The sequence below is a fragment of the Acartia tonsa genome, chromosome 1 (genome assembly GCF_053477335.1).
Source record: "Acartia tonsa isolate MP-2025a chromosome 1, ASM5347733v1, whole genome shotgun sequence".
Classification (NCBI taxonomy): Eukaryota; Metazoa; Arthropoda; class Copepoda; order Calanoida; family Acartiidae; genus Acartia; species Acartia tonsa.
Window position 1 is genome coordinate 12,650,930 of NC_137260.1, and position 72,089 is coordinate 12,723,018.

The 72,089-nt window shown below is 30.1% G+C and overlaps 1 protein-coding gene across 1 annotated transcript; it reads right to left on the reverse strand.

Moving 5' to 3' along the window:
- Window positions 1-8,441: 8,441 nt before the first annotated feature.
- Window positions 8,442-60,356, reverse strand: LOC145313281 (FMRFamide receptor-like). The gene is made up of 13 exons (XM_080152610.1): window positions 60,122-60,356; window positions 41,014-41,091; window positions 37,807-37,846; window positions 32,036-32,139; window positions 31,708-31,816; window positions 26,409-26,482; window positions 25,006-25,133; window positions 24,291-24,379; window positions 11,368-11,467; window positions 10,202-10,301; window positions 9,907-10,023; window positions 9,075-9,159; window positions 8,442-8,695 (listed from the first exon to the last, which is right to left on the reverse strand). The coding sequence occupies exons 1-13, from the start codon at window positions 60,146-60,148 to the stop codon at window positions 8,646-8,648; spliced, it is 1,101 nt and encodes a 366-aa protein (XP_080008736.1). The 5' UTR covers window positions 60,149-60,356; the 3' UTR covers window positions 8,442-8,645.
- Between the last annotated feature and the right edge of the window lie 11,733 nt (window positions 60,357-72,089).

Here is a 72,089-nt window from a genome sequence, read left to right on the forward strand (position 1 = left end):
TTCATTTTAAATGGATGTAAAATCTACCCCCTTCAATAATGTTTTGGGGACTACGGTTGTAATTTCAATACAAACATATAGGGCTTGTCCCGCACTTTGGTTGAAATGTTTAGTTTAGATATATTCGTTTATCAAAAGATTTTACAATCACTTTAGGTTTTTTCTAAACTTTGCAAGCGAATTTTAAAAAGCAAATTAACTCGAGATAAAAAAAATTTCCCATTGAATACGAAACTAAAGATAAATTATCTCAATATACTTTATGTTAATACATGTATGTCCAGTAATGTTTTGTAAACAGCAAGACCAATCAGTCTACAAATTTCGTTTTTTTTGCTCCTAAATGTTAGGAAAAATTCTAAAATAAGGCGTTGCTACAAAAGATCAACACCTACAAAAGACCAACTCTACAAAAGACCAACACCTACAAAAGACCAACTCCTACACAAGGTCTACCCATACAAAATGTCAATTGATACAACTATATTGTTATATAAACATCAAATTTATTAATAAAGCTTTGTATCATTAAAATTGGAAGATTTAAGATTTTTATGCAATTATTTCATTACATTGATACAAAAAAAAATAATTTTCTGCTTATTCTCGTAATTGTGTCGTTTATAATCTATTTAAAGCAATCATTTTATTCATTTGGTAAATACAGAAATAATGTTAGACCATTTGCAGCTTTAGACCTTCTAGCATTACGATTTTTTTAATTTTGGTCTTTTGTAGGTGTTGGTCTTTTGAAGCAACGCCCAAAATTGCGAATACTTTATGAGATATGTGGCTCTATAAAAAACCTCCTAACCCTAAGTTTTTGTTCTAATATAAGAGTTCGGGGAGGGCGATCTTCACTTCATTAGAAATTGAATAAATCCACAACAAAGTCTGCAACATGTGGATTCAGCTAAAGTTAGAATCATCTTTTTAACCTTGCAAAATTGCAATATAATCATTTATAATACCTCATTATAGCGCATTAGAGTTCTTCTCAGATGATAATCATAGATATATGAATATAAAGGATAGGACAATGAACGATAAATGGAGATAAACATAGCTATCCCTTCTTATTAAACAACATTTAAAGTTAGAGTAAGACAAAAAAAATTTTTGTACTTTAGACTGTAACAAAGCATTTGATTGGCAACTTTAAATAATCTCACATAGAAGTTTTATAACAGTATCAAGACACAAAGAGAGAGGAGACAATGGACTGTTTATTACACAAGTCCCCAAAGTCTTATAATAACGTTTTCTTATTCGTTGGCTTCACAACTTTAGGGACTTTAGTGAATTTTAATAGGTTAGTTCGTTTTGTTGAGTGTTCAAACGTTTCAACCACTGATTATAATCTACAGAGGAATAATTTTGTGTATCATTATTGGGGATGTACCTTGTACATCAATTTATCTTTTGTCTTATCCCTTTAGATCCCTGATCAAGATACTAGGATCAATATAGACCAACCGATGGAAAAAATTGCGAGTTATTTTAGAGTTTTCTATTCTTTTCTTTATTGACAACAATGCTTGTACTTTAAATAGCATTCTTTAAATATTATTTATATAGTGCATCCTTTCAAAATTTTCCAGTTTATTCTCAGAAAGAATTTAAAAAAATGATAAGATTTCTATTACAAAGGGAAGATTCCCTTAACATACTTTTATTCAGAAAAAAACAATTTTATAAAATATATTTTAAAAGCGAAGCTTTTCTATAATTAGGATCGGTCGTCCGTACGACTGTTCGAATGTCCTCTTTTCGTTAATTTAGTCATGTCATAATTGTCCTATCGATTTCAAACTTTTCTTGGTGATTCCTATAATAGATAGGTTCAATTTAGAATAATCGTTACCAGAAAGTCCGTATGTCCACTTAATAAAAAATGATTTTTTAACATTTTGACAAAAAAATTTTATGATATTTTTGTCCTTCCTTTTGATTTTAGAGCTTCGCTTTTATGGATTTTCTCATTCTTGTTTGTAACAATTTCCATGCAATCGCTTAAACACCCTAGCCCCCCTTTTATTTTCTAAATAGGTTATAATGTTTCTTTGGGGGCAAGGTCCATTAGCTTCTACTGGTAGTGAAAAATAATATTAATTAATGAAGGTGGGTTTATTATTGGTGCAAGTTTCAACTTGAGGTTGTTTTCCTTTACATATTTTGTTATTGTCCCACTTCCCATTGTTTGGCGTTGTGACTGTGCATTAATTCCCGCATAGATATCGCATTATAATATTATCAAAATAGCACAAATTATCCATTAGTAGCCCTAGAGAAATGGGGATAGATGTCACTGCTTTTGGCCTACCTATTCAATTGACGATATAGTTGAGGGAAAGATAAAGGGATGGGGGAAAGAAACCCCCTAGAAAAGAGATTGGGTATAGGGTATTTCCCCAAGTTAATAAAATAGGTAGGCCAAAGGCAGTGACATCTATCCCCATTTTGCTAGGGCACTATAGAAAGCTACTATTTGGGACTGGTAATTTACGAAATTGTTGGGACACCTTGTTTATCATTACAAAACTCGCAGTTTTCACAGAATTTATCCAATCAGCAAATTCTTTTATATTGAGACAAAATATTGTCAAAGAAGCCAGGAGTAAACATGGTTATTAATTATAAAGAACCTGTAATCCTTATAATAAAGTAACATAATGTCTGTCTTGCTAACAGTGAAGGTACAGGTCCGGGAAAGGTTTATAGATATATTGGGTGAGGGTACCACCACCTCCCCCCCCCCCCCAAGTGAAATCGCAAAAAAAATTAAAATAACCAACCCCATCTAGCGACGAAAAAATATTTTTTGGTAAACACCCGATCTTAACATAGATTAAAAAGAAAACATTTTGCATGCTCCTAGAGGCCTCTAATGGCGTAGCTTCCAAGAAACAGCTACCAGCTCATACTTACGGGAACTCGACCCACAACTATAAAATTTAATTTTAAAAAGAAGAATTTAAAAGGGAGTTGATGATTTTTTCTATGGGCAAATTCTTCTGGAAGGGTTTAATTATAACCCCTTAAAATAGGTAAAAACCATCCCACGATCGGACCTGCCGTTAAGAGAACTAACTACTTTATAGTATTTGATTAAATACTATTTTAGAGAAATGGAATAATGTGGTCAATTTGAGATTGATTCAATTACACAAACAGAAAAAGAATAAGAATTAGAAAATAAGATTTAAAGATTTTTGAAATGTACTTAAAAACTATTTAGATAGAGGAGGAATACAAATTTATTATACAAAATCTTTACATCAATTGCAATACAATATTACTAGCGGCTTTGCGCCAATAGGTAATTAACTGGATTTAATCAACCCAATTTTTTGTATTTTAAATTTAAAAAAAAAAGAAATATTAGGGGGAATTTTTTTTTAGAGAGAGGGTTAGTCTACCTCTCCCATTTTTAAATTTTTCTTATGGGCGGTGAGAGAAAATAGCTTAAAACCATCACAGGACCAGTTGGTATAATCCCTGAAGAGAAGAGCCCAATCGTTTCTGTGTGCGGTTACTGAGATCTTAAGATTCAGACAGAAAGCAGACAAGCAGAAATCGTTCTACTTTGTATTATAGATAATAAACATTTACCTTTGCTTTTAAGAAATGTATTTGGTACGAAAAGAAATTTTTACTGTGACCTATCTCTCCCTGCTACAAAGCTGAAAAAATGAGTTAAAGTAATGACAAACAATTGACAAAGAAATAATTTATTTGAAAGTTGCAGTGTCTGCAACATGTTGGAACCATATATCCCAGGACTATTGGCTCCACACAGACTCTGACATAAGTCATAGAAAACAAATAATAACAAGGATGACAACATCCATAAAAGCGAAGCACTGAAACGGTAGAACAAACGGACATGAACACTTATATAGTGTCAGAACTGAATAATCAGAATATAAATGTATCGATTCGAAGCAAAATTGTAAGAAAATTGGTTGAAAAACTGCTTTATACAGGATAATGTTTTTGGACATACTAACATATTTAGGACTTAATTATAGAGTTGCTTCGCTTATAACATTATACTTTGTTGTCCCAGGAATCAATATACCAAAAATCAGATCAATCGGATGATTAAATCACATAAAAATTTGTTGTTAAAAAAGTAAAAAAAAAACAACATGTTTAAAATGGACGTACGGAAATTTCGGTAATGATTATAGAGTTGCTACGCTTTCTAAATCGTACCTAACTACTAAAGGAATCGCCATGCAAAATTTGAAATCGATAGGACAATTCTAACATGCCTAAATTAACGAAAAAAGCTATCAGTTACGGACGGACGGACGGACGTACGGACGGACCGACCCTAATTATAGAAAAGCTTCGCTTTTAAAAAGAAGAAAATGTGGTATGCTTACTACAACTTATTTCAATTTATACCACTGAGGGGACTTGGGTGCCATAACATTAAAGTGAAATACCAGTATAAAAGCTATATGTAACACTACCTACAAAAGAAAGACCCTCTACCGATTTTTTATTGGGTCTTTGAAAATCAAAGATAGCTTCAAGAATCATAACATTGTCTGGTACATACAAGTCTCTTTCCTTTATTTTTCTTACTTTCTTAGCCATTTTTTTCATTTTTTGTTTTTTTTTCATTCTCCCATCATGTATTCTAATATGTTTGGTTTTAAACATCGAAAAGCTTCGCTACTGTTCTAATCATCCTTGTTTAGCCAATTCTCTTAAAATCCTAGCAAATCCAATCAAAGGTTTATTTTGTTATTGTCATTGTGTTATATATATCCATTTATACTTTTTTTAGAATACTTTTCCATGTCTACGATAGTGATAAATGTTTTATCTTTTATCTGAGCTGGATCTTTAAATCATTTCAATGGTGATCTAAACCACCCCGAGCGAAATTTCAGCCAATCACAGCGGCGCATTTTTAAAAGTCGCCGCTGTGATTGGCTGAAATTTCGCGCGGGGTGGTTTAGATCACCATTGAAATGATTTAAAGATCCAGCTCAGATAGAAAAATTGTTCCACAGAGAAATACAACTTTTTTCCCTAGATACGACGTTCCCAAAATATAAATCCTAATAAAAAAGTATCAGTTTTATTAGGCGAGTACTTACCTCGTAAGAGCAGAATTCTTCATCGATTTTTAAGTGGTCATCAAGAGAATTCAGAGCTGGATCTTTAAATCATTTCAATGGTGCGCCAAATCGGAGTGAGTCAACTTTCCACCAATGAGAGCACAGCATTTTACGAAATGCCGCGCTGTGATTTGCTGAAATTCGGCGCACTCCGATTTGGCGCACCATTGAAATGATTTAAAGATCCAGCTCAGAGCAGCATCCGCTTGTAATGGGATGCGATACTCTAACACCCAAGGATATTAGGTTATGTAACATCCAACAGACAAAAAACCCTTTGATTGCGCGACCTTTGTCTGAGAAGTCCTAACTGTTCATGGTAATAAGTTGCGCCTGTTTATGGGCCAAGGCATTCCCAATACTCTAACTATTTATGTCGCGCATCTTACATAGCAGCAGCAGGAACTATTTTTATCGTCTTTAGATATGACACAGTGCTGGGCCGAGATTCGAACCTTTCACCTCCCCAATGAAGAGCGAAAGGGCTACTTGTTCAGCCATGGTTTTGGGTCGTCAGGCGAATAACATCAAAATTTTCTCCGATAAAACTGCAGCATTAATTAAGATCTTGAAATGCTTTGTCTTAAAGAAAGTTTATTACAAAGCAACATTAAGAATTTACCATAAAGATCACGAAATCGATTAAAATATGTTTTTTTTTTAAATGTTAATACTTTAAGATCATGGAAATGTTTTCTTTTCTGTATATAAGTATGTATAGTGTATACCTTATCCATCGGGAATCATAACAGCACATATATTAAAACCTAGTAATATTTTGAGTAACATTATTTGAACACTCTACCCTTCCATTCAAACTAAAACTAAAAGCAACTTTTCACAAAAGTCAAAAGAAAACAAAAATAAAAATTGGGAGAAAAGGCATTTGTTTCTGACATCCTAAAAAAAAGAAATGAAAATAATGATTCTATTTTAGTTTAATGGATGTACAATTTACGTGGATGTTATGTCAGGTGAAAATTGTCATCAATTTAGGTTGCTTATTCTCATTTTACTTATTGGTCAGTTTGTTTATCCAGTATGAGGGAAGGGGATGTGGTAAAGAGGGTAGAAATGGGAGATCATTATTTTAGTCCGCTACAAGATTCACTTGTTCAGAGATTATAAAATATGGAGTAAAATCCATTTAATAAATCTAATTTAATTTACAACGTTTTATTTATTGAAAATACAGATATGAAAACAAACAATTTTTTTAATATTTTTAAAATAAAGTTCTAATTGTATTAATTAACCAATTAATATTTTTATCAAAATATTTTTTTTAGAACAAAAATTTTGAGGTGGGGGGGGGGGGTACCAAATGATAAAAACCTCTTAAAGTTATGTGTTTCAAGACTTTAAATCAAGATCAGAACTCTAAAGTTCACAATAACCTTATAAATTTTCAGTAAAACAACCGTGGACAAGAAAATCGATAAAAAATAATGTTAATTTAATTTAAAGTTTAATTGACATCACATGTTATTATTAGGTCTAACTTACATTGAGGGAAAGAATCTGACACAATTCCGTATGCATTTTACTGGTTCTTAGCATTTGGGACCCCTTCCCTACTTTTTAGCAAAAAGCTAAAATCTTCTTGAGTCATAGTAGATATTAAAGTGTTTCATTAGATACTAGCTGCTTCGCCCATAACCTTTATTTGTACTTACTAGCTGAAATTAATAACAACTAAAATAATTGTTGCAATTCTAACGTGTTGATTATTCTAATCAATTTATTTTTTAAAGAAATACATGAGGCCTCCTTAAAAATTAAAGCAAAATCTTTGATGACAAACTTAGCAGACAGAAAGACGCAAACACCAACCACTTTAGGTTGGGAAAATTTCTTTAAAAAATGCTTTTTAAAAAAACAGAATAAGATTATAATATAATAAATTTACAACATTAACAGGTACTAATCTATTTCAAGGATTATTTATTATTTTCAATTATTCTTAAAATACAACAAAAACTATTTTTTTATATAGGATTTTTAAAGCAAATCTTTTCTATAATTAGAGTTACTAAGTAAAGAATTTGACCAAGTAACAAATTCAAAATATAGAGTACCACATAACATAATAGTTGGAAATAGATACACGTATGGGTATCTTTGATCATTTTATTTCCATTTATTGATTTCATTTACTTTTATTAAGGATGAATTAAAAACAAACAAAAAATATAACATATTTTTTTTATAATTAATCATAAAATTTACTCTGTTTGAAATAATTAATTAATGAAATTTTGAGAATCTCTATTGTACTAAATTCTTGAGTAAATTCTACATACTTTTTGTACAATTATTAAGCATTTTAAGTGGTAAAAATGCCATATTTTGCTGAAGGTACAACATTATTATGATTTTAAGTAAATACTAGTAAAAACGGCAATTTACCCCAAGGCGACTAGTGGACCATATATCCCTCCCCTTTTCGGGATGCGAAATTACATATTTTAAAGTTTGGGCTTGTTTGAAAACTTTTTTACCTCCCTCCCACCCCGTAATATTTATATTTTAGAATACCTGTGAATAAGGGTAAATGGGTGCTTCAATAAGTTCCTTGAGGTAAATTACCGAGAAAAAAAATTGTCACCAAAAAATTTCCTGACATAATTACATACAAATTACTCACATGAAAGTATATATTTTCATTTATTATAATTTATTAACGCATAATATTATAGACAGCTTTCCACAGATAGTAGAATGAAGATTTACAAAATTAATCCCAGTTTTGTTGGCCCTGAAGAACACAAGTTCCGGCCGGGAAAACAAAACTTGTATTAATACTAAGATTTGTGATTTATTATTCATAGAAAATTGTCTATAATACGATACATGATTTTTCATTATGGCTGACCGGTTCTAATCCAGCGGATATCAATCGTTTTCGTAGACATACTGGATATAAATTTCTTTTCACATTAATATATATGTCCGGCAATATATCTTAAAGTTTTGCCGAAATGGACACTTTTTTCCAATATATCTCATTAAAAATTTTCCAAAAAAATAAAACTATAAATGAGCAATCTTAAAGTCTAAATTTGAATTCATTATTAGCGCAGTAAATAAATGAAATAGGGACTTATCGTAGGTATTGCCATTAAATCACTGAATTGAAATAGTTGATTTTTTCAAACATTTTAAAATCAGTTGAAATCAAGGACGTCCAACCTTTGCGGGGTCATCAGACCCCCCCCCCCCCTTCATACTTATAGGCGTTGCCCACAATAATAGTAGCTCAGCTTCTAAAAAACAACAAATTATACAAAATGCTGGGCTTATAACTCCAAGCCCCAGAGTAACCTTGTGAACTACACAAAAGTACTGAAAACTTTGAAACTTTTATAGTTTTTTTTCAATTTACTTCATGTCCTGAAGGGGTTTAACTTTCAACATTTTTTTCTTTTTTTTTCCTTTTCAAATTCATAACTGTTTTTATATAGTATTTTTCTCACAAATGTCATCCTCATTACATTTCATATTCTTTTAAACATTTGCTGTTGTGGTTCCTTCTAATAGCTCTAGATTTGAAAGATCTGAAAATAATAAAATAAGTTAATCTTTAAATAAAAATTTAAAATTACGAATTTAATCCTGTTATATAAGAAGTAAGGTTTTTTGTTCAAAGCTTAGGATCTCAATAACTACTTAACCGATTGGGTTAAATTATTTAGGTAAACTTCACATAGGTTCTGTGACATTTTAAGCCATTTTTCTATCCCTTCTCTGACCTTCGTAATGCAGAGCCTCTAGATGTTAGGTGCAAAGTAGCTAGTCTTATATAAACTATTGGATGGGCACAAATTGCATAAATTTCATTAATAAAACATTTTTATTGTTCATTGTCCTATGCAATAATCCTTGGAAAAAACTAATTCTAGAAAAACTCCACTGCTAATTAAAAAGCATTTCTACCTGTTTTATTAGAACAGCAGGGACTGGTCACTTTTTTCAGTAGCTGGGGGATAAAATTGTACACAATGTACCGGAACTTCATATCCTACAAAAAAAATAATAATCATCTAGACAAACTTGGGGAAAGATCAGTTTCATAAAGCCTATAGAAACACTAAAATATTATTGTAATTATATTCCCTTATAATTTTAAAAAAAGGATGACAACATCATAAGTAGCGAAGCACAAAAACATCATGGATGTATACGAACAAAGAAATTTTAATATCTGTTAACATTTGTTAAATCAAGAATCACGAAACCTTATTTACATATTTTTCAATATAATACAAAGTAAAACGATGTCTGTTGTCCGTCTGTCTGCTTAAGATCTCAGTAACCGCAAAACCGATTGGGCTCTACTTTTCAGGGATTATACCTACTGGTCCTGTGATGGTTTTAAGCTATTTTGCTGGGGGGTGGGACACCCCAAACCCCCAAAAAAGCTAAAAACAAACCTTGTTGATCCTTTTTTTGCAGGATATTTTCTTAGTCCTTCCTTTTTTTTACGAATTTCACCTTAACTTTTTTTACCATCTCTAATGCGAAGCCGCTAGTATTTATATATTGTGGCTGACAAACTGACAAACGGAAAGAAAAAGTGATTTATAAAGTAGCCTAGCCACTAATAAAAATCAGACAAAATTTTAAGACTATCTTTAAAGATCCGAAGTTTAATCAACAACAACAAGAAAGCATAATTTTTTTAAAAATTAGTATCAAAGTAACAAAAATGTATGCTTTAAAAAAATCAATACCAAAATTTATTCAATGAACTTAACGATTACTGTACCTTGTATGAGTAGATAAGAATATTGACTGCTGATGACACTGTTAGAAGTAGATGACTTAGTTTAATTATAATTCTGCCCCAGAGAGGGTGGTACTTCATGGAACCGAGCATTAACATCTGAATAGATAGATAGATAATTAAATTCTGCCCCAGAGAGAGTGGTACTTCATGGAACCAAGCATTAACATCTGAATAGATAGATAGACAATTCGGCACAGGGTTCCCAGCCCGTAGGTATAGTTAAGAATAACACGTGCCCCCTATATCTTTTTACTTTAAAGTTAAAATAACTGACCTGGTACGACTCGTACGCGTTGATGATAGTTTTAGGTGTGTGACACAACACCATTACAAGAACAACACCAGACAACAGCGCTGTCATAGCTCCATCTCTCCTAAATAATAAAAATTGTAAAAGGAACATCCATAAATAAAAAAAAATATTAGTAGTAAAATTACAGGGTGTGGGGTAGGAGGGGTTTGCTCAAAATTTGTGTTGAAATTAAGATTGGCCCCTTCTTCCTCTTTATACTCCGTTATAATCCATAAGAAAATCTAACTTCACTTAGAATGTTGTCATTCTTGTTTTATTTTTATCTTTATATTTCTATGTATATTCAAAACACCCTTTCATAGCTATATCACTCCTAAACCTTATAAATAGTAACTAGTACAAGAATTACAACATCCAAAAAGCTAAGCTCAAAAAATCAGACAGACAATCGAACATTAAAATAAAAAATGTAAAAAATTAATAGTTACTTGAAGGCTACATAAACATGTACTTAGATTTTATTCTAAAGTTTTAAGATTATAAAAAAAGATGTTACGTAATTTTAATTAAATTAAGATCAAAATGTGCAACAAAATATGGTTACAACACGAAAAGACTAAGATTACATAAATTACATGAAAATTTATAATTTAAATACTTTTGACTAATATCATTCAGAAATAACTTATTATTTTGACAGTTGGAAAAAAGTGAAGTAAAGTAATTTTTACTTTAGATGTTGTAGAGAGTTTAGATTATAAAGATGCTTCGCTTATAATATATACATTGTTGTCCTAGGAATCATTATACTAAAAATCAGACCAATCGGATAATTAGATCACATAAAAATTTGTTGTTCAAAAAGTTGAAAATCAACATGTTTATGGACTTATAGACATCGCACTTAACTACTACAGGAATCACCATGCAAAGTTTGAAATCGATATGGCAATTCTAACATGCCTAAATTAACGGAAAAAGCTATCCGTTATGGACGGACGGACCGACCCTAATTATAATTAATATTATATTATTTAATAATTATAGAAAAGCTTCGCAAAAAAAAAACAATCAAGGATAAATTACAACTAAAAAAAAGTTGATAAGCCTATACATAACTTTTTCGACAAATACAATTTATATTCCAATTTCCCCATCCTCCCTGGTGGCTTTCACGCCTAACCTACCTTTGATTCGAAGCTATCCTGTTGTGCACTTCGTTGGCAATTTTCATCTTTTTCAGAATTCTGTAGTTCAAAATTGCCAGTGTCAGAATAGGAAATATACCTAAAAAAATTTCAAATAAACAAAATTTATCTTGTCCCAAAAAAATATAGTGTGGCTAGCTATAGAAGAACGATTTTTCTCTAATTATAATCCTATATATCCTTCGAAACTTCTTGCAGTGCTAATAAAAAAATCACTATATACTGGTCTACAATTGGTCAATTAAAATGAATACAGGCCTGCCATTGGATGGTAATTTAGTCTTTTAAATTATAATATGAATTAATAGAGACATTTTTTATGTTTTTTCCAATTTATATCAAATAATAAAAAAGGTTTCAATGAATATGTATAGTTATACATATATTATACCTCATATATTGGAATGAATAACCTAAGTAAACACACAAGAGGCAAATACATTAATATAAAAAGATACAAACAAAAAATAATTGTATTGTGTATATAGAAGAAAAAAACTTTTATTTTCTATAAATATAAAATTAGTGTTTCTGTTTTAGAAGTAGCAAAACTACGCCAAATTAACTATGTTCTACCATACAATGGGTTGTGATTTTTCGGGAGCATTCTATAGACTATTCTACAAAATAGTGGTTTCTTTTTGAGCTGCTATTAAAGATTGATTTTGTATACAGTAATAATATTTACTAGTAGCATGACAAAGTGTCTCAAAAATCAGCCATGTGACGTAATAAAAATGAGGGATTATCCATCTATTTTTTAGGGGTTTTCTTTTCCCACTTCTCCTCTCATCTCCCTCATTTGTATGACGTCACATGGCTGATTTTCGAGACACTTTATCCGGCTATTTTTACTAGAATTTGATGCTCCAAAATATTTCATTATTAAAAAATTTTCAATTAATTTTAATGAATATTTCTAGCTATAAATTCTTTGTGGAAAATATCTATATTATAAAGATTGTGCACCATTAAATCTGATATTTATGTTTTAACATTATTCATGTTGGGAAAAAAGTGATGTATTACAGGTAGATAAAACTGCACTCTAAAACATGTTTTTATTATTAAACGTTGAATATTTAAAAAGATTTCAAATGTTATTTGAGCTAGCCATTAGTTCGATTCCAAGACTTAATTTAAATATTTAAACCATATCTTTTTTATCGATTGAAACTAACTCCATATGGATAAGTTTTATCGTACTTTACCTAACTAAACATAATAAAATCACATAACTATACAACAAAAAATAAACTTAGTGTAAGGGATAAGACAACGAACGAAAAGTTGATGTGCAACGCCATTCTGGAAGTTAAAGTCATTAGTTGAAAAGTTTGAACACTGCTAGTTGGTACAACTAATTAAAAGTTAATAAATAGCCAACTAATAAGATAACAAATACATTTTGGTAATATTAATAGTCCTTTGTCCTTCTCTATGGGGGAGTTTTACTGACTTATTATGGAATTTAACTAAGAACTATTGGGTATAGTCCCTTTCGTGACATCGCACCTTAAGGGGCGATTCTTCGTAATTTTCACAGTAGGTTTTCTCCTGTTTCTAGCCCCTGCTGGGGGCTCTAACCATGCGGGGCCAATTACCTAACCCTGTGGGGCAATCACCTAACCCAATATAACCTAACCAAACCTAAAATAACCCATATAAAGCCAGTTTAAAAATACGACAAATCGCCCCTTAAGGTGCGATGTCACGAAAGGGACTATTGCCGAACTATTTTATTTTATTTTTTCCAGTATTAAGAAACGAGGTATAGCCTCACTGTAATTGTTGTCATCCATCTAAACTTGACAATTCTTTGACATATTCTTCATGGACAAATAACAAAAGTAAGACTTGGTTTTAAACTGAACAACGGGACAAAGTGAATAAAAAATCAGCCATGTGACGTCATAAAAACAAGGGCTTATCCATTTCTTTTTTGGGGGGTTTTCCTTTACACTTCTTCCCTCATCTCCCTCATTGTTGCAAAAAAAATTTGGGTGGTTTTAAGCCTGTTTTTTGTTGAACTATTACAATGTTAAATTTAATAAAGAAAACAAACAAATTTTGAAATGATATTTATTTTACAAGATTAAGAAAAAATAGCAATATTAACTAATATTAAAATACTGTGGTGGAATAAATCAGTTGCGGTTTAGCTGCTCTCAAAACAAAAGGTAGTTGAAAAACTTAATTGGGCTATCCCAACTAACTGAAAAAAGGTGTCCAGAGAAAATCAAAATTGATGGCAAAGTTGCCATTCTGTCTGGATCTCTTCTATGGAATTTTATCTAAATTATCCAACAAAAGATTAGTGTTAAAATACTAAATTAATCAACAATTGATGATGAATTTAATATTCTTTAATATAATTTTATCAAATTTGGATATACTCAAACAATGCACATAGTATAAAGTAAAGCAAAAATATTGCCGTTATATACTACGTTATTTAGCAATTTTAAGAGTATACAAAAATTCAATACTTAACTAATACTTTCTATGAAATACATTAATATTTTATACAAAGTATCAGCCGATTTCCTAAAAAAATATTAATTAGAAAGTTTAACAATAAACGGTTTATAAACGATTTATTAACGATAACGGTTTTTTAAACGATAAACGGTTTAATAATGATTAACGGTTCATTAACGATAAACGGTTTATTAACGATAAACGGCCTATTAATGATAAACGGTTTATTAACGATAAACGGTTTATTAATGATAAACGGTTATTTAATGATAAACGGTTTTTTAAAACGATAAACGGTTTTTTTAAACGATAAACGGTTTTTAACTTTAACGGTTTTTAAACGATAAACGTTTTTTTAACGTTAACGATTTTTTTAAAGATAAACGGTTTTTAAACGATAAACGGTTTTTAATGCTTTACGTTTTTTTTTAAAACGATAAACGGGTTTAAAGATTATTGATCAAACGATAAACAATTCAATGATTTACCGTTTCAACAATTTTATGTTATAACAATATAATATAAGGTAATATAAGTTATAACAATTTAATGATGTAATGGTACAATGATCAAAAGTTACAGCGCTTTAACGAAATCACGGTATAACAATTAAAAGTATGAAATTATAACGATTTAAGGTATAACAATTTAAGCTATAACGTTATAACATTTATTAGCTATAATGATATATCAAATATTAAGTTATACACCTTTTTAAAATTCACTTTTATGGTAGTAGAAATCTTTATACTATATTGGCCTAAATTTAGCTAAAGATACGCTAAAAAAATATGACCTTTTGATTCTAAGGATTTCAAACGACTACAAATAATGTCCGATGATTTTACACCAATTTGACCCACTTTGTTGTGATTAATAACCGGTTTTAATTTTACTACATTTGTAAAATTATTAAATAAAATAAACAAAAAGTCAAATAACGTACCTTACGCTATTTACCCTATTTTTTAAAATTATAATTATTACTTTTTTGTACTCATAAACAAAAAAATACCCTTTACAGACGACAGACATTTATCGTCATTTGGGCTATTAAAATTTCTCAACAAAATTTGCTCATGTCATTTTTTTTACACAACACTGGGCCACCACAAGATGAGCAAATTTTGTGTGGTTTTTTTGCTGGTTGATTATGAACCAAAATAAAAAAACCTAGATATCTTGGCTAATTTCAAATAAATTGGCTTTTTCTGGATTTCTCAAAAATAAATAATGAGTCAATTTTAAGCAAAGAACATTATAGCCTTTACTTTAATATTTATGTTTGTTTAAGTTCTACAAACATTAATTATGATTTTTTTTTTTTAAACCAAAAACAATTTTTTGTTTTAAATAGAGAGGATTAAATTTTTTTTCAATGTTTAATTCAATTGCAAATTGATAAACAATAAATTTCAAATCCATTTTTTTCTTATTAATGATCTCTGGTAATTTTGCAACATCTCAGAATTTGATCGAATTTTTCTCTCCTGTTCAAGTGTAAATATTTCGAATCAAGATTCTTTTTTGATCGGGATTAGAAAAGTGCAGGGTTTTTTTGAGACACATTAGAAATTAATTGAAATAGATCATATTTCCTTTTATCAATTCAATTTCATGATATACTGAAATTGGTTTACAAATATAGTATGAAATTATTAACTATACAATCTTATTCATCAACAATATTATTGCCTTTTTGTTTTTTTACTAGTTGCACAAATAACTAGTTTTTTCTCAATTTTTTCAATTATCCGATCATAAATAAAAACACAATAAGCATCATGATCAAACACAATTTTTTTTTGCTGGATCATAGCAAGCACAATAAGCACCATGATCAAACACAATTTTTTTTTTCTCAAACATTCAGGTTTGATTTTTTTAGGCTTTTTTTTCAATTTTTTTTTTTGTTGATGATTTTTTTTCATATATAATTTTACACAACAAGTGTAAAGACCCAACAAGGGTGTGAATACTCAAATACAAATATGATACAATTTTATTACTTCAAAAGGGAATATGATTTATATTGAAGTGTTTTTATTCTGCACATTTAAAATTATATGCAATGTAAACTCAGTAACTTAGAATCAGAATAAAAAAAAACTTGATTCAAATAAAACATTCGAGTGATTTTTCTTTTTGATCAAAGAATGTGATCTGGGGTTAATAGAATTTAATTTCTCAAAAATTTATGAGATAAATTCAAATAAAAAAAAATATTTTACTTAAAACAAATATTTTAAAATCAATATCATGCTCAAAGTAGCAATGATTATTTTGAAATAACAATTGACATAACTTAGATATTGTCAATTCGTAGGCAAATTTCAATTGGAGAGTATTTTAAACTTTCAATAAATAGAAATAAAAAACAATTAATTATTGAACTGTTTTAATTTAAACAAATAATTATCAATTTTGAATCTTAATAAATGAGATTCATTATTTTATTAACAAAATTAGATCTTTTAACCATGTTTAATCTGTCATGGTTTTTTTTAAATATCAATAACTAGAATCAAAATAATGTTACTTTTGATTCACACAAAATAATTTAAGAGCTAAATTGTAACTCATTTTTGCAATATCTTTTTGTAATCAATTTTATAGTCAACTATTATTATGACTAAAATAATAAATATTTTTTTAAAGGAAAGTAATGACTTCCTTTTTAAAATTTTTTGTTGTTTGTTGAAATTGCACAGTAAAAAAATTTCAAGCAATAATATAATAATGTTTTTACTGTATCACAGTAAGAACAGTAAAATTTGATGCAAAACAATTTTGATTCTTTAATAATTTGAATCATACATTAAAACTTATTATAATTTTTTTCAATGTCCATTTGCATAAGCCAAATTTGATATCCACGTTTAAATCCAGTTTTTTTTATGAGTAATCAAACTTTAAACTCAAATAGGGGGTGGGGTATCAGTTGGCTCTGGCCTAGACAACTTAACAATTTTAGAATCATCAGTTGATTCAAAATGTTTTGAAGACAAACTTTTAAAATCAGAATTGATAGAGTAGTCTTTACCATTTACCTGATAATAACTGAAGTAGTAACAGTACTCTTCTTCTGACATACCATCTGAGCTAACATCATTGGCACAATCTTGCGCAGGCTCTTGTTGCTCAGTATCATCATGAGCTTCATTTTCAACTTCAGAATCACTTGATGCCTTTTTATCAAGCAAGTCTGATTCAACTTTCTCAGTATCAATTTGAGAATCATTATTATCATTAGAATTACTTGATTCCTTGCAATCAGGTTCAATACTATCAAGTAATTCATTGTTTTCTACTTGAGAATCATCTATGTCAAAATTCTCATCATTTGATTCATTAGAATGATTTTCATAATCCTCTTCAGCGTTATAAAAAACACTATTCAAACTTTTAAGATCAAAATTTTCTTTTGAATTATTAAAAGAAATATCTTCATCAATGCTATGTTCATCTTTTTTGTCAGTTTCATTAGATTGACTTACATAATCAGGACTTTTATTTGATGAAATATCTTTTTTGCCTGAAAAATCATTACATTCTTGATTTTCAAAAGTATCAAGAAGATTCAAATATAACTTTTTTAGACTGGAGAAACCCAAATCTAAATTGGAAACTGTTTGATCAATATGATCATCATATTCTCCAAATATTTCATCTAAAACTTTTTGAAAATTTGAAATTTGATATAAAATTGAACAAATTTCTTGCTTATAACAATCAATAAGAATTTTCGATGTAATTTCTTTTGTATCATAATGATTCAATTTGTTATGATACTTTTTCTTTTGAAAATTTACAAACCTGAAAAATGTTTCAGTATTTGTTTTAAATTTTGCTCTTAAATCTTCAATTGAGAATTCATGAATGCTATTAAATTTGCATGGCTTATCATTTGCCATATTCAATTCATGTTAAAAACAAATTAGAATTGAATAAATTCAATTTGATTCTTTATTGTAATAACATCAAATAATTCAACAAACAGATTTTTGGGATCATTCTTTTAAGTTTTTCAATGTTGCAAAAAAAATTTGGGTGGTTTTAAGCCTGTTTTTTGTTGAACTATTACAATGTTAAATTTAATAAAGAAAACAAACAAATTTTGAAATGATATTTATTTTACAAGATTAAGAAAAAATAGCAATATTAACTAATATTAAAATACTGTGGTGGAATAAATCAGTTGCGGTTTAGCTGCTCTCAAAACAAAAGGTAGTTGAAAAACTTAATTGGGCTATCCCAACTAACTGAAAAAAGGTGTCCAGAGAAAATCAAAATTGATGGCAAAGTTGCCATTCTGTCTGGATCTCTTCTATGGAATTTTATCTAAATTATCCAACAAAAGATTAGTGTTAAAATACTAAATTAATCAACAATTGATGATGAATTTAATATTCTTTAATATAATTTTATCAAATTTGGATATACTCAAACAATGCACATAGTATAAAGTAAAGCAAAAATATTGCCGTTATATACTACGTTATTTAGCAATTTTAAGAGTATACAAAAATTCAATACTTAACTAATACTTTCTATGAAATACATTAATATTTTATACAAAGTATCAGCCGATTTCCTAAAAAAATATTAATTAGAAAGTTTAACAATAAACGGTTTATAAACGATTTATTAACGATAACGGTTTTTTAAACGATAAACGGTTTAATAATGATTAACGGTTCATTAACGATAAACGGTTTATTAACGATAAACGGCCTATTAATGATAAACGGTTTATTAACGATAAACGGTTTATTAATGATAAACGGTTATTTAATGATAAACGGTTTTTTAAAACGATAAACGGTTTTTTTAAACGATAAACGGTTTTTAACTTTAACGGTTTTTAAACGATAAACGTTTTTTTAACGTTAACGATTTTTTTAAAGATAAACGGTTTTTAAACGATAAACGGTTTTTAATGCTTTACGTTTTTTTTTAAAACGATAAACGGGTTTAAAGATTATTGATCAAACGATAAACAATTCAATGATTTACCGTTTCAACAATTTTATGTTATAACAATATAATATAAGGTAATATAAGTTATAACAATTTAATGATGTAATGGTACAATGATCAAAAGTTACAGCGCTTTAACGAAATCACGGTATAACAATTAAAAGTATGAAATTATAACGATTTAAGGTATAACAATTTAAGCTATAACGTTATAACATTTATTAGCTATAATGATATATCAAATATTAAGTTATACACCTTTTTAAAATTCACTTTTATGGTAGTAGAAATCTTTATACTATATTGGCCTAAATTTAGCTAAAGATACGCTAAAAAAATATGACCTTTTGATTCTAAGGATTTCAAACGACTACAAATAATGTCCGATGATTTTACACCAATTTGACCCACTTTGTTGTAAAATTATTAAATAAAATAAACAAAAAGTCAAATAACGTACCTTACGCTATTTACCCTATTTTTAGTAGCGAAGCTACTCTATAATTCACTTTGTCCGTCCGTCAGTCAGTCAGTCCGTCAGTCAGTCAGTCCGTCAGTCCGTAACGCTATGGGGGAAATGAGATTTACTCAGCTCCTATAAAAGATAGAATTCTGAAATTTTTTGACAACATTCCCATCATTAAGGAGCCAATTAACTATAAAACATCACTGGCGGTCGGACGGCTTTTTAGCAGGTTTTAGGCTATTTTTAGATTTTCCACATTTCCCCCCATATCTTTGGTGTTTATGGTCCGATTTTCAAAATTCTTTCAGTTAAAGATATCAAAATTAAATTTTCCATCGTTTGGAGAAAACAACAATAACGGTCAGACTGCCTTTTTGCAGGTTTTTAGCTATTTTTACATTTTCCACCATATCTTTGGTGTTTATGAACCGATTTTCAAAATTTTTTCAGTTATAGATATCAAAATCAAATTTCCCGTCGTTTGAAGAAAACAACTATGAAGGTAAGACTGCCTTTTTTGCAGGTTTTTGGCTATTTTATATTTTTTTTACATTTTCCCCCATATCTTTGGTGTTTTTAGTCCAATTTTAAAATTTTTTTCAGTTAAAGATGTTAAAATTAAATTTCCCGTCGTTTGAAGAAAACAATAATAATGGTCAGACTGCCTTTTTGCAGGGTTTTGGCTATTTTCAATTTTTTACATTTTACCCCATATCTTTGGTGATTTTCAAAATTTTTTCTGTTTTAGATATCAAAATTAAATTTCCCGTTGTTTGAAGAAAACAACCATGACGGTCATTCCCATCCACGAAATTTTGTGCTTCGCTACTTATGGATGTTGTCATCCTTGTTAAAATTATAATTATTACTTTTTTGTACTCATAAACAAAAAAATACCCTTTACAGACGACAGACATTTATCGTCATTTGGGCTATTAAAATTTCTCAACAAAATTTGCTCATGTCATTTTTTTTACACAACACTCATTTTTATGACGTCACATGATTTTTGAGTCATCTGTCCCATTACTTTTCTTTCGTAGTAACAAGGATGAAACAGCTGTAAAAGCGTAGCTTAACAAATCATTCGGTCAGACAATTAAATATATACAAATATAGCAACTCATTTAAAATTCAAAATATTTATAAGTCTAATAAAAGAATTACTTATTTATCTTTTAGAAGGTAAAAATGCCTTGGATGGGCATACTTACACTTTAATAGTTGATAGTGGAGATGCTTCGCTTTTAACAATGTGCATAAATTTCAAATTTTCTGATCTTTTATTTTGTCAACGAACTGAAAAGAACCACTTTTGTAAAAATCATGAATCTCATAACGTTTTATATTCAAGAAAAAAAATATTTTGTGAAAGGTTGTACAGTTTACAAATTTTACTACATTTTAAAAGAAAAACATTTAGAATTTTTCTTATTTCCAAGAAATATTTATATTTCAAAGTACATTAAACGTTTTACAAAAGTCAAAGTAACACATGCTATTTCACTTTAAAAGAAAAAAGTATGATTATAGAAGTCTATACTATAATAAGGACTTCACTAATACTTTATCTAAAAAAAATTTGAAAAGGCTCTTATAATTATAAAAAACAGTATTTTAAAGATATTTCATTCAATCTATTAATGTATATAAACAAAAACGGGTATATTATTTTAGAGTAGCTTCGCTACTAAAAATTCACATATTTTCTATAGAAATATTAATTTTGGAATTTATTTTTCTTGTTTTAATACTTTCAATTTCTTCTACCCAGCTTGACATAATTTATGTTTAATATTATCGAGCATAGGAACTAAGAATCTTCTCTCACATCTACCCTATCAACATTGGCAAGTAAAATATCTATTAAGACAATTATAAAGATTATCTATACCTTATTAGTTTTAAAAAGGGATGAATCTTTTAGGACGCTGTTTACAGTGCCTATATTATAAGAAATGATTCATACAATACAAATGACCAATGCTAGGCAAATGCACAGACTAAATTACCAATCACAATATACATTGTACTTGACCAATGGTAGGCCAGTATAGTGTTATTTTTCATGGGCACTATAAAAGCTTTAGATTTTAGACCATAGCATAGTTATTTTGCCTCGAACTTTACTAAACATCTCAGATTTGTTTATAATTTGACGTGAAATAAAAATAATTATCAAATAAAATTTTGTTAACAGGGAATGCTATAAAATATTACACCTACCAAAAAAAGCATTTTATAAACGTATATGTATAATATATTTACTTTATGTCGTACTGTACATTAATGCTTTCGGAATATTAATTCATAATTACGTAATTTTTATTTATCGATAGTCTAAAATTGAGAACATGAAAATAGAGAAATAGCAAATTATAATAGCAAAGTATAAACTTACCCATAACTACAGTATTCAGCAAGATACAGACAGTAGTATAAACTTACCCATAACTACAGTATTTAGTAAGATACGGACAGTAGTATAAACTTACCCATAACTACAGTATTCAGTAAGATACAGACAGTAGTATAAACTTACCCATAACTACAGTATTCAGTAAGATACAGACAGTAGTATAAACTTACCCATAACTACAGTATTTAGTAAGATACAGACAGTAGTATAAACTTACCCATAACTACAGTATTCAGTAAGATACAGACAGTACACGGTTGGACCCTCAGATGTCAAAACTTTATTTTAGTGTTTGGCCAAAATGACTTAGCAATTGTATCTGTAAGTACGTCTAATAACACCCTTTGCTATTTTTAAAATCCTAGAAAATATTTTTTGCAAGAAAATTGCATAAATTCGCAACCTTTTGTAGAACCACTACATAACTCGAGTTTTAAAACTTTTTATATAAAATCCTTTTTACAAAAAATATCAATAATTACTTAAAATTAAACCTGAAAGAAAAAAAATCTCATTACACGTGTTAATTTGCATGTTTTAGGTCTTTTTTTGAGGAAAGTATAACTTCCACATTTTTGACAATAATAATATTTTTTAACATTTCAAAGTAAAATATAATAAAACTTAAACGATTTTTCTTGAATTATCAGTTGAAAATTTCATCAAACATGCAATTCAAGTGATGAAAATTTAATAAAATCATTTTTTGAATGTTTAGAATTACCAATTTTCTACATTTAAAACAAAATGTTAACAAAATTTAAAAACATTCTAATATATAACTTTAAAAATCAATAACATTTTATAAAATGATGTTTTAAAAAATAAATCATTAAAAGGTATTAAAATGCATTTTAAGTTGCTTAAAATTAAAACGAGAATATCTTTTTACACTTTATTCTTTGTAATAGAGATTAATCGTCATTTGCTCAAAATGAAACATTTAATAAACTAATTGAATCTTTTTGTGACAATATTTAAAATTTATAATTTTTACACTAAGGTGTTTTTTAATAAAAATCTTTGTTAATTTCTGTTTTACGACAAAAAAAGAAAGGGACTTTTTTACTATTTCTAGGTTATCTTATGCAATTTAAACTATATAATATGAAATAAATTTTAATTGTCTTTCTTTTGAGCCACAAAACACTGTAAAATGTAACATATATGCAAAAATAACAATTTTTTTAATGAATATTATAATATCCTTATATGACATTGCGTCAGAGCTTATTCTTTAGATCATATGTTCATGAAAAGTATTCATAACTTGGAGGGTTGCGCTATTTATTAGAATATTAAATAAACTTGAATGGTAAAAATATTAGCATATCCTTTGTTAATTCAAATGCTTTAGGTATAGTATTCGGAAAGTTAGTTAAAAAAGAGAGAATTTGCGTAGCCGTGTCACATAAACTGAAATGATAGAAATAGAAAAAAAATTTTAATCATAAACAAAAAATGATTTTTTTTAATGTTCCTAAATTCCTGATAGCAAATTTGTGTTATTGGTATACGAGGTAAAAAAAAGAACATTTTAAAAAAATTATTTAAATAAAACCCAACGTGTATTGGCAGTACAAACATCTTAATGCTAGCAGACATATGTTTATCAACATTTGCAGAAAGCTATTTCCACAAGAAAAATTATTCAGGTTTCTACTTCACAATTTTAAATATTTCTTTTTGATAAAATGTTTGACATATATCGTATAATCATTTACCAAAAAAAATATTTTGATAATTTAGATTTCAGAGAAGATTAATCCTTTCAAAAAACTAAAACGACATTTTACATCTTCTGTCATGACATTTTAGAAAAAAATATAAAAACCAAAATTTAGTATGAAAACTATTTTTATCGATTTTTCTGAAGGTATTATTGTATTCTGTGGCTTTGTTATTATCATTTACTTATATCGAAAGTGCCAAACATTGTACCCTAACTTATTCATTTAATAAAAAACTAACCGTGAGTAGTATAAACTTACCCATAACTACAGATTTAGTAAGATACAGACAGTAGTATAAACTTTCCCATAACTACTGTATTCAGTAAGATACAGACAGTAGTATAAACTTACCCATATCTATAGTATTCAGTAAGAAACAGTCAGTAGTATAAACTTACCCATAACTACAGTATTCAGTAAGATACAGACAGTAGTATAAACTTACCCATAACTACAGTATTCAGTAAGACACAGACAGTAGTATAATCTTACCCATAACTACAGTATTCAGTAAGATACAGACAGTAGTATAATCTTACCCATAACTACAGTATTCAGTAAGATACAGACAGTAGTATAATCTTACCCATAACTACAGTATTCAGTAAGATACAGACAGTAGTATAAACTTACCCATAACTACAGTATTCAGTAAGACACAGACAGTAGTATAATCTTACCCATAACTACAGTATTCAGTAAGATACAGACAGTAGTATAAATTTACCCATAACTACAGTATTCAGTAAGACACAGACAGTAGTATAATCTTACCCATAACTACAGCATTCAGTAAGATACAGACATAGTAGTATAAACTTACCCATAACTACAGTATTCAGCAAGATACAGACAGTAGTATAAACTGGATTCTTTCGTAAATCTGTTAAACCCAAACTGGTATGCACATAACTAAACAAAATAGATATTGCATTACAATGTTTTCATGAGAACTCGCCAACCCCCCTTATTTAATTAAAAAATAATTAAATATAATAAGGAGGGGGTAGTTATTTTCCTATACTTAACCCCTTCGAGGCCTTTACCTGTTGTACCCTAACCCTTTGGGTCTACCCAATACCCACTAACCTAACCTGACCTAAAGTAATATACAAACAAATGAAAAACAAGCCCTTCTCCCCTCTTATTTTTAATTTATTTAAATTTAGTGGTAGGAGGTATCTAGAAGATTGTGTGAAAGCTCCAATACTTGTAATAAAGTAAAAGGATGTTTGTCTGTCTGTCTGTTTATTTGTCTGTACCGAAGGATCTCGCTAACCGCTAACTCGCTAACGGGTTCTCCTTAACAGGGTAGCTTATAAAAGGTCCCGGGTAGGTTTTAACTATTTTGAGGGAGGGTACCACCATCCTCCCAAGAGAAATCGTCCCAAGAAAAAAATCCCCCCCCCTTCTATTTTTTTTTAATTTTCAAAATTCGTTGAAAATTGTCTGTAATACGATGTTATACACGATTTTTCAATATGGCTCCAATCCATCGGATATTAATCGGTTTTGGAGTCATACTGGAAATAATTTACCTTATGTTTGTGATTGGATCCATATCAACCTTTACTTCAGTTTTATATTCGAAGAATCTTGCCAAGTTGTATAGGAAAGAAAATATTACTATCACCATGATGTACACAAAACCATCCAACAGGCTTCCCTGGAAAAAAAATAAGATTAATAAATTTACCAAGACTTGATTTTTTTTAAACTAGCCTAAAACTTTCCAGAGGCCTATAAAAAGATTGCCTAAAATGCAGAACTCAATCGGTTCAGTATTTATAAAGCTCCACACGAAAAAAATCGAGAAAGAAAGGAGACAATGGGCTGTTTATTACACAAGTCTCCAATGTTTAATGATGACGTTTTATAAGTTGAGTGTTCTAACGTTTCAACCACTAATTGTAATCTGCAGAAGGTGTAATTTTGTGTATCATCATTAGAGATCGACCATTGGATTCCTGCATAAAAACATACTGATTAATATAATAGGTTAGACTTTTGTACCTATTTAAAAAATGAATATTTCTTTAGTTAATTTATGAACAAATTCTAATTATATATTTTCATTTATGTTATTTTTTGCACTAGAATTTCTTGACGCCTCAGCTTTTGTAATGAAACTTAATTTGTTGACAAAATTAAATTCTTTGGGAAAATATCAGATGCTTATTCAAGTTTAATCTGTTTTTTTTTAGAAGCTAAGACATTATCTAATTTAAGATATTCTAATCCATATGTATATTCTTCTGTTTGTATTTCAATTCATGATTTTTTTCACTGTTAATATTTTTAAAATTTGTCTTATACCGTTGTACCGATAAATATTGTTTTCCTTACCTCACCTTATTTTAAGATTTATGAATGAATCAAAAAATGGAAACAATAGAGAAAAAATTACATGTTTTTCCATCTAAAAAAAGGCAATTTGTCTTCAACTATAAGTTGACTATAACAAAACTTTTTTGGGAAAAAAATATTTTGCCAATATAAGGTTAATTATATTGGTTAGACAATAACAAACATCTTGAAAAAAAGAGTGTAGGGATTAGGAGGGGGGGGGGGTGATTCATTTTTCATTCGAGACATTATTACAAAAAAAATGTTTAAATCAACTTATAAACTTTCCCCACAAGGCAAAGGCACTGTCGTAATTTTGTATTGGGTCTTTGCAAATCAGCTGATGGCAGGAAAAGTAAATTTTCAAGTTTCTAGAATCAAAACATTGTCAGGTCCATAAAAAATAACAGCAAGAAAAAAAAACTAACCAAAACAATGTAAACTGTAAGCAAAAGCTTCCAACAGCTTAACTGATTGATCAAAGTTTGATAAAATTCATTTTCGTCTACTAGCCAAAGCTTCGTTGCAATTTAGGGAAGGTAGTTGTCTGGAGTATACATCTATACATATACATTTATTATTAGTTATTACTTACCAAGTTATAAGTGAAGGGTTTACAAATCGTGAAGTATCTCTCTGTAGCTACGGCCAGGACACTGAACACACTTCCTAAAATATTCATTCATTTGTCAACAATTAGAAATTGTAGTAAAAAACAAGGATGACAAGACAACATCCATAAAGTGGTATATCTTAAATAAGACAGTATAGTAAGACGAACAAAAATCAACACTAAAATTGAGTAAAATATAAATATTTAAGTCCAAACAAAGGTGCATATAAATTTGTTTCATAATTGTTTAAATTCAGGATATTGTTTGAGGACATCGTTATAATTTTAGAACTTGATTATAGAGAGGCTGCGCTTTTAGAATTATTTATCTTTAGAATAAATTATATATTTTATCTAAAATACATACATAAAAAATTTACCTTTTTACCCTAACTTAAGGGGTAAAGGGTACACAAATTGATTTTCTATCATATAGATGGGAAGTTGGAATATGATTGTTTTCTTCGAACTAATTAAAAAATCCCAACGGATTCTCAACATTATCGTTTTGGTGGACAGATAATTAATTTATAAGAATTATATTCAACCACTTTATCATATGCATAGAAGTTTATTATTTTCTGTGAAGTGTTTTATTTTTACGGTTGGTCCGTCCGCTCACACGTCTCTTTTCGTTGATCTAGACATGTTAATAATGTCCTATAGAATTCAAACTTTAAAAGATGATTTCTATTACAATCAGGTGCGATTTAGGAAACAACTCTATAATCGTTACCAAATAAGCCGTACGTCCATTTAAAACATGCTAATTTTAATTTTTTTGACTACGTAATTTTGAATGAAATAATTATCCTATTTATCTGATATTTTAAATAATGATTCCTAGAACAAGGTACAATACTATAACCGAGGCATATTTATAATCAAATCTTAAAATGAAAATATGTCCTTTATGAAATACTAGCGGCTTCGCCCCTAGCCTCTAGGGGCTTAGCCCAAAGAGGTAATTTTAAAAAATTAAGTACTACTGGTGCTGCCGGCAGTAGTTTTATGTGAACTAACTTTCCCAAAAAAAAAAAATTGGGGGAAAATAGGTACCTACGCAAGAAAGAAAAAAATTGGGGGGGATTTTTTATTTTTTGGGGGGTTGAGGGTGTCCCACCTTCCAAGAAAATAGCATAAAACCACCATAGAAACAATAGGTATATTCCCTGAAGAGTAGAATCCGATCGGTTTAGTGGTTACCGAGATCTTAAGGGACAAACGGACAGACGGACAGACAGACATCGTTCTACTTTGTATTACAGATATGTATATTTTAAGAAAAGTACATACTTTTTTGTTCAAAAATAGACAAAACTCACATGAAAAGCCATGCAAATTCATGATTTCATGATACCATATTTAATATCAAATCTAACATAATAATTTATTCATATAGTAATAAAAATAAACTTTAAATAAAATCGATTGATATTTAATTTTTAATTATAAGGATGACAATATCCATAAACCGAAGCGAACATTATAGGTATGAATATCATTTTTAGAAGCTTGAGCAATATTAAAAGACATGCCTTATCATCATAAGAATCAGCATTTTAAATGCCAGGAACCAGTAATGTACAACAGAAAGACATACGCACTTCAAATTTGGAAAAGCTTTGCTTTATAAAATACTTTTTAGAATTTTTATTTAACAGTTGAGAAGCAATCAAATGAAAATATCGAACAAAACTTAAACCAGTTAGAAGGTTTTTTTACCCTTTTAATCTTGTAAAGAATGTTTTTTCCTTAAAATAATTCAACATTTTTGCATGATAAGATGTAGACTTTGGCATTAGAACTATATTTCATCTTGATTTTTAAATATAACATTAAAAAGTATTTTAGAAATGAATTGTTTGGTATATAGGCTGGTATACTTCAACCTCCTAACTGTCCCAAAAGTCATTAATCTTATGCTCCGTTTTAAATGGACGGGATATTGACATTTTTCACAACATAGGTAAAAAGCTTAACATATTACTTGTTGAGAAATATAAATTGGAAACAGAAGTTTTTTAAAGAAAATGTATTTATTTTATATTTAGATTTTATATAGTTAAAAGCAAGGAATATAATATTAGCCGTTTAATCGATGTACATTCCCAATTATGATACCCAGACTTACCCTTACTGTAGATTACAGTAAGTGGTTAAAAAGTTTGGACACTCAATTTAATGAACCAACCAAGCAACATTTTTAAAAAGTCCTCACCGTTTTTACAGAACGCATAAGAAAACGTTATTATAAAACTTTGGGGATTAGTGTAATAAACAGCGTAATGTTCCCTCCCTCCCTGGTTAAAGCAATGACGTACATGGGAAGGATTACACTCCCTTGTAATAAAGTATTAAACAACCTACCCCCTCCCCATTTAAAAATATTGAAAGGGGTATGAATAGAACTTCAAATAAATCATTCATTTTTCCATTTTCTACAGTACATATTTTGTTATCTCTTGTGTTACTAATCATTTTAGAAAGCCTTACAATTAAAAAAAAGATTTTCTAAATCAATGTTTATTCAATTTTAAGATGCATTTTTTTCAGTGGAAATTTGCCCTTGTACTTTAAAACTTATATTCTTGGAAATCTGGATATCTATCACCCAAATTCCTTACCACCGCGTACAATTTTTAGGTGGATTTCAAAAATTATGTTTTCAAATTTTCAAGAAATTATCTAAATACACGCTTTTGAATAACAAAAGATTTTTATTAATTTGCAAATGATGATGTACTTTCTATCTATTCAAATACGTCTCAATGGAAATTGAATATAATATGTTTAGCGAATTATAACTGATGAATAAAGCTTCTGTATTTACCATATTTGTTGGATTTCAAAGGAATACATTTTGCAGTTGCTTATTAGACACATTAGTAAACATTTAAGAAAATTTACTTAAAAGTTTTGTTTGAGAAATCGACATTTTTAAAAGCGAAGCTTTTCTATAATTAGGGTCGGTCCATCCGTACGTCCGTCCGTAACGGATAGCTTTTTTTCGTTAATTTAAGCATGTTAGAATTGTCCTATCGATTTCAAACTTTGCATGGCGATTCCTGTAGTAGTTAGGTACGATTTAGTAAGCGTAGCAACTCTACAATCATTACCAGAATGTCATTTTAAACAAGTTGATTTTTTACCTTTTTTAACAACAAATTTTTATGTGATCTAATTATCCGATTGATCTGATTTTCGGTATACTGATTCCTGGGATAACAAAGTATAATATCATGAGCGAAGCAACTTTATAATCAAGTCCTAAAAAATGTAAGTATTTCCATAAACATTATCCTGTATCAAGCAGTTTTTCATCAAATTTCAACAAATACATTTATATTCTGATTATTCAGTCCTAATGCTATACAAGTGTTAATGTTCGTTTGTCCTACCGTTTCAAGTGCTTCGCTTTTATGGATGTTGTCATCCTTGTTAATCAATGAAGAAATAGGCAAGAATCTAAATGAATCAAAAAGGGAAACAAACGTTTGGTTTTTTTGAAAGCCATGAATTGTATGTTTTTGTTAATGTTGCGATCAAGATGGCTATAGTCTTTGTGTATCTTTCAGATACTGATCAAAATACTAAATAACCCTAGATACTAAAAATATTCACTGAGGTCTTATAAACGGCTTGACAGATTAATTCACAATTTGATGGATAGCTTTAAATTGAAAAAAAATAAGAAGAAAGAAATAATCCCAAAAATGTCAATTTTTATGGTAGGAGATGTATTTTGATTTTTATGATAAAGCTCGATTGTAACTCAATTATATTTCTGAATTATGTGCTGCCAAGGGGCCAGTTTATGCTTTTAATTCTAGTTCAAAGAATATTTAATTCTATTCAAATTTATCATGTATGTATTAAATGTACTATGTATGTTATGTAGAATACGAATATATATTTTTAAAAGCAAAAGTTTTCAACATTTTGGGTGTTTCTGTTCGTTTGACCACAATTGAAAATATAGGCATGTTATAATATCTATTATTGAAAGATTAAAATTAAGATTATTGAAACACAGTAACTTCATATTGTTGGTTGTTTTTTAATATGTTTTTATGTAATTATCATATTACTTTACATTTGAAAGGACGATTCATATGTAAATTAAGCATAATGTTTTACACTTTGGGATAGTATTCTTTATGAATATATATTTTAGTTACAATATTAAAAGTTCCCTCACTTTAAAACTGTTCATTGATTCTCCTTTTAAATGGATGTTGTCATCCTTGTTGTAATATGCACATTGAACAAATAAATACAATTCCAAAGCGTAAATACAATTATGAATACGAATTAAATATTAAACACTTGTGAGATTTGTTACAGGCTCCTAGCTTCTGATATTTATCCCGCACCAAAGCTGTTTTACAAATGAGTTTTTTAATTAAAGATCATTTATCGCCTATTGTCCTACGAAAATTATGCGTATCCCCTATTCTCCTATATATCCTTGACTACCCATTTAAGAGCTATCTAATGGATATAGAAAGCCTGGATGAACAATCAGTTCAATAAACCAATAATAACACAGAATAGGAACAATTACAGACCATTGCTGGATCTTTAAATCATTATAGTAGTGAGCCAGATCGGGGTGAGCCAATATTCCACTAATGAGAGCACAGCATTTTATGAAATGCCGCGCTGTGATTGGCTGAAATTCGGCTCACCCCGATCTGGCTCACCACTAAAATGATTTAAAGATCCAGCTCATGTTTTTGTTTGAATTTCTCAGGACACAAATTTCTTCGCCTAATTTAAAAGTTAATTAAATTAAAACTTATTGTTATGTCAGATTGACCATCTAGGGTGTAATAAATGGGATCTACTGCTGTTCACGGTAAAATATTGCTGGTAAGCAATATTTCCAAAAAAACCTATGAATTTTAAAGGCAGCTAGCTGCCAAACGGCTGAACGTACAGATCATACCCGCACACCATTTTAAGCGGCATACAAATAATCTGGAATATTCAAGATCCAATTATGCACAGGGAAAGCTTCACTGAAGAAAAAACGCGTAAAATAGGTCTTTTTCGCGCATTTCTCTGCACTGCGAGATAATTATGCATTGTTGATTTATGGCTATTTCAGATTATTTGTAGGCCTTCTTATGCCGCTTGAAACAGTGTGCGGGCATGATCTGTACGTTCAGCCGTTTGGCAGCTAGCAGCCTTTAAAATTCATAGATTTTTGGAAGTATTGCTTACCAGCAATATTTTACCGTGAACTGCAGTAGATCCAATAAATGTATTATCTCACCTGTAAGTGCTATTTGTGTCAGGGGAAGGATAATGGGAGATATATAGGGCTCATACACACTAAACCCGGGGGAGAGGATTGGTAGCGGATACAACAGAGTTACTCCTATCTGAATAGATAGATAGATAGATAGATAGATAGATAGATAGATAGATAGATAGATAGATAGATAGATAGATAGATAGATAGATAGATAGATAGATAGATAGATAGATAGATAGATAGATAGATAGATAGATAGATAGATAGATAGATAGATAGAGACAATTGAGATTTATAAATAGATATACAATTAAAAATATATAGAGATAGAAAGATAAATACTTACCAGAAATAGAGAATCAAATATAGAGAGACACTTGAGAATGTTGGAAAAGCTTGGTTTGAGTTCCACACTCTTCTGGTTGAATACAAATACACACACTACATTTCCTGAAAATAATTATATTTGGATATAAATAAAATAAAACGTTTACATCTTCATAAACCCATCACTTGACTGATAATGACCTTGTATGATAAACAATTATTTTCTTTCTTGTGGACAATCATTATAAACTGGCTTTAATCCGGTAGAAATAAATAGTGCAAAATCCATCAGAGTAAATTTAATTTTAATATACTATTTATTCATATTTATTAAATGCTACTCTTTAGTCAAAACAACAATTAATTTCCTAAAACGGTATTAAATTTCAAATTTTCAGGAAAACTCTTTGTTTAATGACTTAAATATGGTAAATTTGTTAAAATATTTAAAATACACTGTATTAATAGTTGTGAGAGTGTATGTATATAAACAAAGATTTCAAGCAAGCATATAAATTGTATTCTGAGTTATTTGGTTGCAAATTGCTGTTACTGAATATAAATGGCTTTTAATTTCTTGTTTATTTCCATTTACATAAAGTTTCTACATAAAAAGTACACTCTAAAACTTGTAACAGATTTAAATACTTGTTACCTTAAATGTATGTTATATTTTTGATTTAGAATATATAAAAATAGAAATTACTTTTATTAGAAGCAAAATTACAAACAAAAATCAATATTTATGTACAAAATTTCACCATAATTAGTAAATTAGAATTTCCAATCTTTCTTTGATAGCAAGTGTTAAATAAAATTATGATTATTATTTTGTAAAAGAATTATGTTTAGTTGATATTAAGACCCTAGAATAGAAAATACAAGTTTTGAAATTACTTTAATATTTGTTGATTATTCACAGTATAGACGTCACAAACTTTTCTTTTGCTAAAATATTTTCATTTGTAACTATGGGCTGTCTGATTCCCTCCATCTATTTCCAGTATTAAAATTTAAATTAATATTTCTAAATATTCACAAAAAATTACTACGACAATTTACATTAGGTATTATTTCTTTTTAAAACTTTCAAATTATTGTTATTTTATTGGGTATGATTAAATTTTCAATGGTGTTTTTTGTTCACTGAATAAAGTTACTGAAAATGACCAGGGTTAGGTAAAACCCACCAGCTTGTTTTATTAAGGTATAATCCGGTTTTGAGGGGTTTTGATAGGTTTTTTAAAAAGTACAGCTTAATTTTTATCTTGAAATTCTCACATTTACTTAATTGCCATATTAAAGCTTAAGTAACTTGCAAAAATAAAATCATTCTTACAATATGCATACGTACAATAATACATGAGATTTAAGTAAAAACTTGCCAAATGTGTGAATTTCTAGGTAACAAGCATGATAACACTCATAAAAGCGAAGCTCTGAAAAGGTAGGTTAGACGAAAATTAACCCTTTAAGAGTGTCATAATTAAATATGCAAAATAAAGTTTTGACAAAATAATACGTAAATTTGTAGCAAAACTCCTTGAATATAGACTACGGTTTAAGGACATACTTACAATTTTAGGACTTGATTATAGAGATGCTTCATCTATAACATTTTGCCTTGTTGTAATAGGAATCAGTACTCCAAAAATCAGATCAATCGGATTATTACATCACATGAAAAGTAGTTGTTAAAAATCAACATGTTTAAAATGAACGTACAGACATTCTGGTATTGATTATAGAGTTGCTACGCTTTCTAAATCGTACCTATATTATACAGGAATCACCATGCAAAGTTTGAAATTAATAAGATAATTCTAACATGACTATATTAACGAAAAAAGCTAACCGTTACGGACGGATCGACCTTAATTATAGAAAAGCTTCGCTTCTAAAATTGTGCTGTTAAAAAAATTTTAGAATGGACGTTTTTAGTGTTTTTTTGTGCTAAAACTGAAAATGAACCTTTTATGTGTTAAGATAACAGTACATCAAGTTATTTCCTAATAAATAGAAATAATTTCCAATTTGGCTGTCTGCGCCTGATTTCCTAGATTTTTATGCAATATCCCAATTTGTGTCAAGTTGACGAAAATGCCCCCCCCCCCTCACAGACTGACTTTTCAAATGGCACAAAGTAACATTAATGATACAAAACTTTTTAAAGCCACTTTTTGACCTCAGAACAAATGAAACAAAATTTAATCCATTCATTAAAAAGAAATATGTGTAATTTAAGAAGGAAGTTATACTTTTTATCATAACGGTAGTTGAAGGTCGGTTTCTCGGACAATTGAGCTGTATGGGAAACTGAAAAATTAAGCTAATCATTGTTGATTAAGCCAACTAATAAAGTATGCATTAATGTCTAGTCTTATTTACACTAAATAAACATTTTTTTCCAAGTGCTTTTGGCCACATAATTTTTATATATTTCCAGGGACCGTTATTTAGAATAGTTATTTCTCGCATCGTATTATAAACAGCTTTTCGCGGATATAGAATGTACAATTAATCTTATAATTGTACATTTTTATATTCGTAGAAAGCTGGATATAATACGATGCTAGACATAGTATTATAGTTTTGGCATGCTATATTTTCTCTCATCTATTATTTAAGATACGTGTCTGATTTTTTGTTGTTATTTCATCTGATCTTCTTAGTGTTATGACCATTAGAGTTTTTAATTAATTACTATAATGAATTCTTAAAGTTAAAAAGAACGTTTAAACTTTTCTTAGTCCAATAACCTGGTTTTCTTTGTACATACATACAAAAAAAATAAACTGTTTTTTCTGTTAAATGAATTTCTACGAATATATTTATGGTTGTGTAAGGCGTACTTTTAGTATTCTAGCAATGAGATGCATCTCTACAAGCTAACATTTACCATATTCAGTGTTAATCTTTTAACATCTTTAAAAATAAAAAAAATCTTGAATAAAATTATGACAAATATTTTAATTCCCAAGAATCTCAGAGGAATGGAGCCCTATACAAAAAAATCCTGTTACAATAAAAATAATCTAAAGTACTAAATAAAGAGAATTAGATCATTTTAGTTTTTAGAATAGTGGATAGAATACATCTTTATATATGAAAGTATAAACTTTCGAATATCACTTAATATAGAATAGCTGTTCTGGAAAAAAAATGTATATTCAATTAATTTAAAGAGCTCAATTAGACGTTTGATTATACCCGTACATATAGTGTTACACGCAGCGCATCTGCTCGTTCATGGAGAGGTGATGGTTCGAATCTCGGCCAAAACTACGTCATAAATTAAAAGACATTAAAAGTTGTACCTATTGCTGCTATGCCAGATGGGCGATATTAGAAGTATGAGTTGGGGAAAAGACTTGCCCAAAAGATACAAATCACTTTACAATGAACAGTAAGGACTTCCAGCGGTTCGTATAATTCTAGTGTTGGTTCTATTTGGACCTATTAACCAGGTATAAAAAAATATTTTACACATTATATTAAAACTTTGTTGTATGTGGTACTGAAAAAGTATAAGTCGTAAAGAGTTGTATTGTAATATAAATTGCCAGCATTCATTCAATTTTCGCCCACATACCTTTTTAAAAGCAAAGCTTTTCTATAAGTAGGGTGGGCCCGTCCTTACGTCCGTCCGTCCCTACGTCTATCTTAAACATGTTGATTTTTTAACTTTTTTAACAACAAATTTTTATGTGATCTAATCATCCGATTGATCTGATTTTTGGATACTGATTCCTGGGACAACAAAGTACAATATTATAAGCGAAACAACTCTATAATCAAGTCCTAAAAATGTAAGTATGTCCATAAACATTATCCTGAATCAAGCAGTTTTTCAAAAAATTTACTTACAATTTTGCTTTGACTCTTACAAGTGTTAGTGTCCGTTTGTCCTACCGTTTCAGTGCTTCCCTTTTTGGATGTTGCCATCCTTGTTTTTACAAAAATTCTAGTGGCGTTGCTTTTCTACCTGTCTTCTAGTACCAGTGTTTTATTAAAGGTTTCCTTGAAAATTTAACCGTACGGAAATCCAGCTGAATAATTGCATCAAAGTTCTAGTCCATAATAACAGCAATTACCCTTAACAAACCAAGCTCACCTAATAGCCTATATAATTTTACATTGACTTAAACCTTAATTTCCTATTTGTGTGTCTTAAAATTTGATTTCAGCTTTTTTTCTTCTTAAATAACGATTTTTTCTTTATCGTATTTGCCGGCTTTACTTTTGACGGTAGTTGTTGCCCTATAATAGTTACCAGAATGTCCGTATGTCCATTTTAAACATGTTGATTTTTTTATCCGATTGATCTGATTTTTGGAATACTGATTCCTAGGACAACAAAGTAGAATGTTATAAGAGATGTATCTCTATAATCAAGTCCTAAAAGTGTAAGTATGTTCTTAAACAGTATTCAGTATTTAAGCAGTATTCAACAATTATACTAACAATTTTGTTTCAATTTTTATAAATAATATAATATTATATATAAATTTATATTCTGATTTTATTCAGTTCTGACACTCTACTGTTAATGTTCGTTTGTCCTACCGTTTTAGAGCTTCGCTTTTATGGATGCTGTCATCCTTGTTCGAATATATTTTTACAAGAGGTTTAAATCTATTTTTCTTAGATATTGGTTCATTTGGCTTACCTTGTTTTCTAAGAACCTTGCAATTTTTTTCTTCAATATTCTTTCTTTTGTTACTTACATTTATGTAAAATATAATTTTAACACCTAGGTTTTTCTTATCTTTCATGAATTTCATGAATGGTCATTTAAACAAATGACTTTAAGATAAAAAATAGGCAACGCTACATTAGATTTATTAAGATTTTTGTTTAGACTCCTAGTTGATATTCTGATAATTCAAGATTAACAAGGATGATATAATCCATAAAAGCGAAGCTCTGATACGGTCGGACAAACGAACATTAACACTTGTATTGTGTGAGAACTGAAAAATCAGAATATAAATGTATAATAGTCGAAATAAAATTGTAAGTAAATTTGTTGAAAAACTGCATAAAAAAAAGGATAATGTTTGAGGACATACTTACATGTTTAGTTCTTGATTATAGAGATTTTTCGCCTGTAAAATTATACTTTGTTGTCCTAGGAATAATTATTATAAAATTCAGATCAATCGGATTATTGTATCAGATAAAAATTAGTTATTAAAAAAGTTAAAAATCAACATGTTTAAAATGGACGTACAGACATTCTGGTAACGCTATAGAGTTGTCACTTGTCGAAATATTGTCCTATTGTACATTGTAAGGTACTACGCTCTTGTGTAAGCTGCCATTCTTGTTTAATATATAAATTATATAACTACAAGCATAGTGTATATATATAAGTTACCCTTTTCATAAAAGTTTTATAATATAACAAAAAATATTAGTAGAAAATTATAAACTTGTATAAAGTTTTCTGAACAGAATTGATAAATTGTTATATATTAAACCTACTACTTATACACAAGGACGGATGGAGGTAGTTTTTGTAGTGTAAATGATATAATATGAAACATTTGACAGTCAGAAATACTTAGATTAGCTATCAAAATGAATATATTAACAGGGGAAAATTTGTTGTCAATTTAGCTTGGTAACATGGACCTCATATATTGGCCATTTCATTCATACAGTGATGAGGTAAGGGGGTGTATGGATGTTTAGCCAGCTGCGAGCATCAGTATATCAGTGCAGTGTACGTGAAAATTTGGTGCAACATCCAAGTAATTATATATTGATTGCTAATTAAATTCTTACCTAAGATACCAAAAGTAGCAATAATTGGTACAGCAACACCCTGAAACAAAATAATATAGATATACTAGAGTTGGCTCGATATAATTATCTCCCTATTGGCTAGTTTTCTATATGCATATCTATTTCTCTAAGTAAATATTTAATAATTTAAATGATTTTTAAAAGATTTTTTAAAATTATATTTTTTTCTTTACATTACCATCACCAAAGGGTTAATGATGATGATTACAATTTTAGTTTAATATTTGAACACATAAAATGTCGCCACAATCGAATTCTTTTAAAACATAGTTTTCTTAAATTTATCATATTATAAATTTAAATTTTCTTTTTTATGATTAGAAATTAAATACATCAATATAAGGTAAATAGCAACATGAAATGAAAAAAATGAATTTATTTTTAATAAAGTAAAATAATGGGTCTTATCGTTCTGGGCAATGAGAGTTTATTATGGATTATTGGAGCACTATGAGTTTTAATCATATATTCCTTGGAAAACTTGAGCTCGTTTATAGACATTTATTTCCTATATAGATCTGACATGGATCTTGAAGCAATTAAGCAGGCCGTTTTGTACATGTTAAAAATTGGAAGATTTCATTAAATAAAAGTAATCGCAAATATACTTAGTAAATAATATACATGCAGGCATCTAAAGGTATGGGACTATGTATGGTAAATTAATGTACACCCAAAACTACCCCTTTTGTAAATTTAAATAATTGGTCAAAAAGTTTGTCTTTGGACACTGATCAAAATGTATCCAAAACATTTTAGGATAGCAAATAGTTTGTAGATTTAGCTTTATAAAACTTTGGGGACAAGATATAATTATTTGGATACGTATATAATACTTTCTGTTAGTTGTACAGCTACTCTTTCGAAGGGTATGAGTGTAAACCGTCATTTTATTTTTTTTTTATAAAAAGATGCATTCGCTTAACTATTATATTATTAAAGAAAAAATCTGAAATATCCTAAATCTATTCTCTTACTATATCATTATTTATTATTTTCTAATGTATAATAATCAATCAAAAATATAGCAATAGAGTTTTTCTAGCTGCATAATTTTTCTTTAGAAGTAAATGTACTTATACATATTAGCAAAAATGTACTAGATGCATTATGCTAGCTTTGGATGAAAAAAGAACAATTACGTTCATAAGCATATTAAAAATAATTAGTTCAAAATATATATTTTTAAAATTAGTTATAAAGACTTATATATAATCCTTATAAAAAAGTAGCAGGATGTGTAGAAGTCAGTCTGTCCGTCTGTCTTTCTGTTTGTTTGTACCGTAGGATCTTACTAGCTGCTGAAGCAATAAGCTTCTCCTCTGCAATTTAGCCCCCCCCCCCCAGCTCCATTACTAATTTTAATTTTCATTGTTCAAACAACTTCATGAAATAATACTGACATGCTAAAAAGAAACCATGAATAAAAGAGTATCTTAGCTCTTAGAAATATCAATACTACATTTTGCAATTTGTTATGACTGCAATATACATTGTTTTATTTCAAATGCGCTACAATCCATCAAATAATTGGCAGTAAAATCTGCAATGCATGTATTCACAAAGTACATTTTTATATGAAGATAATCAATTTTGGAATCGTAACGAATTTTCCATTATGCGTATGCTAAAAAAAAGTTGGGCCAAGTTGAGTTTAGGGTAAAATGTTCCTGTTATCTCAAAAAAATCTATGATCTTTAAAGGCTGCTAACGGCCAAACGGTTGAACATTTAAAATATGCTCGTACTGAATTTAACCGACACATGTCTACAAATAATCTGGAATAGTCATTAATAAAAAGCACAGTTATCTCGCAGTGTACATAAATGCGCGAAAAAGACTTATTTTACGCGTTTTTTCTTCAGTGAATCTTTCCCTATGCATCATTTGATCTTGGCTATTCCAGATTATTTGTAGGCCTTCTTTTGCCACTTAACACTGTGTGCAGGGATGACATGTGCGTTTAGCCGTTTGGCAGCTAGCAGGCATTAAATTCATAGATTTTTGGAAATAATCTTTACCAGGAACGTTTCACCGTTAACTGCACTAGATCAAAAAAATCTAAACAATACGAAACAAACAAAAATGACTAAATATGGATTTATTGCAGAAAAGTTTTGATTTAAAATGATTTTTGTAAATGAAAAACCCGGATGTAAGAATCCTAACAATAAGTTTAGTTTCCTAATATCTTAAAATTACATGAGATTGTGTGGGAATGACATTTCTAATTGGATTTAAAGAACAACTTTACCTAGAACTTTCTTTGTTAATATTTTTAAGGATTTCATCATAATTGCTAATGCATATGTTTTGATCTTTCGCAAGAATACATAATTGACTTCATGGCCAGGATATTTAGACATCAGATTTTTGGTAATTAAGCTTCTATAAAAGTGTTTACAGTTGTCTATAGATAATTCTTTTACCCAAAGTTTGGTATTATCCTCTTGGAAATTTTTTTTTCAATTTTGAAAATTCGAGTACAACCCCCCCCCCCCCCCCTACCGATAGCGAACTATGAACTATGGCCGCAGGGCTGTTCGTCGTTGTTGGGGGGGGGGGGGGGGGGGGAAAGTGGTACTCAAATTTTCAAAATTGAAAAACAAATTCTAGGAGGATAACGCCCAAAGTTTTATAAACAAACACGTTCTCTTCGTTTAAACTTGAAGTGTCCAATCTTTTTAACCAATAACTTTACAGAAGGTATAATTTTGTTTATCATCAACAGAGATAAACATTAATTTATTGTCTGTCTGTCTGTCTCTCAATCTGTAGGTCAAAGAAGATAAAGTATAGAATAGAATCCAGTTTTCCAAACTGGACAATCGTACAATTCAAGTTGGTTATAAGTTTTTTATTGCGCAAGCGCGACTTTTCTTCAATTTTCCAAGATATATTTGAGGTTTTCAATTCTATACTTTATCTGCTTCGACATTATGCGGACTAAATTGTCGAGTTTTATCTCAGAGCTAAACTCTGCAATGTAGATGAAATAAAAATATGTTTAGAATATGGTGAGTAAAATACGGTATAGGCCTAGGGCACCCTTTTACTCTCTTTTCCGTACATTAGAACTAACCTAACCCAAAGTGACAAACAAACAGTGCCCAACAAAATATTTTGTGTAAAAGTGCTTAATATTATTTAACCTTCATTGACCTATTCCTGCATCACTGTACTTACCTCAATCCAGAAAGTTACGATAGATTCCTGGCAATTTTCATTACAGGTCTCATTTGGCATTTCTATGCTGTCAACATCCTAAAATATGGAAAATGCATTAATTTTACTATATTGTTGTCATCCCGTTATAAAAAGTAGTAAAGGGTTTTTCATATAAAACTTCAGATTTCAATAACTAATGAACTGATTAAGTTCTTCTAAAGGAAGCTTCTCACAGGTCCAAAATGGTTTTAGGCTATCTGATTTTCATATTATAGCCTCTAGATGGATTTCATACCCCTTTAAATGTAGATCCCCTAGATGCTCGTCGATATATGTCAACTATATCATGTCAACTGCGACCACTTTCTATGACAGCCATATAGCCATAGTAGACGGGTAGTCAAAGTGGATCATAGGGTTTCTTTGATAATACAAAATGAATACAACATACAATTTGCTTATAAATAAACCATAAACTTTTTAATATTCAGCAAAGAAATACTAATCATGTCATTTTCCTTTATATTATAATTAAATAATTGTAATATGATTTGTTTCCTAAAGAATGACGCCTGTCTCCATGTGTCTGGTCTCCAATTAATAATGCATGGCTGATTTTATCTAATTATGGTATTTAAGAAGATTCATGATGGCCCTAGACATTTATCAGTTGGGATTTTTTTTAAAAACGCGTGTTTTTCTAAACAGCTTTTCGCAGATAGTTAAAAAAATTATAGGACAGTGTCTGTTTTATTTGCCTTGAATGTAAGTAGGAATTATTCTTTGAAAATATTTTGTTTTAGTTGAAAATTTTCTATAACACGATACAATACATGATTTTTCAGTATGGCTTTGAATTCAGTGGATATTATTAATTTACCAAAGATAAACGTCAAACAATTAAAATTAATAATAGTTATTTCTAGCATCGTATTATAAACGGCTTTCCGCGGATATAGAATGTATGATTATAAGACTAAAACTAGTTATTTTAGCCCCGAGGAGCCGAAGGCACCGGCTAAAAAAACTGGTTTTAATCTTATGATTGTACATTTCTATATTCGTAGAAAACTGGATATAATACGATGCTAGACATAGTTTTTTCGTATGGATGAGAACCGGTTCCTATCCACCGGATTCGAATGAATACGAGAAATAAATTTATAATTAATTGTCCTCTATCCTTTAATTAATGAATTTGAGTTTACTGTCTTTCTTAATTATTTTGTGTTTGTTAAACTATTTCTTTGAGTAAATAATTAAATTTAACTATATAACATTGTTTAATTTCATCTAATTACTATTAATCTTATACTGGTACTCACAACTGTACCTAATACAATTAAGACATTTCAATTTATATAAAAAAAACTGTTAGCATTGAGCAAGTTATAATTTTCAAGTAAGTCTAAATAAGTTCAAACATATTAATTGTTTTGAGATGTTTTAAATCTATTGATTAGATCAGTAGTTACGACACAACCTATATAGACAACATTTATTATTTTTAAGTTTCTCTAAAGCTTTTTTTAATACTTATAAGTTATAGATATTTAAGCACTTTGATTTAATTATGAATTATAAATCTATTTTATAGGTTGGTTATAGATCTTTTGTTAGTTTAAGTATTTTGTATCATTAAGATATCTTAATTTTGATTATTAAGAAAAGGTCTAATTATTTTTTGGTAATGAGAAAAAGCTTTGAATCTGTATACTTTTACACTAATTTGAAGTGTATACTATGATGAATTGAATGTATCATAATTTAATACAATCAAGCTAAATGATAAATTTGTACATTTAACTGAAAGTAATAAGTAGATTGCTGGAATATAGATGAATATTTTTATATAGGCGCTCATCATCACACAAAGATATGATTTCCAAACAAACTCAAGTCAGGAATGAAAGGTATTGGGTGTTTGGGCATTCTTTGAGATATTTCACCATAAATTGGGTATAGTCCCTTTTATTGATATCGCCTCTTAAGGGGCGTTTCGTCGTGTTTTCACAGTAGCTTTTCTCCTCAATAATTCCTCTGCAAAAATACGTCGAATCGCCCCTTAAGAGGCGACTATACCCAAACATTTTTAATAAGCCTTGCTGTGAAATGTGAGCCTTGTATTTTTAACACCCCCCCCCCTTCCCCCAACGTGGCTGTATTAAGGAGGTTTAGATGTGTAGGGGAATGGATAATTAGGGGGTGTATCCACCCTCCTTGATTTTTCCAAGTGGGTGGATACACCTCCATTCTGCACACCTACGTGTTTTATATACCAAATTTTTGGCCATGAGAATCTTACTGGAAAACAAAAAAAAAACTTGACAGACAATCAATCACTTTTTTGTAAATTAATAAAAAAAAGATTCTACAAAAATCTAAATATAGATACAAACATGGATTAAATATTGAATTAAACAAGAATTTAATTTATTTGGTTTAAAAATAAATCTTGATAATAATTACATAAGTCTACTTTTAATCTTTAAAATTTAATGAGCAGTTTCATTTTGAGAATCACTATAACTCTTTTAGCCATTGGAAAAGTTAAATATCATCATAAATTTCCACGGATATTAAAAGGATAAATAATAAGATGAAAACCAGTTTTGTTAGCCTCGAAGGACTGGGCTAACAATACTGGTACTGATTTTAAGGTTTTTGTTTTGATATTCTTAGAAAATTTACTGTAATACGATGCTATACATGATTTATCAGAAAGGCTAATAATCCACCGGATATTAATCAGTTTCGACACCATACTGGAAAAGATATTTTAGTTTTTGATTTATTCCTTCTATGCTTGCAAAAAGCGAGGAAAAGTAAAGATATACTTGATTAAATATGTCAAGTCATATTTTCGTCATAGTATTGTAAAGAAAACCTGCTATTGTCTAGAACCTATATACTATTTCTCCTTATATGATATGCTTGTATGTTATGTCAAGCCATATTTTCATCATATATACAAAAATGTATGTAGCTACTCAGGGTGGGAGAGGTCAAATTGGACTGAAAATTTCACTAGTTGTTACCTAAAGTTTTATAAACACGTTATCTTATTCGTTGGCTCTAAAATTTTGGGTATTTTTCTTAGATTTTGATTGGTTGGTTCCAAACTTGTCCTATGTAAACTTTTTTGTAAAAGTTTTTTAACAGAAGGGGTAAGTTTGTTCATTATCATTTGGAAATGTAAGATTGTAGTCAAAACTCCAAAAATAATTAAAGAAACTACTCTATAATTACAATATCTATAAGATCTTTTGCCTGTCAGTTATTTTTGGGGGGGAAACATGATTTTTTGGCTTTATGCGAAACAACTAATTTTTGCTTTTTTAGAAAAACTAGAAAAAATCTAAAAATTTTAGTTTTTCTATTAGTTGCTTGGACTAGGTTAATGCATAAATAAGTAAATCTTTTAGTATTTTGAATATTTGATTATGTAAACACCATCGTCTATCAATATTTTTGTATATACCTACATAAATGTCTAGTCTAATAATATCCTAACTGATTCTTACTTATTATCAGTTAATCACATAATGGCTTAAATAAAGGTACAGTTTTTGTAACATTTTATGTATATCACATCATATCATAGACAGTTTACTCAGAATATGAAAGGACCTTTTTTGTTAGCCTTATAGGCCAAACGCTCATGCAAATTATGACCAACTGAAATTTATCGGAAAACATCTAGAACATTATTAAAATTAGGGTATTTTTTTCTTAGAAATTCAAGCATCAGTAAGTTTCTGGTTTTGGGCCAGATTCTCCCTTTTTCGATCTATTCATGTCATTTATGAACCTAGACAGTTTTTATAATTCAAATCTATTTTATTCTAAGGAAACTGTATAAATTGCTAATGTAATACCTAATTCAGTAAAATTTAAATTTTGTATGAATTCTATCCTCTCTTAAATTACAAAATTTACATATTACTAACTTCAAAAGTAAATTAAATGCATGAAACTTTAAGGATAAAGAAGGAAATTTTCGTAGCAGTTTTAATTGGAACACAGTTCAAATGTTTCTCAATTGGGATACCAAATTATAATGAATCTTACCTAACATAATTTTCAAATACATATATATTTTGAAATTTCCTTCCCTATATCCCTATTTCCTGGATAATATTAAAAGATTGGAATTTGAAATTACAAAAAGGCATTTAAAATATTTTATCCAATTGAATGGATATTAAATATATGTGGATATCATGACTAGGGGATAATTATCGTCAATTTAGGTTGCCAACATGGACATCTTTTTTTGGTCTATGTGTTCATCCAGTAGGATGCCAGCTACAAGTTTCACTTTATTAGACTCTTAGAGTACATGAAAATCTGTTAATAATATATCCATTTCCAATTGATACATTTATTAGTTTTCAATTCCGATATTGTTTCTCATTTTTTTATCATCAAAACTGCAAACTAATATAGCAGCAAAATTGCTAAATGATTATCATAATAAAGCAAAACCTTTTGCAAATTTAGAACACTTTCTATATGTGGAAATTTGCGAAGGTAAAGTCACATCTTAAATTCTGCTGAATCTGTGATTAAAGAAAATCCTCAATTTCGATATTAAAATTGCTGTATAATTACTTAACAATTTCTATATAATCTATAATACAAAGTAGATAGATGTCTATCTGTCTGTTTGTCTGTTTGTTTGTCTGTCTGTTTGTTAGTAGCGAATGATATTGCTAACCGCTGAACCGATCGGGTTCTCTTTTACAAAATAGCTTCTCATAGGTCTCGGGAAGGTTTCTTTTCTTGGGGGTGGAACACCACCAACCCCCCTAAAAATGAAAAATACCGATCCCACCCAAAAAATGATGATGAAAAAAGTTGGATGAATGAACTGACCAATAAATGAGGTACACATTAAAAACCTAAATTAACGACAAATTTTCCCCCATCAATACATCCGAGTATTTTAATATATAATCAAATTGCTAGAATCAAAAATAAAATCCTTCAACGAAAAGTTAATGATAATCTTTCTAGAGCTGCGTGCAGAAATGAATGAATCATGAATATCATAATGTAAGTAAAATTATGTTATTCCTTTTATCTATTTTCTTTGATATTTATCAGGTGGTATGTAAATATTATTGTCAATATGCAGAGACACAGGGGACAATAGGCTGTTTATTACACTAGTCCCCAAAGTTTCATAATAACATTTTCTTATTCGTTGGCTTACAACTTTAGGGACTTTTAGTAAATTCTGATTGCAATCTTATACAGAAGGAGTAATTTTATGTATTATCATTGGGGATGTATATAAATTTATAGGCCATTGTCTTATCCCTTTAGATCCATGGTTGGTATGTTAATCTTAGTGTCAATGTGAGGGTGTTTAATGTTTATACATTCTTACACCAAAAAAAAAAGCCATTATTAGTAAAGATATATTTAACGTTATATCTTTTCAGATATGGCTTTAAATCCGATTAATATCCCCTGGATTAGAACCGGTTCTCAGCCATACTGAAATATGTATACTAGTTTTGCTAACCCGGAATTCAACCCCTCAGGGTTAACAAAAATATAAGCAGCATTTCCCAAGTAACAAAACTGGTTTAATCTTAAAATTTAATTTCCGCGGAAAGCTGTCTATAATACGATGCGGCAAATAACTATTCTTGAACCGCTAGATATATAAAACTAAAAATAATAGTATATAGATGTACACTTTGTTTTAAAACTTTTTGATCAAATTTCAAACTTAGAAATCATGTTTATTTAGTTTCGCGTACTTTTTGTGAAATATATGAACTTTATTATGTTATGCAGTCAGTATTCATAGGATTAGAGTCCAGGCATTTGAGGATATGGGACAAAATAATTTTATCTAGACATATTTATAAAAAAAATTCTAGCCCCTGCGGAGAGCTCTAACCCTGCAGTGCAATCATTTACATTTACCTAACCTAAAATAACCAATCAAAAGCTACTGTGAAAATACGACGAAACGCCCCTTAACAGGCAATGTCACAAAACCGTCAGTACTTAAATTATCTTTAGTAAAATAGATAAAGCAGTCCATAACAACATTCATAAAACATACAACTATAATTCACTGATATATACTTGTTTTAAAGAACATTTTTTGAAAATTAACAAATAAACTTTGTCTCTTTTGCTATATTTTTTTCTGGTCATAAACAGACATTTTTTTAAATATACTATTTAAAAAGGCAAATGCTCTGCGCTTTTAGTATCCAAAACCTATTTATTTCTATTTTTCCCAGTATGTTTTATTTCCTGACAAGAATATGTATATTGTAAGAATATGTTTTGCAATAACAATTTGATCCAACCATCTCCCTAACCATATTGGACCAGTTCCAACATTAGGATACAGGAATGGATAAATGGAAGAGAAATATTATCCAACTATTTCTTGTAGCAATTTTAAAGTAGAGCAGTTTAAAGTTAGAGTAACAGCCCAAAAAAATTGGCGCAACTCATTTTCATGCACAATGAGAATCTCTAGTCAAAGATTGTGCAATCAAAGAGTTGCTAGTCTGCTATGTGCAATATGGGGTGAAGGACTTCTAGCCTCTGAGCTGACAAGTTGACTGTTACCAACTTACCCAAAAAATTTAAGAACATATGGGAGAAAGATAAAATAAAATTACTTAAAAATCAACAACAAAAACTTCTTTTTTAATTAAAGGGTGAGCAAAAAAAAATGCGTAGATTTTTAAAATTCAAATTGCGTGGCTTGTGTTAATAGTAGAAAAATCTTACGCATACCATTAGAACCGATAAGAAGTCTATTTTTTGGAAATATAAGAATGATTCCTCTGCTACGTATAGTTAGAGAGCTACATGTTAAAATGTCCCAATTGACTTAAAACTTGACTTGCGAGTAAATTTTAGGACATTTTACCATCTAGCTCATAGATTATTTGTAGCACAGGAACCGTTCTTATATTTCCTAAAAATACAGATCATAGCGGTTCTAACGATATGCGTAACATTTTTCTACCATTAACACAAGCCGCGCAATTTGAATTTTAAAAATGTACGCATGTCTTTTTGCAAGAATTATTGTCTAATATTTACTAATATACTTGCAAGTCAAGTTTTAAGTCAGTTGGGACATTTTTAACACGTAGCTCCCTAACTATACGTAGCAGAGGAATCGTTCTTATATTTCCAAAAAATTGACTTCATAGCGGTTCTAATGATATGTGTAACATTTTTCTATTATTAATACAAGCCGTGCAATTTGAATTTTAAAAATCTACGCATTTTTTTTTGCTCACCCTTTATATAAGGTCCAGATATCATAAAATTAACATGTCTAGTGGGTTAGAAATATGTAAGTTTTCACTTTGAGTCTCCACTGGTTGTTAACTTTTAGCAAACAAATAAAAGGAAAATCATCATTTTACCTAACCCTATTGTGCAGGATACAGGTTGTTAGCGAGGCAAACAACAGAAAAGAATATATTTTTCTGGTTTACAGAAGAAAAAAAACAAAAATTTGACAAAAAATAAAAGAAAAAATCCTTAAAAAAAGAATAAAGCATAGCTATATTCTTTGCAACTTCATTCTTATACAAGAGGAAGTATGTTTCATATAAACAAGGATGACAACATCCATAAAAATGAATCTCTGAAATGGTAGGACAAACGGGAGTCTAAACAAAAATGTAGGTAAATTTGTTGCAAAACTTCTTAAATACAGAATACTGTTTAAGACATTTTTAAGACTTGATTATAGAAATGCTTTGCTTATAATATTGTACCTTGTTGTAATAGGAATCAGTATTCCAAAAAAACATGTAAATAGAAAAATAAAGAAAATAAAAATTTGATTTCAATAAAGTAAAAATTCAGCATGTTTAAAAAGGACATATGGACTTTCTGGTAACGATTCTAGAGTTGTTATGCTTCCCATATTGTTGCTAATCGTTAAAGGAATCATCATGCAAAGTTTAACATCGATGGGACAATTCTAACCTGTTTAAATTTATGGAAAAATTGTCCCTGACGGACGGACAGAAATATCCTAATTATAGAAAAGCTTCGCGTCTAAAACATTTTTCAAAACTGTAATAGTATATAAAAAAAGTTTATGTACAATTGAAAAAATTTAGCTACTTTTCCAAAACAGGAATCTTAGTGTATATGTTAGAACACTTGTATTTTATGGTTGTCCCAAAGGGGAAAAACCAGAGAGAGAGAGAGAGGTGGGTTGTTTATCACACTAGTCCCAAAAGTTTTATAATAACGTTTTCTTATTATTATTTGGGGACTTTTGGGTAATTTTTGATTGGTTGTTTCAATAAGTTGAGTGTTCATGAGTTTCCACTACTATTTTTCATCTTCAGAAAAGGGTAAATTTTTTGTATCATCATTAGGAATGTACTTAAAATTATTGGCCATTGTCTTATCCCTTTAAATCCCTGGGAAAAAACCGAGGCATAAAAAACCTCCCAGAGACAGGAAACAAATTTACTACCTTCCTTTCCATGCAAAATATTTGAACATTTTAATTTCTTTACATTGCAAACAGTGGGACAAAGACAGGGATAAAATAAGGTATCATTTCCAGTTTTGTACTCCCCACCCCCCCCCCCCCCCCTTACACACACTTTAAAATTTTACACCAATTTCTGAATATGCTAAAATTCCTGATTAAAGTCATATAATTGAATTAAATTTTTTAACTCGATAAAAAGATTAAAACAATGCAAAACTGTTTTTATAATTTACAATAATTTACATCGTTAAAAAGACAGCTTTCCGTAGATATTAAAATGATGAATTAAGATTTTTATTGGCGCATTATTGTAAATCAGAGTGTAATCTCAATCTGTAACTCAATGCTTTATGTCTTATGACAAACTGTCGTTATTAACGTTCTGTAAAGGTTCATAATGCAGTTTAATCTAAATATTTATGTTAAGGTGAAGAAAAAAATTGAGAATTATTTTTCAGGACTTTTCTTTGAACAAACAAAAACAAAAAAATTGAAATATCCAGGAATAATATTGAAATTTTAAGATAAGACAAAAGAATAAAGTTTTCAACTTTTTTGTTAAACACATTTAGACTATGATATTTAGTTTATTATTGCATTGTGATCAAGACAGCTTTTTGTGGACATAAAAATTAAAAATTAATAGGCCCTGGCTTTAAAAATGGTATTAATTTTATAATTTTGCATTTAAATATGTGTGGAAAATTGTCTGTTATATGATGCTATTCTCGTGTTTTCAGTATGGCTGAGAATAAGTTTTAATCCAGCTGATATTTATCGGTTTCGAACCAATACTGGAAAGATTCAAAGCAAAGCAATGTTTTGAGAATATTTTGACAAAATTCAAAAGTAATAAAAAATGTTCAGAATGTACTTAATTATTCTCATAAATTCAAAAAAATAATTGAATTAAAATGTCTCTATTCAATATTTCTTTTTAATTTGTCTGCATACATAACATGACTTTCTTGAAATGAAAAATAAATATTGCTAGGTCATTTACACGTCCTATAAATGAAATTATAGTATAAACAAAAATTGAATAAAAATAATCATAAAATGTTTGAATATTTATTTATCAAACTTCGGTAGCAGCAGCCGCTTTTCAGCAAGTTCGTCTTTTCAGCTCGGAAAATGATAGTCCGAATTGTTGCTGATTTCATGGTTTCTGACATTTCCTCCCTTCCTTTGAGGCTAGGACCGGGGTGATTTTTTTATTCTCAACAACATACCGCCCTTTTTTTCAACACTCTGACTAAGAGCCGCATTAAATTATCTTTAGTACGCTTACAAAACTGTCGCAGTCCTCCTAAAAAAATTATGTATTTTTTGTTTATTTTCAATCTCACGGGGAGATTGAAAATCACAATTTTGGCATACATAATCCTTATGAACCTAGTAAAAGTGTCTGACTCAGGTTATGACGTAAAAAAAAAAGCCAATGAGAGGCCACTATAAATTTTACCATTGGTCAATTTCAGTGTATACTGGCTAATTTTTTTTACCTCATAATCAGACAATTTTACTAGGTTCAATCCTTATATAAATGTAACAGGATGTCTGTCTGTATGTCTATATGTACTGAAGAATATTGCTAACCGCGTAACCAATATCGTTCTCATTAAAAATGTACCTTTTTACAGGTCCTTGGAAGGTTTACAACTATTTTGGGGAATGGTACCACCACCCTCCCAAGTCAAATCGCACCTAAAAAGAAGACGCCACACAAAAAAACTGTAAATAAGAGTGGCGACTTCCATACCCCCACCTAAAATGGCCCTATTAGCCTCTAGGGGTGTATCCTTTAGTAAATATATGCTTCAGAAGCTGCAGAGCTAATGATAAACAATATACTAGTTTATTATTTTCTTCTTATTATAAATTGTAATATAATAGGCGAAATATTTATACATTTTGTACATTGTTTCTCAATAAAAGTTTTTACGTTTTTACATTATGGTTAAAAGAAATACCAAAGCTGTGAAGCATCCGCCATAAATAATAAACAAAATAAGATTATAGTTTAGCATTGTAATACAGACAATTTTCCACGAACATTATAATAAAAATCATATAATTAAAACCAGTTCTGATAGGCCAAAGCCCGGGCTATCAAAACTGGTTTTAATCCTATAAATTTTCACTCTAATATCCGCGGGAAGCTGTCTATAATACGATGCGATAAATAAATATTTGTATTTGCTTTATCATCTGAACTCTATCTAATAGGAAATATTTATAAAATTCTTGCTGGCTAACCTGACATTCTTGTACAGATATTTCTGCCAAACTTTATAACTTACATGACCTATATGGTATTGCGTTACAATAAAATAATGGACATGGGTAAAATATGTACTATAGAGAAGAGTTTTAAAAAGTACAGGACTGAAAAATCAAAGTTGTTTTATGATTTTTATTGTATTTTTTTCACTAGTTTAATAACTTTTTTTGAAATTGCAATTAGGACATTTTATTATAGCTATAGTAATTTTGTTCACAAAAGATTACTTAATAAGGTATTCTTATCTAAGATTGGAATAATGAAATAACTAAATGTTTTGCAGTTATTTATTTAAAATACAAAAAAATAACAAACCAAGTATTTTCCTAAAAAGCTTTTATAAAACAAGAATAATCATGGTCAAAGTAGCACAGGAATAAAGCCTAATAATATTTTGATTTGGAAAAAGTAACAACCACTAAAGTTTTAGCAGGTATTATCAATGAAACACTTTTTCTATAACATTTATATATCACTGAAATTTACGAGTAAAGGACATAATAACGACCCTTAATGTATAAAAGTTTTGCTTGTATAATGTAACTATTTATTCATGTAATAATACACCAATTTATGGACAATAAACTTTTGATCTATTATTATTTTTATGAAGGAACCTTTTTCTTTTCTTTTTGTCCTTGGATAACACGCAACAATTACTAAAGTTGTCTGTAATAAAAACTGCTAAAAAACATCAATTTAATAATTTCCTTTTCATAGTCAAATTTAACATTAAAATATTTGGATCATAGAAAGAAAACGAATTAGCGGGTTTCGTCGCATTTTTACAGTAGCTTTTCTCATTTTTATAGCCCTTACAGGCTAGGGGGCTATAAAAATGAGAAAAGTATTTTAGAAATACATGAAAACCTGCTACTTCGTTTTATTTCCATGATCCAAATATTTTTAATTCAAATATGTTTTAATCATTTTATAATTTGCTAAAAAATTTTAATTCTTTCGTAAACTTGTTATAAAACAGTAAAATATATTAACTAAAATTAATTATATCTATGTGATGCATGTGTAGATGAAAAGGCTAAAATAATTAAATGAGCCTAATATTGATTAAATAATTATATTTCATTATATTAAAAGGTTAATGGATTAATTTTGAACTTTTACATTTCAAAACTTCTGGAAGGAAGGGGACATTTTACATTGGACCTAAAAGTCATCTTTGGCTACTTCTGATTGGTTGGCTAAACCTAGCATTTTCTAAAGTTTTCAACCAATAATTTGAATCTATATAAGTGGTTTCATTATGGAAGTAAATATATTTATTGTCCATTCTCTTAACCCTTATTATCTCTGGTGTTTTTATTAATTCGATTCAGGGATAAGGGATAGGAAACCTGGCCATTAATTAGGTCCCGGCCTAGATTCTAAAGGGATATTGCAACTTTTACAAATTCCTATCAAACTGGCGGACGCTCCCAAGTAGCTATCGCTCTAAACCAATAAGAATCGGCCTGTTTTGTATCAACCATTCACCAATTGGCGGAAAGTTTAGAAGCAGACAATTCTAGAAAAAATAATGATTTGTCTGCTACTAAAAAATAAATATAAATGTTGTTAGATCACATTAGCTTAATTAATAAATCTGCTTAGAGTTAAACATTAAAAAAGGGCCATATAGAAAAAACAAAAATAACGGGATTATTTTTTGGAAAGAAGGTATCTACGAATTTTCATTTGGTAGTTTATAAATTAGATGTTTTTTTTGAATTTTAAAAATTTAATACGGAATTGATACAACACCTTAACCCTAATATTTGTACAATACAACACAGTACAAATTTATCATTACATAATAGTATCCAAAGAACTTGATAGAATGTTACCCAAGTGCATATTAATTTATTTATTTTGAATTTTAACCCATTAGTGCCGAGCGCCACTTTTATGGGCCGATCGAGCTGTAAGTTTCAGGGAAGCTTTATAATGGTCAAAACGGAATTCGTATTTTTTTGTTTTGCTCTAGTGGCGTGCACAGGAAAGTTGCAAAAAAACCCGGTTCGGCTTGGCCATAAATACCAACCAGGCATTAACACCCGTTTTTGGTGCTTTCCCCCAGTTTTAAAACCCGGTTGACCTGTATAAACCCGGTTATTTTGACCAAAAATCGAAAAATGTAATTTTTGAACGCCAAAAGTGAGATGAACACTTTTTAGAACTTTGATACGATCCGTAATTGAAAACTACACAACCTCATGTAATCTAAAGAGCTACAAGTATAATACGAAGCGATTTATTTCAAATTTCGTGTTTAGCCGGCGATTTCGGGTAAAAAAACCCTGTTTTGTTGTTGTTGTCAAAAAAGATCTATTAGTAAAACCGGGTAATAAAAATTTCAGACTCAAAATGGAAATGCCGAACCGGGCCTATATAGGGCGTAAAAAAACGATAAAAAAATCATATAAAAAATAATAATTTAAATAAAACGAATTCACAAATAGATGTACTTGTCAATAAACATTAGATTTAACGAAAAAAATCAGCGACTTTACTATAAAAACAAAAAAGTTAGATGGGGTATTTTGAATTGTCATGATTTTCAAACTTTGTTGATCTATACCAGCAAACGGAAGTAAGCTAAACTGCCAGCTCCAGGGGGAAATGAAAGCCAGGGTAGTAGAGGGGGGATTCATACTGAGAATGATGCAATTATGAAGCCGGAAACCGGTTTTTTTTCCATTTTCTGGCACCGGGTTTTAAAACCCGGTTCGGCACTAATGGGTTAATTAGCAATGAAATTTTCAAATAAAATTTTTACTCATTAATAAAAATGCAAATAATACAAACTAAAATCTGTCTGAGGGAAACCCAACGATAGCTTTCTGACAGTTCAAATTACCAAAGTAAAAGATAAAAAAAATTTGGGAGAGAAAACACTTCATTTTAACAAAAGCCATTAATATATAGGTTTTAAAAAAATTATGTTTTTTACTTTAAACTAGCTACCTGAATTTGATTCTATACTTTATCTACACAAATGCACACAGCTTTTTCATTAGCGTTTATAATGAACTACTGCACCATCCCAAAACTGGTTTATTAGGCCTAGGCTTGAAATAGGCCTGAAATAATATTTTCCTACGTTTCCCATACCTAATCCCTGATTCGATTACGTAATTATATTTTTAGTAGCGAATCAACACTATAATTTCTCCCCTAGCAACGTTCTCTATATTATAATAGGAAAGTAAGAACGGTATAAATATTAAATTAAATTTTAAAATCATCCAATGAGCTATGAAAAGCTGTGTAAAGGAGAGACAAACACATTGCTACATTTTACAATACTAGTTACTTCGTCCAAAGCATTTGGGGGGGGCGAAGGGGGTCAGAGAAAAAAGAAATAACCACCCTGAAACATCTCTAAGCTTCCCTGAAAAGCACAAATAATTTGGATCAATATCAACTGAGATATTAAGCTTCAAACAAAAAACCTTACAGAGGAATTTTTTATAATTAACCCAAACCAAACACATTAGCTTAACTTGTCAAACACACGTTATAGAACTTCTCATTTAATGCATTTACATCAGACAATTGGATTATGCATTAATGATTTTCTATATCAAACAAGAATGATGATATTCATTAGAGCCTGACAAATTAGACAAAAGAGCAAGATTCTTAATTGACTGGTTAGAAAATTGAGAATTAGAGTGAAATACTAGAGGGGGAAGGGGTTAAATAACTGTATTTCCCTTTCCCGATGACCCTGTGCTGACTTTCAATTGTGTCTTTGAAAATCAACCAATAGCGTCGGGAATATTAGCACAACAAAGTCGCAACAAAAGAGCAGAAAGCAATTTTCTAGCAGACCAAAAAGATAATTAGGGGGATCCAGGTAGTTGTCTGTTTATACATCTATACTATAAATTTATCATAAGAGATGACAATATGCTAAAAAATCTCAACAAAATTTTTCTTTTTTTTCAAGTTTAAATTTACTTAAAGAGATGCTACACTTTTAACATTATTCTTAATCAGTATAGGATTCGCCTTTCAAAATAAAAGTACTCTAAAAGTTAAATTTAGTTAATACCAGCCAAGAAAGATTAAAACTGGCGGAAATAGGTTGCAAATGGATGTACATATTATAATGTAGAAAACCATCGCTTGCAAAAAAAAAACCTAAATATTTATACAATATATGTCTAAGATTGACAGATACATATGGGAAAAAGATAGAAAAGGTTTATCACTAAACTATTTATCTCCCATAATATCAATATCATAATATTTCTTCCATAACATAACTTAGTTTCCAGTATGGCTTTAAAACCAATTAATATCTGATGGTTTAGAACCTGCTCTGAGCCATACTGAAAAATTATGTGTAGTATTACACTCAATTTTCTGCGAATGATGAAATACAAATTATAACATTTATGACAGTTTTGTTAGATCGGTCCTTCGGCCCTTCGGGGCTAACTAAACTGGTATTATTTTTGGGGTGTGGAGAGACTTTTAGCTGTCTATAAAACGATACTTTAAAAGACTATTTAGATTTATTCGCTGTTTTGTAGAAATTAAAATGAATAAAAGCACCCATCCAATATTATTGGGAAGAGATGAATAATAGGCTTGTTTGTTCATAGACCTTCTATTCAATTCAGGGCTCGGCACCCGCGCGTCAGCCACCTGTAAGCCCCAAGGAAAGAAACCTTTCACAATTTTAAAAATCAGCTTCAAGTCCAAACCTAACCAAAAATGGAAATCAAAATTTTTAAAAATTTGTCAAAACATTCAAACGGGTTTTAATTCGAGGCCTAGTCGCGGCTGCCGAGCCTTGATACAACCATTTCCCAGAGAATAGAATATTAACTTATTTGTCTCATTTCTCTCCTAATTAATTATCATTTGTTAAAATTAGATTTGGTTCTGTCTAGATCAATTTTTGTCTTCTTTTTTAAAGAAGTCTTTCATTTAGGCAATAATGAATTAATAATTAAATAAAATTTATCTCTCCAGGAAAAAAAAACATACAGAAAAAAATCAACTAAATGATGAATAAATCATAAAGTTGCTAAATTGTACAGTTACAGGAATCACCATGCCAAGTTTAAAATCAATATGACAATTCTAACATGCCTAAATTAATGAACTATCCGTCACAGACAGACGGATGTAAGTAGGAGCAGTTTTTTTGCCCAAGTGAACTTGTATGGAAAATGATATTTTCCTCTTGATTGAGTATGTGGATCTATAGCCTATTTTTTTAATAGATGGGTCAATAAATAACAATATTTTTTATTATAAGGCAAACATTTTTAATGTATAACTATTTTGTACTCTATAAAAAATGAATTTGATGTTAGTAAAGACAAAATTACTGTTGACATATTTTTATCTGTATTTGATTGGGTATAGTCCCTTTTGTAGCAATGCACCTTAAGGGGCGATTCTTCGTATTTTTAAAAATATAATCGAATGCTATGTTAACGTCAAAGTTACACATAATCTATTACTACCATTGACGAGCAGGAATATAAAGTTAAGACAATAGTCGATAAATTGATGTACATCCCCCATGATGATACACTAAATTACCCCTTCTGTAAATTAGAACAATTGGTTGAAATGTTTAAACACTCAACTTAATGAAGCAACCTATCAAAATTCACTAAAGTCCTCAACGAATGAGAAAACATTATTATAAAACTTTGGGGACAAGTGTGATAAACAGCCCATTGTCCCCTCTCTTTCTCTGATTAACTAGTAACCTGAATTTCTGATACATAAATGAGATGTAACATTAGTCTTTGCAAAATTTAATTAAGCATAATTACAGAAAATAAGCCTGGCAGTACATTACATACATATTATACACTACTAGCGGATAAGGGGAAGGGGGAAATCGAACCTTTACTTTTCATTTTAGTTTTAAAAAGAAAAAGTAAAAAAAAAGAAGTGGTTTTTAAGGGGAAGTTCTCTTTGGAAGGTTCTATGCTATATCTTAACCTCCACAGAAATAGCGGTTAGCGAGATCTTAGGCTACTGACAGACACACACATATACAGACAGTCATCATGTTACTTTATATGAGGATTCTTGATACAATATGTCATAATGGATCAAATGGAATTTTTTTGGCAAATACTTTATTATACTTGAAATATTATACTCTATTAAACCGTTCTTTTAAAATAACTATGCAATAATGCAATCAAAACAATTCAACATCACAGGAGGTTTTGAATTTTTCTGTTAATTTTTGTGCAATTATATATTTTCAGGACTTCTGTTTTTTAAATTCTTACATAATCAATTTCATGTGTGCTGTAAATGAATATATACTCATAAATCATGGTAAAAAGAGTTAAATAACTGGTAATACTCTTACCATACAAAAATCTGTTTAGACTTTAAACAGGTACGTTTACCAAGGAAATAATTCTTACACAAATCTTGATGATTTTAAATAATAGGGTTATGTTTGTATGATAATTTTGGATGGAAACGATTTAATAGGGGGGTTAGAAAGAAGTAAATTAAGCTAAACTGATTTTTCATAAAGCCTATGTTTTTTTGTTATTTTTTGGGGAGGTTTGGGTGATGTATATGATATATATTTGTTATAAACACAAAATGAACTAATTTAATACATAATTAACGGCCCTTATAGGGTAAGAATGAAAATATATAGCTACTTGACACTAAATCTATGTATATTGATCTATGATTACACTTACATTGCATATTGGTTATAACGTGTATTAATCCAACTTAACAGTGGGAGTTTTTAGTTGATAACAGTAAATTAGAGCGACTTAATACTGTAAATATAAAGTTAATAAAAACTTATTTCATTGTTATTGAATTTTAAGGAACATAGTAAGAAAATGAAGTAGCGGGTTTCGTCGTATTTTCACATTAGCTTTTCTCCTATTTCTAGCCCCTGTTGGGGGCTCTAACACTGAAGGGCTTTTTCTTAACCTTGCGGGATAATCATTAACATTTACCTTACCTATCCTAAAATAACCGAACAAAAGCTACTGTGAAAATCCGACGAATCCCGCTACTTTGTTTTATTTCCATGATTCGATTTTTATTCTTATATTGATAAACAGGAAGATATTTAAAAAGGATACTAGACTTGCCACCCTGATTTAAAGTAGTCCACCAATGTTCCCTTCTGCATAATGTATATTTCGTGTACCCTACATGAAATACACTGTGCTACAGCTTCCGCAAGAACAATCATTTTAAATAGGAACGCCAAGATTAAAGTTTAACAAGCCATCAATATGGCGAAAATTATTATAATAGCCAAATAACAAATTGTAAACGCCAAAAAAAATAAAAATAGTCGAAAAAATTTATATCCTTTTTCTTTATTTTGGCAGTGTCATTAATTTTGTGGTTGAGATACAGGCGACAATGATAGAACAGCAAGAAATATATTGTATATATGCACTTAAGTGGCCTGGACCAATCTTTTAATCAACTCAGAGTTAGGTAATCAAGGTTAAGGTTTGTTTTAAGTTTGTATTTATGTAATATGTAGTACAGTCTTATATTATCAGTCATGAATTGAAGTCTGAGTAAGGTTATGTCTTTTCTTTTTAATGCTAGCGGCAACAGATCTATAGTATAGTATATATAGTACAGATAACTATCTCCCTTCTTATTTTAACGACCCTTTTCGTCTGCTTCTAAATTATTTTCTGTTACTTGGCTGTGTTAATATAAGCGACACCATTGGTTGATTTTCAATGACCCAATAGAAAGATTGCACATGCTAAGTCCTAAATTGGCACTTTAAATATTTTGCTAAGCTCCAAGAAGTTTTTAGCAGCACTTTACAAGAAAATTCACTGTCTTTTAGAAAGATCTTCGCTTTAGACAGACAAAAATACATCCTGTTATGTTAATATACAGATTTCTGTAACCAAAAGTCTAACAATAATATACCTTACCATTTTGGAAAGCTCACTTTTAAGCTTTCCATAATAGTAAAGCTTAAAAACGCACAGAAAACTACTTAAGTAGGTATGAACAATTTTTTTCTGCTTTTTTATATTTATATATTTTTGCATGTAAGATATTAAACTTAAGTCAAAGGTTGATGTCGGTTACATGACAGTCAATAAAAGTTGTCAAGACTAACATATTATCGATATTATCTAATTTGTGCTTATCCGCAGAACGCTATTTTCATTATTACATTAGCATTATTGACTATAGTTTTATGTCAGATGTGAAAACTGAAAAATACGCCCATCCATATGGGTAATAAAATTTTAATCGCATTTATACCGCATTAAAATTTCAAATTTAATCTAGTAAAAATTTAATCAAAATAAACTTACCTCTAAAGCTGAAGTTAAGTTCGCCATATTGAATTATCACCAGTAAAACTTTAAAAACTTTATCTTTTTTCTAATTTTAGTTTTATATATATTTTAAAAGTTTTTTATTTATCTTTAACAAATACATTTTGTTTGATTTGCCATGCCCCAAGAGGTACGCTTAACAACTACGTGAAAATTTTACATTATATTTCTCTTTCTGCCTCCTTCTCTCACTCCGATAGATTTCTCTTTCTCTCCGAGGACCTCTGATAAAATAGATCCTCATTCCTCGATAATACTAAAAGTGCGTAAAACCTATAATTCATCGGATTGATGAAAGCCAGGGCGGGAGGGCACACTGGGATGTTTATTACACTAGTCCCCAAAGTTTTATAATCATGTTTTCTAATTCAGTTGCTTAACAACCTTGGGGACTTTCTTAAATTTTGATTGGTTAGTTCAATACATTCAACCAAAAATTGCAATCTACAGAAGGGGTAATTTTGTGTATTAACATTGGTGATGTACAGTGGTACACCAATTTTTCGGCCATTGTCTTATCCCTTTAGATCCCTGGCATAAACGGATAGATTAATTTAAAGTGTTGTGTGTTTTATGAGGTGTAAGATATGTCATATTTTATCGTGATAATCTTTTTTGATCCCTTTCTTTTTCTTATTTTGTAACAACTGAATATCTGCTATGAGTTTTTTGTTTCGCTACTTATGGAAGTTTTTATTGATTAAAAGGTTTCGTGATAATTTCATATTTTCTTCCTTAATTTTTAAAAGCGCAGCTACACTTTAATTCAAGTTGTCTGTCCGTCCGGTCATCAGTAATTCCAATTGGTGAATCTCATTATCTCATTTGATATTCAAGATAGACTCTTGAAAATTTTAGTATAGATTTTCTGTATCTATATGTATCCAGTATATAATGCACATAGTTCATCGGTCTTTCGGTAAAACAAAGGTTTTATTAATCTTCAGGAATTATAGAATTTTCTAACTTTTTCTTTTTATGGAACTGAAACAGAAAAAAAACCTGTAGAACTACAAAGAATTAAGGGTTAATAGAGCCACATTAGGTAACTTAGCTAACATAATTAACAATTGTAGCTTTTAAAAGTCTAAAAATAATGGAGAAACAACAGATCAGAATCCATTGCATTGTGTTACACATAAATATAAGTGGCACAATGATTTTGAAGGTGCTTTGACTTTTGTGTCAGAACCTAAATTGGGACATAGTGCATTTTATTACATTAGGTTAGGTAACTTTATTTCACTTTTCAATAAAATCTAAAATGCAGCGGTTTTTGAGAAAATTAGATTTGAAAATTTCAAGTTAAATTTTCATCCCCTAGGAGTTATCGAATAATCATGACAAGAAAAGCAAAGATTATTAATTTAGAATTTGAACAACTTTGCTTTTATAAAGTCTTTCATAAAACATCTCTATATATGATTTATTTAAGGCTGAATTTCCGTGACCTTAGCAAAGCAACTGATAAAAATGGCCATTAATTGACTCCCTTCAGGAGTGGTTTTATGAAGAACTTTATAAAAGCAAAGTTGTTCAAAATTTTAAATAAATAATCTTTGCTTTTCTTATCATGATTATGCGATAACTCCTAGGGGATGAAAATTTAACTTGAAATTTTCAAATCTAATTTTCTCAAAAACCGCTGCATTTTAAATTTTATTGAAAAGTGAAATGAAGTTACCTAACCTAGGGTAATAAAATGCACTATGTCCTAATTTAGGTTCTGAAACAAAAGTCAAAGCACCTTCGAAATCATTGTGATAGATTTAGCTGTAGAAGCTTCAAAGCCAACCATCTAGGACTTCAAATTACAACAAAAAAAAGTTTTAGTATGAAATGTTTTTATCTTATTCTGTGTGTATGATTAATGAGGCCCAATTTGTAAAAATGGTTTCCTCTCGAGTCCTCCCTAATTGCCCATTTGCCATTTCTTGTACGCATTTTAGCTAGACAGGGTGGCCACAATTAAAGCTGTTTGCAAATTAATTTCCAGGATGGCTTTGAAACTGGTTGATATCCTCTGGATTACAAATGGTTTCGAGCCAAATTAAAAAGTCATTAATCGTAAGTATTACAGACAATTTTCTATAAATCAAATTGATAATATTAATACCAATTTTGTTAGCCCGGACCGTAGGTCTAATCATTCTGTAACCACATTATTGGAATTAGGTCAAGAAAACTTAAAACCTTCAATTGTAGGTTTCTTGTATTTAAGTCATCTAAAAGGCATTAAAGAAGCAACTTCAATTACTTATTCTATTGTAAAGCTAACCACTGAACCGATCTGGTTTCCCTTTACAATTTAGCTCCTCAAAGGTCCTGCGAAGGTTTATAACTATTTTGATGGAGGGTATTACCACTCTTCCAACAGAAGTCGCCCCCAGAAAAGAATTAACAAATATTATTTTTAAAGTGCTGATAGGCGGCGCAAAAGGTTGCTAAATCTTTTTCTTTTAAAACTACAATTTAAATTGAGGGGGGGGGTAATTTTCCTATACCTTTCACCACTTCAAGGGCCCATAGAGGCCTCTAGGGGCGTAACGACTAGCAATGATTATATCTTACTACTATACTAAAATCACTTATCAACAGAGAATATTATTATCTAAAAAGACGACATACTTGCCTACCATTGGTAAATAATAATGTGTACTGACCGGCCATTGGTAATTTAGTCTGTGTAGTAATGGCCGTCCATGGGTCATTTGTATTGTATGACGTCATTTTCTAAAGATACTATTATAAAGAGGTTCATCAACAAAATATTTTATTTCTGTGAAAATTTAAAACCGAGCAAAAACTAAGTGTTAAATTGATACCCAGGACCTGAAAAAACATTCGCTTAATTCTAAACGATTGTTGATCTTGTTGCCAATTTAATCCAGACTCATTATTTAGTAAATATCTTTATAAAAACACTTATTATATTAAAACAAAAGATAGATATCATTATAAGTGCCTTTATTTGCACAACGATTAACTTTTAACTTTTTAGAATAAGATAAATCATAGTCTAATTACACAATCTTTTCTTACAGCAAAAAATTAAACTGGTGCTAAACCTTAAAGCATCAAGCGAGCACAGAACACTGCCCCCTTATTTTGACAAAAATTAAATTGAGTGGTGATATGGGAGGAAGGGTAGTTTTTGGTGTATTTGTTTTTAACATTAGGTTAGGTTAGATTATAGTATAGAATAGGGAAGTCCCGCAGGGTTATGGTTTCACACATATACTAATAAACCCCGCCCCCCCCCCCTCTACGCACTTCTTATTTTCTTACTTTACCTAACCTAAATTATATGAAGAACTTGTTAAATATTCTATTTTAATTGATATTGGTATTATACTGTTAGAAGGGTGAAATCATTTTTATAATAGCAGAAATGTAATCTATGATTACGGGTTTGTCCCTATAAAAAAAGGTAATGTATAATTCCATTTTCCCCTCTCCTGGTAATGAAATCATCATGGCCGATATGATTTTTGTAATGTACCATTCCACTTTCAATAGAGACGAAACTGGAATGGTACATTCATGTTTACATACTAGTGTATTCATCAACATTGATTTCCTTATTTAAAAAGACATAATAGTAATGGTACATATATTTAAAATATTATGTTCAAAAAATCTTCTAAAATATTTGTAAAAATCCTTTAAATTTAAATTTATTTTAAACTTTAGTTTTACATTGACATCTGAAGAGTGCAAACATGCACGAAACAATTTGTAATGTCTCAATAAATATGTAAAATTCATATTTTGTTTGTGAGTTAACCTATTATAATAGTTATTATATTTATTTTACATTTTTGAATTGTAAATAGTATATTATACATTTTTACATGTAATATACTTTAAAAATAGTATGTAAGAATTCAATTATGTCAATGTTAAAAGTGTAAACCACCATTCCAGTTTCGTCTCTCTTGAAAGTGGAACGGTACATTACAAAAACTGTATCGGCCTTAATGATATCATTACCAAGAAAGGCAAAAATGGAATGATAGATGACAAAAATCATATCGGCCATGATGATATCATTACCAAGAGAGGGACAAAACCGTAATCATAGATTATATTTCTGCTATTATAAAAATTATTCCAACCTCCTAACTGTTATTATATTTCCCTTTACTTAATTCATGAAATTAATTGTTTTAATGTGAAGGTCATGCCTAATAACTGTGTGGAAAACTAATTTTCCTTGGTATAAATTTTTAGTCCACCCTTTTCAAATTTATTAAGAGTTGAATTTTCTTTTAATTTAAATATGTTTGTATTATATGTATTACAGAAAAGTTTTCTTAAATTTGTACAAATGTTTTAAATGGCTAAAACTGTCAAAACAATAAACTTGTTTGCGAGATAAATATGAATAAGTTTATTAATAGATTTTAATAATAGAGAGTGATATCATTTATTTATTCCGACTTTAATTTAAAAACGCACTTAATTTCATTATATTTATATTAAGTAAATGAGAGGTTTTGTGATTTTTTTTGTATTTATATGTTGTAGAAAGGCAAAGCTATAACTAGAACAGGTCCGTCAGTCTATGCTTTATTCGAACAAGATTAACGAATGCGAACTCAAAAAAGTTAAAGCTAGACGCGAAGCTTTTCCATGGATTGTGTCGGTCCGTCCGTAAGTAAGTCTATAACAAAAAGCTCTTATCATTTATTTAGGCCTGAGCATGGTAGAAGTATCCTTTTGATTTCAAACATGGCATGGTGATTCCTGTAATAGTTTCAGTAGTTTCCGAATTCTTCATTTAAAGATGAAAACTTTACAACTGAAAAAATATGAAATTCATTAAATAAAGCAATACAAATAAATGCAATAATCAAAATAGGTTAAGTGAAATAAGATCATAGATGGTTTAAGTAAATACAATAGGATATTCAAATGTAATACAAGTTATTAACATTTAAATAGGTACATTTGGTCTTTTTATCAAACAAAACAAAAAAAAAACATTTTGCAATTAAGGCCTTATACACATCACACATGAGATGAATTGTTACCTGATTGCTATCCATGCAAGCAGGACAGTCTTTAGGATGGATTCTTTATGCAATGCGGTTTCAATATCAATCGACATACATCTTATGTCTTGCACATTCTATGAACAACAGAAAAAACACGCATTCATCGGAGAAAAAGCTCATCTCACTAGGAATGCCGCACTTTAGGAGGTCTCTGAATCTTAGGAAATGTCGTCGTCGTTGTATTGGTGGAAGGATTAATGGCCAAAGGACTTTTCAGGATAGTGCACGACACAAAAGACACAAAAGCAGCTTCCCTGTCGAGACACTTAAATTTGATTTAAATATTTTTAATATAATCAATTATTATTATATGCTATTTGTGAATTTAGAAACATTCTTAGTCCTGAAAATAGATACATAATATAGCCTAATTAAGCTATCAAAAAAAGTTTTTTTTTTGTCACTGAGAGGCCAATGACAAGCCCTAGTTACTTTACTTACCTTTCTATGGACAGTTAATATCAAACCATGAATTTTCCAACAATTTTAAACCGGTTTTATTCTAAAAGTGAAAAGTAGCAAATTCCTATACATTAAACAGACAGTTGGACGGACGTTTTACTTATATTATTTTGGCTGATCTAAATTAGATAATTTCTGAATCCTTAAATTATTTATCTTCCTGTAGTAAAAAACAGGATATATTATCTGCGGTCCACTGCATTGGATAAAACCAAAATCATAGTTACAAAAATGTTTATCTGACATTATATAATCGGGAGATTGTTTTCCAGGGGCGATTTCTTATGGATGGTTAGAGGTACCCTTCCATGGGCCTATAAGAGGCTTCACTGTAAAGGAGAATCAGATCGGTCCAGCGTTAAAGCGAGATTCTTTAGTACAAATAGACATCCTGTTACTTTTGTATAGGGATTGCCAAAAGTGTAGTACTCTCTTCACTTTGAGAGTTCAGTCATTTTAATTAACATAAATGAGGTTAGTAACGTTTTAACTTCTTTGGTATAACGCGGGTTTTTTAGTCTCGAACACGAAGGCCATAATTTACGCTAATGCCGCTGGTATAATTTACCTACCACCTCCTCCCAACCCTTTACCCCTGGACTTATCTAAGGTCGACTGCATCTGTAAATGTAGTGTGTCATCATTTCCCCTATAATATCAAATTTATAGTACCGCAAAAACCATAAAAAAATGTCAAAATTATCACAGAATTTTAAAATAATCAAAACCAAAGATGATATTAATCTGATATCATATTTTTACTTTTTATGAGTTATTTTTCTCTATTGATAAATTTTTGTTGATTTTTTGTAGTTTCATTTTTGCATAATCTTAAAAATTAATGTCTGGCAAATCTGATTTTAATTAAACTGCGTTTTTTTGCGTAATTGGTGACACTCCAACAAATTACAAGTGCAAATAAATTTTATGTGTCATTTTGGCATTATCAATATTGCAAAGCAAGGCCAGTTTTGCACATTAGTTCCGGATCAACAAGTTTGTATTAAAACAAGAATGACGACATCCATAAAAGCGAGAAACTTGTAGAGTGTCAGAACTAAAGTGAATGTATAAGTTTTAACACAATTGTGTGAGGGGAGAAAGTCGCTAGAAAAATCAGCATGTGGCGTCATAAAAATGAGGGATTATCTATCTCTTTTTTGGGATTTTCTCTCCTCATCATCTCTCATTTTTATGCTGTCATATTTTTTTTTTAACGACTTTCTCCCCTCACAAAATTATACTTAAATTTGTTTCAAAAATGATAAATATAGGATACCTTGTTCTTGGAATCAGTATTCCAAAAATCAGAAAAAATATATCACATAAAAATTGTTGTAAAAAAAGTAGTTAACACGTTTTTAATGGACGTATGGACATTCTTATAACGAATGTAGAGTTGCTACGATTTCTAAATCGTACCTATATTCTTAACCCTTAACGGTCGGGGGGAGGGGCGTTGAACGCCCCCCCCCCCCCCAATCCGGTTTTTTCTATCTCATTTTCTGTGTGTGAAAGATAAAGAGCCAAAACTGCTTGACTTTTTAAGTGTGGGTATGAGACATAACTGAGAGTTGAAATTTTTTGACTATCTCCATCCTGGCGGGCGCAGGATGCCAGCAAACCTGGCAGGGTCATCCAGGTGAAGAGCAAAAATATTTTTTTTTTTACTTAAACAAAGCATTTTATCTTACCAAAATACTAAAATATCCTCTAGTAGTACATCCTCATATTAAATACAGGTGTTCAAGTTAATTTTAGGTTCCAGGTATGATCCTGCAGGTCCTGATTCTCCAGGTCTCCAGAAATCTTTAAAAGGCTCCTGTGGCCGCAATTTTTGACTTAGAGACTTCAAATTTCAAACTTAACCCTTACAGATCGGGGGGGGGGGGGGGCTCCAAGAGCCCCCCCTCTAGTTTTTTCAATCTCATTTTTTTTTGTAGGTAAGATGGAGTGCTGTGACTTCATGACTTTTTAAGTTTAGTAATTATACGTCGGCAAGAGTTGATTTTATTAGGATATCTGGTCTGTGTCGGTCGTGGGTCCGGTCAAAGTCGGTTGGGTAGCACCAAAATTAGAAAAAAAATTCTAAATAAATATAGATATCAATGACCTTCTGAGAAAAGTTGTGTTATGACCGTTTGACCGCTCCCTGACCGACTTTATGACCGAATTTTGTCCGGCTTTTACTACAGACATATATCATGAATATCATGGCTTCTATTACAGCTAGAGTCCTATAATTTTTTTTGGTAAATCCTTGAGCAACATCAAACAGATAAAAATATTAATTGGCGCCGCCAACCGCCGTTTTACCGCCGTAACCGCCGAAAATGGCGGTTTCCGTTATTTGCCGTTTTTTGGCGATGATCAAAAGTAATTTTTTTGTTATGAAAAATAAAAGTTCGTCCTAAAATTTGGTCATCCTAGCTGCAAAATTGGCCGCTCTACAGCTGTTTTAAAATTTAGCGGCTGGCCGCTAAAAAGCGGCTAAGGAGCGGCCTGGCCGCTATGACTAGAAAAAGTAATTTTCTCTAAAAATACACATGAACCACCAGAAAAAAATTTTACGTCTTTATCTGTAACAGGAGCCGAGATAGAGGGGGGGGGCTCTTGGAGCCCCCCCCCCCCCCGATCTATTAAGGTGGGAATTGGGGTCCGAGCTGTAAGGGTTAAGCTTATCTTACATGTCTACATAATGTATTAAAATATCATAAAGATCCGCCGCCGTTTTCCCGCCGACCGCCGACTGTGGCGGCTGGCAGCTGCCAAGTACAGCTGCGGCCGCTGAAATTATATTTTGATATTTCAAATATAAAATTTACATAAAGATAAACATTTTCTGCTAAAAAAGTTTTATTCTAGCTTGAAAAATAAAAAAATTACAGCCGTTTGAAAATTATAAGTAAAAAAGGACCTAAAAACAAAGGTTGTTAAATAAAAGGGTGAAGGAAGCGAAAATTGACCTTGACTTACTTAAGGTCGGAAATTCATCATAACACAGGGGACTTGCACAAAATTTTTTAGCTCTCTAGCTCTAATAGGAACTGAGATAATAGGGGGGGCGTTGAACGCCCCCCTCCCCCCCGACTGATTAAGGTGCGGCAAGGGGCCCGACTGTAAGGGGTTAAATATGGAATTATCAAGCAACGTTTGAAATAGATAGGATAATTCTAACATGTCTAAATTTGAAACATTTAAGATAAGTTTAGCCTCGACTGTTAGTTTTGATGCAATTGTTTGCTCGATGGAAGGCCCAAAAATATTTCTTTTTTAAATCAATGTTTCTTGCAATTACTTTCGTATAGACATTCAAACTTATTGATATTCTAAGTTGCTTCTGTTGTTCGTATGGATATAATTGACCCTGGTATATATATAATCTGAATAGACATATATTTAGGTAGTTTCCCTCATAGTACTTTTTTAGTTCAGAAACCGCTTGAAAATGAGGAGGGGATTAGTGAATTATTGATTAGTTAATTTTATGATTTTATTTTAATATTAGTGGAAAAGGGTCATAGAGGTAAGTGTATTCTTGTGTTAAGTGTAAGTTACAGGAGAGTCCTGCAGGGTTAGAGCTCCACAGGGAACAGTTCCGCAGGGTAAGGGCCGCCATAGGGGTAGGATATAAAAAAAAACTACTCCATATTCCTTATTTTTTATTCATTTAAAAAAGAGGGGTGTTCCTTGCTCTTTAGGTAATTTGAGGTAAAGCACCAACATATGTGCAAAACTAAAAGACATGCATTCATGTGTCACAGTTGAGTCGTATTTACATGAATTAATCAACCAAACAATAATGGATTTATTATTTTTGGATCTGTCACTAGATTATCATGGACTTTAATAAAGTGAAAATTTTGTCTGGCTAAAATAATGATCACCCCATACACCCCCTTTAGCCCCAATACCTCCCCTCCTACTTTATGAACAAACTAACCAATAAGTCAAGTACATTTTAGCAACCTAAATTGACGACAATTTTTCCCCATATCATAATATCCACGTATATTCTATATCCATTCAAACAATATCAAACAAAGTGTCCATTCACTTCCACACATGTTTTACATTATTCAAGTCATCAAGTCATCAGAATCGCAAATCATTGCAATAAATTCATTCTCCTTTACTTTATTTTGGTAATTAAACGTCCCATCCGCTGGCGTGCACAGCGATCACTTGGGTAGAAGGCAGGGCTTTCAACCTTTAATTTCCCTTCTGCATGCCACTGCTCATTTGCTATTGTGACTTGTTGCAAATATGAAACACTGCTCGGATATCATAGTGGGTGCAATTGGATGAACATTACAAAACTTTACCTTAATGTTTAGTTAAAACTGCTAAAGTTTTTTTTGTAAATTATATTTAAGTTTACAGAGAAAGATTTATAGATAATTAATACAGATTTCTATGTCTTTTATATGTCGCGTTACTACTTTTAAAGGGGAAGGCCTTTGGTTTTAAACAGGCACAAACCATTATATTGCACATTTAGAACTTCTAGACAAAGCTCATGCTGTCAAAGGGGACGAAGCCCAATCTGTCCCAATTTTGAGCAAGACGATTCCCTTTTCTCCCATCTCTTTTGAAGAGATTTTCTTCCCCCCCTTCCCTTTTTCTTTTCCCTTTATATGACGTCATATAGGAATTGTCTTGCTCAAAAGTGGGCTTCGATTGGGCTTCGTCGTCAAAGGGTTGCTTGTCTCTAATAGTGAAGTTAAAAAGTCCCAATTGTAACCAAACATAACCCAGAATTTTAATAAAACAGATATTTTTGGAGCAAAAAAAAGTATTTGCAAAATTGAATGGACACTGGTTGTCGCTTGTGCAAAGGTCAATATATTATATATAGTATATGATAAATATCAGGGATCTAAAGTAATAAGACAATGACTGATTAATTGATGTACATCCTCAATGATTAGTTGTTGAAAAGTTTGGACACTAACTTAATGAATCAACGAAACAAAAAATTCATTAAAAATGCATCAATGTCCCCCAAAGTTGTCAAGCTAACGAATAGAAAACCTTATTTTTAAACTTCTGGGACTAGTGTAATAAACAGCCTAATGTTCCCTCCCTCCCGGGATAAATATAGAGAATAGAGTTGCATGTCGAAACTTTGCAAAAAGTTTATGAAAGTTGGTAGAAATATGATGAGTGATTGATCTAGTACTAACAGCAAAGCTTTCCTATCTCAAGAGTTTGTACGGCTGTAAACAAATTCTTTATCCATTAGAACCTAATTACCTAATTAGGGCGGAATTCGCATTTGATTTCAAGTGACCATCTAGAGGGCATCATCCGCTTGTAATGGGATGCAATATTGTAACGCCCACTGGTGCATATAAGGTAATCCAACAGATATCCAACCCTTTGATTACACGACCTTTGTCTGAGAAGTCCTAACTGTGCATGGTAATAAGTTTCGCCTGTTTATGGTCCAAGGCATTCCCCCCTACTCTAACTATTTATGTCGCACACCTGACATAGCATTTATCATTTGTAACATCTTTAATTATGACGCGGTGTCGAGCCGAGAATCGAAACTATCACCTACCCGAAGACGAGCGGATGTGTTGAACCACGGTCGCGGGTTATAGAATCTTTAGGATACTTGTATGCAGATAATTTACTATTGTTATTATAATTGAAATGACGACAGATACCCTTCAGACCGATAATGTACGCATATTTTTAAAGTTCAAGTGAAAAATACTGCCAATAAAAGTTTAATTAAAATCTACGTCTGGTAAGAAGAATATCTTTTGTTCAAATTAGTAAATAAACCCCTTTAAACATATTTGAAAAATCAGAGGCTGTAAAACTAACTCAACTTTATTAATGGATCCCTTTCAAATTCCTTAAATTTTTTAGTACGTTTTGCTTTTAAAGTTTTTAAGTTTTTTAAAGTCTGCTGCTAAAACACCACTAATGAGCAGCGGGTTTCGTCGTATTTTCACAGTAGCTCTTCTCCTATGTCTAGCCCCTGCGGGGCAATCATTATCATATACCTAACCTAACGTAACCCATGAAAAGCTATTGTAAAATACGACGAAGCTCTCTACTTCAGTTTCTTTCTATGATCCAAAATTTTTACTAAAGCCGCAACCAGACCGCACTTTTTGCAGCAGTCTGCAGTTGCAGACCAGGGAGATTCAGCATTGTTTTTGTATGTATATTTTTTCAAGAACTTTTTACATTAAAAAAACTTATTTAGTTTTACAACTTATAACTGTCATAGTTAGATAGTTATTTTTAAAGATAAGCTACTCTGTAATCAAGTTTCTTTGCCTGTCCCTCCCAGAGGGAAAGGGTAGTTTACGTGATTGTTTTCAAAGATAAACAATTATTTTAAAAGGCGAAGCTTTTCTATCATTAGGGCAGGTCCGTCCGTCCGTATGTCCGTGACGGAT

Excerpts from the sequence above, each read along its gene's own strand:
- LOC145313281 (XM_080152610.1), bottom strand. The coding sequence starts at position 60,148 with ATGGCGAACTTAACTTCAGCTTTAGAG. Across the intron at positions 32,140-37,806 it reads TGCTACTTTTGGTATCTTAG|GAAATGTAGTGTGTGTATTT; the intron begins GTAAGAATTTAA and ends AATTATTTTCAG. Across the intron at positions 9,160-9,906 it reads TTCTTATCTACTCATACAAG|GATATGAAGTTCCGGTACAT; the intron begins GTACAGTAATCG and ends TTTTTTTTGTAG.